This window comes from Rattus rattus, chromosome 15 (assembly GCF_011064425.1).
Source record: "Rattus rattus isolate New Zealand chromosome 15, Rrattus_CSIRO_v1, whole genome shotgun sequence".
In the NCBI taxonomy this organism is placed as follows: Eukaryota; Metazoa; Chordata; class Mammalia; order Rodentia; family Muridae; genus Rattus; species Rattus rattus.
The window spans coordinates 22,311,856-22,383,944 of record NC_046168.1 but is presented as its reverse complement, the minus strand read 5'-3'; the positions used below and the strand labels follow the sequence as shown (position 1 = coordinate 22,383,944).

Below are 72,089 nucleotides of genomic sequence, written 5' to 3'. Positions count from 1 at the left end.
TCAAGCTTGCAAACATCTGGAAGAAGCGTCACTCTTGCTTTTACGTGTATGAGTATTTTCCTACATATATGTCTCTGCACCACATGCGGCCCTCGAAGAGGCAAGAAGAGGGTGCCAGGTCCCCTGGGACGGAGGTTGCAGATGGTTGTGAGCCCCCCGGTGCTGGGATTGAACCCATGTCCTCTGGAAGGGCAACTGAGCCATCTCTGCAGCCCCATTCCTGATTTTTGGTGAACTGTTTGCTTGTTTGTTTGTTTGTTTGTTTGTGTATATGAGAGGGGTAGGGTGTGAGTGCCTCCATCCATAGGAGCCCAGGAGGGCATCAGTTGTCCCCTCGTCACGTTTGGTCTGTGCCTTTGAGGCAGGTGTGGTGTGGTATTCTCCAGAGAAGACTGTTCAAACATGGGTTTAAACCAATAGAAGTCTGTATTAGCCTCCTGGGCTAATGATGGGTGGAGGGTCTGATTAGTTCCTATCCCTATGTAGTACAAGAGTCAGGTCTCTAAGCTTAACTAGCAATCCTGGCTGATTTTTGGCTGGAAATGATTAACTGTATCCTCAGGGTACCTTCCTGTGGCATAAAGTCTGATTCTCCAGGGCTTTTTTGTTTTTCAAAGGCCAGAATGTTTGTTTTTCTTTTTCTTTTTTAATGTGTGTAAGTGCCTTCATGCATACCAGAAGAGGGCATGGCTACAGTTGATTGTGTGGTTGTTGGAAATTGAACTCCGGACGAACTTCTAGAAAAATAGCTAAGTGCTCTTAACCACTGAGTCCCTGCAGCCCACCAGAATCTTTTAAAGGCATTTTCAGAAAGCCTTAGTTTTACAACCCCAATGTTGCAATGGAAACTCCCTTGTTTCTGACAACTGGGGGGCCCAGATACAGGGCATGAATAGAATTTTAAAGTTTGTAATTTTATCTCAAAAGATAAATTTCTGTCTTTTTTTTTTTTTCTCCATAAACCAGACACTTAAAGTGGGCATCAGCCGAAGATCAGGATGGAGTGTAGGTTACTGGTCTGTAGTCACAGTAACAGCTAATACCTTGCCTGTATCTGTCTCAGTTTCCAGTCCAGGCCTGAGGGCAGTGGAGGTGAGACCATGTATCCATACTCATGATGCAAAACACAAGGGTTGGGTAGATGTAGAAGGGCAGAGAGTGGAAGGGTCGGACAAATGAAACCTTAAATCCAATGGATTCGTAGTCTAGAAACGGTCCATTGGGCAGCAGCATCTGTGGATTCACCCGAGTGTGGTGGATCCATGGTGCAAGGCCAGCTACCTTCATAGTCATAGGAAGAGAGAGAATCACTAAGCAGGGTCTTTTCCGGGCTAATTTCAGCATCCCTTTGGCTATTCACTTGACCCAGACGGTATCACTGGACTTGAACAAGGGGAAACTAGTGGTGGACTCAGAGGTTGGCTGGGTCTCTCAGGTAGTCCAATGAGTAGCCCCTATAGAGAACTGGAGGGTCTGTAGCAACTCGAGAAAGGAAAAGTTAGAGATTTTTGCCAACATCGGGTCTCTGATATAGATAAGCAGAAAGGCAGGTGTGATGGTTGGCACATGCTCGGCCCAGGGAGTGGCACTATTAGAACGTGTGGCCCTGTTGGAGTGGGTGTGTCACTGTGGATGTGGGTTTTAAGACCCTCATCCTAGCTGCCTGGAAGCCAGTATCCTGCCAGCTGCCTTCAGATGAAGAGTAGAACTCTCAGCTCCTCCTGCACCATGCCTGCCTGGATGCTGCCATGTTCCCCACCTTGAATCAAGATTCAGGGACTAAACCTCTGAACCTGTAAGCCAGTCCCAATTAAAAGTAATGCTTATAAGAGTTGCCTTGGTCCTGGTGTCTGCTCACAGCAGTAAAACCCTAATGAAGACAGCAGGTCTTTGAAACAATCATGTAGAGGTAAATCCCTCCCCGTGTGAGGTGTAGCAGGCTAAAGCCGAGCAAAGGAAGGAGACCTATCCAGCCTTTGGTAGACTCTAATGAGTTTTGTTAAAGGTTTGTTTGTTTGTTTGTTTGTTTAACGTCTTCTTTTCTTAACCTGACCAGAAGAACTCTGAGGTCTATATGCACAACAACGTTTCTTAACCTAAGTCTAAAGCTTTAGCTATTAACTGAAAGATTTTGGCCATGAAAGCCAGGCCACTATCCAGCCTCATTGCTAAGGTGGGAAGTCAAATTGAGGGACTTCCTGTTCCTGGAAGAACTTTTTAGTTATTATTTGAGAAGTTTTAATCCAAATAGAGAATGCTTTTACCCACCCTGAAAAGGTATGTGACAAGTACTTGTATCCTCCCCCCAAAAGGCTGGCTCTTGGGAAAGTCAGTTTTCCCAGAATTCACTGGGGTGTTGGTCTCTCATCTGGATCCCCCTCCTAGGCGGGGGCTCTATGTTTTAAATTTGCTTGAGCTGAAAATGGGCATCTGACTGAGACGTCCCATGCTAGTCTATCCAATCTAGGCATAATGCACCTTGGTCCAAGCAACTCAGAAAGTTTTGTGGACCCCAGATGGGGGCCTGGTGAAGGTTGGTGCTTCAGTTAGGGTCTCATGGCTGTGAAAAGACACCATGACCAAGGCAACTCTTATAAGGACAACATTTAATTTGGGTTCAGGAGCCCTGCAGTGCCTAGGCAGGCATGGCGCAGGAGGAGCTGAGAGTTCTACATCTTGCTCCAAAGGCAAACAGAAGACTGACTCCCAGACAGCTAGGACAAGGATATTAAAACCCATGTACACAGTGACTCACCTACTCCAACAAGGTCACATCTTTTAATAGTTCCCCTCTGGTGCCCAAATGGTTTCCATTACAGTAACTACTGCAGCTCCCATGTGCCTGGCTTTCTCTTTCATTCCGTGGCCATCACAGGTAAGCACCCAGGTAGCCAAATTGACGGCAGTGGGTTTCTCAAACAGGACTCAAGCGTAAGCCAGGAGTAGGGCCTGGAACCAGGTCACGTTCGTTAGACAGTGTTCTGGTGTTCCTCTGAGAAACGCCTCAACCGTACCATGGGGTGCTGTGGGTATAAGATCTCGACCCAGAACTTGTTCTCTTTTATTGAGCCATCAGTAACCACCACAGCTCTGAGGTGGACCATCCTATGGCTACAGGGTCGAAAGAATGGTTTGGACAGGTATTCCAAACCACTGGGCATGCCCATGTCACCAATGTTTGGACTACGACTCCTTTTGTCTTTTGTCTCAGGAACAAATAGATTAAAGGGGTTTTGAGACATCTAGAAGTTCTAGGGCGGAACAGAAGACAGAGATGTTTTTAAAGTCTCAATGCCTCCTTTTTAAGTCTCAGTCCAGTTTACGGGCTCATTGTTCTCCACTTTATGCCTTGCTGGTTCCACAAGGATATTAAAGCCCATGAACACATGACACACCTACTCCAGCAGGGACCAACCGTCCTGCCAGTTGTTTATGGGACAATGATTCTGCTGTCCAGAGACCTCAGTATCCAGCTTACTTAGAAACTCAAAAGAAAAAAGAAGGCAACAGTAAAAGATTCCTGAGAATTCGAGGACAAAATTACTGGGAAATCATGTGTGTAATGACAGATTATCTGTACTGCGTGTGTCTTCAGTGCAAGCTTTGCTCAGAACACAGTACAAGCACCTCCCACTGCTCGGATTACCCCAGTGCACGCCATGGTACACCTTGGCTCAGACTAGAAACCAGTGCTCATTACTTTTTAACTGTATGTAGAGGTCAAAGGGCAACTCACAGGAGTCGGGTCTTTCTCTACTGCATGGGATCTAGGGCTCAAACTCCGGTTGTCAGGCTAACCAGCAGAAACCTTTGCCCACCGACCTATCCTGACTTTATGATGAACTTCAGTGTCTTCATAAGATTTTACTCATGTAGAAACGAGAAGGTTTGATTATCAAAAATATTTTCCTACTGTTATACCTCAAAGTATAAGTATCAAACTTTTATGTCTTTGGATTAGATTGTGTTATTCAAACAAACACATCCATCTCACTAACATGAAATTTTGTTTTAATCTCCAATTAATAGCAACATTTTTATGTATATCAAACAGTGTTCCAAAAATACTTTCTGAGGTACCCAGGGCCTTGTGCATGCTGGGCAAGCCACCTACTACTGACGGCAGGCGCTCGCTCTCTCTCTCTCTCTCTCTCTCTCTCTCTCTCTCTCTCTCTCTCTCTCTCTCTTCTTTTCACTTTTTGTTTTAGAATTGTTTGTTTATTTGTTTATTGTATGTGAGTACACAGTTGCTGTCTTCAGACACACCAGAAGAGAGCATCAGATCCCAGTACAGATAGTTGTGAGCCACCATGTGGTTGCTGGGATTTGAACTCGGGACCTCTGGAAAAGCACTCAGTGTTCTTAACCACTGAGCCATCTCTCTAGCCCTTGGGTATATTTTCTAATGATGAGTTGAATGTATCAGCAGATGTAAGAACTCACCAACATTTTACTAAACCAGAGAATGAGTTTGTAAAACACTGTTGTAATTATTTTTGTTTTTAGACATGTACTTTGTCATTAAAATGTTACTTATATTAACATAGAATGGTGTTTTTATAATTGCTTTTTCCCCCCTGTAACATGGTCTCACATGGCCTGGGTTGATCTCCTGTCTCTATCTCTCTACTGCCAGGATTACAGGTGTGATACTTATTTTCTTGTGCTAATTTCTTGTTTTGTTCTAAGTGCTTACATTAGATCATTTATATATAAATGAGATCATAGAATATGTTCTGTTTTTGGATTTTTTTTTCCTTTTCAGTAATTTCTTTTGTTAAGGTGACCTGGGTGATTCTCTCTAAGAAACATCATGTGTGCTTCTTCCAAACTCCGTGTGCATGTTCGTGTTGGTGGGGTGTCTGCCACAGCAACTGATCTCTCCCATGGAAACTTTAGCTCTTGGGTCATCCCCCCACGTGACACAACACAGTTGTGTGCGACCCTGTTTTCTCCCTGTCATAATGGCACTTACACATAGTTGGGAATGTTTGTCTCTCCAGCACATCTGGGTCAGGGCTTCCTAAACTGTTTACCTGGAAAGCTATTTGTGCCTGAGAAAATCTTACGTGATCCTGGCTAGATGAGTGTATGAGATAAGCATACAAATTAAATGTTCGTGATGAGTTATTTTTATTTCATTTTTTAATTTAATTTATTTAATGTATGATGCTCTGATTCAAAGGCCAGAAGAAGGCCTCAATCCCCTTATAGATGGTAGTGAGCCACCATGTGGTTGCTGGGATTTGAACTCAGGACCTCTGGGAGAACAGCCTGCGCTCTTCTTAACCGCTGAGCCAGCTCACCAGCCCCATGATGAATTATTTTAAACTGGTTCTAGTGACTAGGTTTGTAATTCCAGGTACCTAGGAGGCTGAGGTAGGAGGACCACAGATTCTAGGCCAGTCTGTACTACAGAGTGAACTGAGACCAGGTTGGGAACCTTAGTGAGATCCTCAGTTCAAAACAAAACATGAGGGGGCTGGAGGTTAAGAGCACCGACTACTCCTCCAGAGGTCCTGAGTTCAATTCCCAGCAACCACATGGTGGCTCACAACCATCTGTAATGAGATCTGATGCCCTCTTCTGGTGTGTTTGAAGACAGCTATAGTATACTCATATATAATAAATAAATAAATCTTTAAAAAAAAAAAAAAAAAAGGAAAAAAAGATACCCAAAAGATGCTCCACCATACCACAAAGACACGTGTTCTACTACGTTCATAGCAGCCTTATTTGTAATAGCCAGAAGCTGAAAAGAACCCGGATGCCCTTCAACCAAAGAATAATACTATTCAACCATTAAAAAACGAGAACATCGTGAATTTTTCAGGCAAATGGAAGGAACTAGAAAATATCATCCTGAGTGAGGTAACTCAAACCCAAAAGGAGTTACATGGTATGTACTCACTAAAAGGTGGATATTAGACAAAAAGTTCAGAATACCATGATACAACTCACGGCTTAACAGAAAGAAGTCCCAAATGTAGACACCTGAAACCCACTTAGAAGGGAACAAAATAATCATGGGAGGCAGAGTGAGGGAGGAAACTGGGCAGGAGTGGGGAGGGGGAAAAAGAATGGCAGGATCAAGTTTAAGGAGAGACAGGAGGGATACCCAGAGGGCCAGAAGAATGAACCAAAATACTCAGCAGTGGGGGTAGGGGGTTGGGGGGCAGGGGGACCATCAGGCTGTGGGGGTGGAGAAACAGCCTAAAATGCCTAGAAAGTCCTGGAGACCTGGGATGTGAGAGGCTCCCAGGACTCCGTGGGGATGACGTCAGCTGAAATGCCCAACAGTGGGGAGAGGGAACCAGAAAAGACCGCCTCCCGCAGATGGACAGGGCCCCCAGTTGAGGCAGGGGGACACCTATTCATCTTCAAAATGTTTAGCCCAAAATTGTTCCTGTCTAAAGGGAATGCAGGAACAAAAATGGAGCAGATGCTGAAAGAAAGGCCACGCAGTGACCTGCCCAACTTGAATTCATCCCATATGCATACCCCAAATCCTGATGGTATTACTGAGGCCATATTGTGCATGTAGTCAGGAGCCTGGCATGGCTGTCCTCTGAGAGGCTCTACCAGCAACTACTGAGACAAACGCAGACACTCACGGCCAACCATTGGACTGAGGTCAGGGACCAATATAGAAGAGTTAAAAGAAGGACTGAAGGAGCTGAAGGGGATTGCAACCCATAGGAAAAACAGCAGTGTCAGCTCACCCAGACCCCTCAGAGCTTCCAGAGACGAAGCTAAAAACCGAGGAGCACACATGGGCTGGCTTGTGGGCCCGGGGACATGAGTAGCAGAGGACTGCCTTGTATGGCCTCGGTGGGAGAGGGTACACTTAATCCCGCGGAAGCTTGTTGCCCCAGGAAAGAGGGATGCTGGTGGGGGTGAGTTGGGAGTGAGTGGGCAGGTGGGGGAGCAGCCTCTCAGAGGCAGGGGTTGGGGAATAGGGTTAAGAACTTGGAGAGGCGGGAATGGGGAAGGAGGCAACTTTTGGAATGTAAATAAATAATTTAAAAAAGAAAGCCATAGCTAAAAAGCATGAAAAATTATGACCTCAAAGAAAATGATATTTGAAAAAGAAGTATTTTATAATATTTTATGTGGCTGCAGGTTTGCGGTTGGAGGTATTGGTCTGATGCTTTTAAAATTTTTTAGACGAGGATTCCCTATAGTGTATAGGGAACTTACCCTATACCCTATACACTTACTGCATTGGCCTGGAACTTCTAACCCTTCTGCTTCAGCCTCCAAACTCTGTTTGTGGGCATTGAACCACCAATGTTCTAATGAAGCGCTCAGCCTCATGTAGTCTTTCGGCCGCTAGTTTGTGGGGTTGTGGAGGGAAAGGTGCTCGTGTGGGATAGGTGCTTGGGGGCCCAAGGAGGCCAGAAGAGAGCATCAGATGTCCCAGAGTTGGAGTTACAGATGGTTGCCAGCCACCATGGAGGTGCTAGGAATAGAACTGCAGTCCTCTGCAAGAACAGCCAGTGCCCTTAAATCACGGAACCGTCTCTGCAGCCCTTGGACCCTTGGCTTGGAACTCTGATTCCACTCCGCCGGCTGGTCGGCTGGTCGGTAAACAGCAGGACTCTGCTTGCCTCTCCTGTTCAGGACTACGGTTGCAAGAGTATGCTAGCATGCCTAGCATTTTTGTTTGTTTGCACGACTATTTGACCATGGGTCTTGTGGTTCCGCGGTCAGCCTCGCCTCTGGGGTGTGTGAATGCTGCTCCAGCAGAAGAAACAGGAGGGCGCTAGACTACATTCCATTCTCTTCCCTCTGCCTTTGGGCTGTGGGAGTGGCCTAAGATGGGTGCACCAGCCTGGGTGAGAAAGGCACAGGCTGGGGCCAAAGAGGCTTGGTTTCCCAAACTTCCGGATGTCCGGTCGCCGCTGGGAATTGCGTGGAATCGGGATGAGCCTGGAGCTGGGGGGAAGGGGAACTCTGGCTTAGCTCAGTGTTTCATTTCGACCTTCACTCCACGGCCTCTTTATTAAATGTGTGACTCCATGCGTGTGTGGTGGACAAAAAAAAATGTGGTCCACTGGTGGTTTAGTATGAACAAAATTAAATAAACTGTACAGTATAGTTAAAAGCTTCTGGGCAGAGCGTGGAGCCGTAACCCAGAGCTACAGAGGAAGGGTCCAATAGCGCTTCAAGCCCAGATACCTCAGATGAAGATGGCAGGAGTTGGCTCCCCGACAGCCTCCCTCCTCACAACCCGACAGTCCTACAGTCTCTTAGAATGCAGATGAAGCATCGTCCAACACCCGTGTTCTGGCAAATGGTACACAACCATACAACCCTTGCCTCAGAGACCGTCGTCACCTCCCCAGGGGAGTAAATACCTCTTTCTCCCTCCCCAGCCCAGGGCCTTGTGCAGGACAGACAAGCACTGTGCCAAGTGAACTACATGTTTTAGGGACAGGATCTTGCTGTGCAGTCTGCATTTGCATGGCACTCCTTGTGTAGGTGGAGCTAAGCTAAGGTAGCCTCAGAACAACCTTTTTACCTCAGACTCCTGAGTGCTGGGTTTATAGGCAGGCACCCTGACCCGGCAATACATTTCAGTTTTTATTTTACTTTTAAAAAAAGAAATCTCTCTCTCTCTCTCTCTCTCTCTCTCTCTCTCTCTCTCTCTCTCTCTCTCTCTCTCTCTCTTTTTCTTTCTCTCTCTCTCTCTGTGTGTGTGTGTGTGAGAGAGAGAGAGAGAGAGAGACAGAGACAGAGACAGAGAAGAGACACAGTCTTTTGTCCTCAGCTGAAACAACAAGCCAGGCCCAGTGGCTTACAGACCTGCAATCATAGCACTTGAGGGGCAGAGTTGGAATGATGAATACAGGGGGAGCCTGGCCTAAATAGCTAATCCTAGGCCAGCCTGAGCTACATAGAGAAACTCTGCCTCAAAACAAACAAAAACAAAAACCCCACAAAATTCCTATCAGGTCATAGTGCGTGTTGGTAATGTTCATTCACTGCTACTTTGACAGTAGTTACTAAGTGTACAGCGGGAGTGAAACGCACACACAAAGTGATGATGATGATGATGATGATGATGATGACGATGACGAAGAAACAGCTGGGAACAGCAGTTCACACCTATAATAACAGCATTTGGAAAGCTACCGCAGAAGAATTGCCAGTTATTTGGAGATAGCAGGGCTGCATGTTGAATTCTAGACCAGCCTGGTATACAGAACAGCGTTGTACCCCAAAATAAATAACCCAAGAAATACAACAGTTTTCTATCAAAACTTTATTCTTTTTAAAACTTGTTTTTATTGTAATGAATTTCCTTTCTTTTATTTTGCGCATTTTAAATATGATTCTAAGCCACATGGGGGTGGTGCAAGACTTTAATCCTACCACTCAGGAGGCAGAGGCAAATGGATCTCTGAGTTTGAGGCCAGCCTGGACTAGGGAGTGAGTTTCAAGACAGCCAGGACTACACACAGAGAAACCCTGTCTCAAAAAACAGTAACAACAAAATTATCCTGAGAAGGAATCAAAACTGGGTTGTTTTGGGTTAGTGAGAGGGTCGAGCAGGGTAAAGACGCTTGCTGCAAAACCTGACTTCAGTCCCAGGAACCTACATGGGGGAAGGACAGAAGTGACTCCCATAAGATGCTCCATGACCTTTACACACATGATGTGTTGCACATGCAAACACACGAACAAACAGAAAATAAATAAATGTCTTCTGGTTTCCACCTGTGCCCAGAGCTGACTCTGTGACACAGGTCTCTGTACTCAGATCCCATGGGGAGAGAGCTGGACTCTCAGAAGTGCGGACAATCCTGAGAGCAAGGGGAAACCACCACTTCCGCTCACGTTGCTGGCCCAAGAGGAACCTGCCTGGAGCTCTCTGCACACAAGAATCGAGGAGTGATCTGGGACAGGATCCTTCTGGTTTTTGCCTGCACTGGGAGCTGACTCTCTGACACAACTCTCTGTACCCAGATCCTACTAGGAAAAAGCCAGTTTCCCAGTCTCCAGAGGCTTATCGGAGGGTCAAGCCACTGACAGAGACAGCAAGACCAGCTAACACCAGAAATAAGCAGATGGCCAGAGACAGGGCAAGAAACTAAGCAACACTTGGCATCATCAGAACCCAGTTCGCCCACCACGGGAAGCCTTGGATACCCCCAACATACCGGAAAAGCAAGATTTTGGTTTAAAATCACAACTCATGATGGTGTTAGAGGACTTTAAGAAGGACATAAATAACTCCCTTAAAGAAATACAGGACAACACAAGTAAACAGGATGAAGCCCTTAGAGAGGAAACACAAAAATCTCTTAAAGAATTACAGGAAAACACAACCAAACAGGTAAAGGAATTGAACAAAACCATCCAGGATCTAAAAATGGAAATAGAAACAACAAAGAAATCATAAAAGGAGACAAACGTAGAGATAGAAAACCTAAGAAAGAGATCAGGAGTCATAGACAAAAGCATCACCAACAGAATACAAGAGATAGAAAAGAGAATCTCAGGGGCAGAAGACACCATAGAAAACATTGACACAACCGTCAGAGAAAATGTAAAATGCAAAAAGCTCCTAACCCAAAACATCCAGGAAATCCAGGACACAATGCGAAGGCCAAACCTAAGGATAATAGGTATAGAAGAGAGTGAAGACTCCCAACTTAAAGGGCCAGTAAATATCTTCAACAAAATTATAGAAGAAAACTTCCCTAACCTAAAGAAAGAGAGGCCCATAAACATACAAGAAGCATACAGGACTCTAAATAGATTGGACCAGAAAAGAAATTCCTCCTGTCACATAATAGTCAAAACACCAAATGCACAAAACAAAGAAAGATTGAAATAATCCCATGCATCCTACCTAACAGATCACCATGGACTAAGACTGGTCTTCAACAACAACAAAAATGACAGAAAGCCTACATACACATGGAAATTGAACAATGCTCTATTCAATGATAACTTTGTCAAGGAAGAAATAAAGAAAGAAATGAAAGACTATTTAGAATTTAATGAAAATGAAGGCACAGCATACCCAAACTTATGGGATGACACAATGAAAGCAGTGCTAAGAGGAAAACTCATAGCTCTGAGTGCCTCCGAAAAGAAACAGGAGAGTGCATACATCAGCAGCTTGACAGCACACGTAAAAGCTCTAGAACAAAAAGAAGCAAATATACCCAAGAGGAGTAGAGGGCAGGAAATAATCAAACTCAGGGCTGAAATCAACCAAATAGAAACAAAAAGAACAATGCAAAGAATCAACAAAACCAACAAAAGTATCTGGAGAAAATCAACAAGATAGATAAACCCTTAGCCAGACTAACCAAAGGGCACAGAGAGTGTCCAAATTAACAAAATCAGAAATGAAAAGGGAGACATAACAACAGAAACTGAGGAAATTTTAAAAAAATCATCAGATCCTACTACAAAAGCCTATACTCAACAAAACGGGGAAATGGACAATTTTCTAGACAAATACCAGGTACCAAAGTTAAATCAGGATCAGATAAACCATCTAAACAGTCCCAAAACTCCTAAAGAAATAGAAACAGTTATTAAAAAATCTACAACCAAAGAAAGCCCAGATGGGTTAGTGCAGGATTCTATCAGACATTCATAGAGAACTCCTACGGCTGATGAACAACTCCAGCAAAGCGGCTGACTATGAAGTCAACTCAAACAAATCAGTAGCCTTCCTCCACTCGAAGGATAAACAGGCTGAGAAACAAATTAGGGAAACAACACCCTTCACAATAGTCACAAATAATATAAAATACCTCAGTGTGACTCTAACCAAGCAAGTGAAAGATCTGTATGACAAGAACTTCAAGTTCTGGAAGTTTCTTGAAGAAATTGAAGATTTCAGAAGATGGAAAGATCTCCTATGCGCATGGATTGGCAGGATAATATTGTAAAAAATGGTCATCTTGCCAAAAGCAATCTACAGATTCAATGCAATCCCCATCAAAATTTCAACTCAATTCTTCATAGAGTTAGAAAGAGCAATTTGCAAATTCATTTGGAATAACAGAAAACTCAAGGTATTGAAAACTATCCTCAACAATAAAAGAACTTCTGGGGAGATCACCATTCCTGACCTCAAGCAGTATTACAGAGCAATAGTGATAAAAACTGCATGGTATTGGTACAGAGACAGGCGAGTAGATCAATGGAATAGAGTCGAAGACCCGGAAATGAACCCACACACCATCTTGACAAAGGAACTAAAACCATCCAATGGAAAAAAGATATAGCATTTTCAACAAGTGGTGTCAATTCAACTGGATGTCAGCATGTAGAAGAATGCAAATTGACTCATTCTTATTGTCCTGTACAAAGCTCAAGTTCAAGTGGATCATGGATCTCTATATTAAACCAGATACACTCATACTAATAGAAAAGAAAGTGGGCAAGAGCCTCGAATACATGGGCACTGGAGAAAATTTCCTGAACAGAACACCAATGGCTTATTCTCTAAGATCAAGAATCAACAAATGAAACTTCATAAAATTGCAAAGCTTCTGTAAGGCAAAGGACACTGTCATTAGGACAAAACGGCAACCAACAGATTGAGAAAAGATCTTTACCAATCCTACATCCAATATATACAAAGAACTCAAGAAGTTAGACCCCAGAGAATCAAAAACCCTATTTAAAAATGGGGTACAGAGCTAAACAAAGAATTCTTAGCTGAGGAATATCGAACGGCAGAGAAGCACCTAAAGAAATGTTCAACATCCTTAGTTATCAGGGAAATGCAAATCAAAACAACTCTGAGATTCCACCTCACACCAGTCAGAATGGCTAAGATCAAAAACTCAGGCGACATCAGATGCTGGCAAGAATGTAAAGAAAGAGGAACACTCCTCCATTGTTGGTGGGATTGCAAGCTGGTACAACCACTCTGGAAATCAGTCTGGAGGTTCCTCAGAAATTTGGACATAGTACTACCTAAGGACCCAGCTATACCAATCCTGGGCATATACCCAAAAGACGATCGAACAAACAACAAAGACACATGCTCCACTAAGTTCATAGCAGCCTTATTTATAATAGCCAGAAGCTGGAAAGAATCCGGATATCCCTCAACAGAGGATGGATACAGAAAATGTGGTACATCTACACAATGGAGTACTACTCAGCTGTTAAAAACAATGACTTCATGAAATTCATAGGCAAATGGATGAAACTATAAAATATCATCCTGAGTGAGGTAATCCAATCACAGAAAAGCACACATGGTATGCACTCACTGATAAGTGGATATTAGCCCAAAAGCTCATACCCAAGATGCAATCCACAGACCACATGAAACTCAAGAAGGATGACCAAAGTGCAAATGCTTCAGTCCTTCTTAGAAGGGGGAACAAAAATATTCGTAGGAGGAGATATGGAGACAAAGTTTGGAACAGAGACTGAAGAAAAGGCCATCCAGAGACTGACCCACCTGGGGATCCAATCCATATATATACAGCCACCAAACCTAGACAATATTGCTGATGCCAAGAAGTACATGCTGATAGAAGCCTGATATAACTGTCTCCTGAGAGTCTCTGCCAGAGCTTGACAAATACAGAGGCAGATGCTCGCAACCAACCACTGAACTGAGAACATAGAGAAAGGACTGAAGGAGCTGAAGGGGTTTGCAACCCCATAAGAACAACAAAACCAACCAACCAGAGCTCCCAGGCACTAAACCACCATCCAAAGAGTACACACGGACACACCCATGGCTCCAGCTGTATATGTAGCAAAGGATGGCCTTGTTGGGCATCAATGGGAAGAGAAGCCCTTGGTCCTGCCAAGGCTCAATGCCACAGTGTAGGGGAATGTCAGGGTGGGGAGGTGGGAAGGGGTGGGTGGATGGGTGGGGGAATACCCTCATAGAAGAATGGGAAGGGGGTAGGGAATAGGGGATTTATGGATGGGAAACTATGTAAATAAATTTAAAAGTCAAAAAAAATTAAAAAGTCTAATAAAATAAAGAAATATAATTTAAAAGGTAGGTTTATTGATCTTCATTTTATATGTATGAGTGCTTGCCCTACATGTATGTATGCATGTAAACATATATGTATATATGTAAGCATGTATGTATGTATGTAGTATGTGAGCTGTTTTCATGCAGTGCCCACAGAAGACAGAAAAAGGTGTCAGATTGCTGAAATGGAATTCCTCATGGTTTCCTCACCATGATGGTGCTAGGAGCTGAACCTGAGTCCTCTGGAAGAGCAGCCAGTGATCTTAAGCATTGAGACCTATTTGCTCCTATTTCCCAATTTGCTCTTTCCTTAAGAATTTTGTAAACTAAGAAGTTCATGGCCCAAGAATCTTAGGGAGAAAACTGCCTCCTCCCACCGTACTTCCTTTCCTGTATGGCTCTGCCCTGAATTTTCACAGGGGCACAGGCAACATTTGTTTAACAGTTCCAGGGAGCAGCCATGGCATCAAGTCAGAGGACTTAAGCAAGCTGATCGATCCATTAGATTCCAGAGCCCAGAACCAGAGCAATGGTGTCCTCAAAAACACGTAAGATAAACACAGGCACAAAAAATGACTAACTTTAAACTAAAAACGAAGCTATGGTTGTGGAACCAGTAAATGTCTAATTAAATGTTCTACCAAATAGCATATCCTGGGCTCATCACCAAATTTAATATTCATAAATATTTTTGCATTCAAAAAAACCACAGATCAAATTTTTATTCTCACTTTTCAGACAATTGCAAGTAAACATGCTTATGAAGGAAGGCAGAACAAATTTTTTTAAAAATGCATCCAGAGAGTCTCAAAAGCAGAATTATGAAAACACATCAAATATTTTATGAAGGGGAAAAACTACACTTGCATAATGTGGATGTCAGGATTTTAAAGAAAAGAATAGCTGAGGTTGTGAGATGGGAATAGAAATTAAGGGTGGATCCAGTCAGCAAAAGTTCTAAGCCCTGTTGACCAAAACTATAACCTGTGTTCTTGCCCCCCACATGGAGCAAGGCTGTCAGACAAGGATGCTGGGTGTTTTGACATTATGATGTGATGTCCTGGTTTATAAATCTGTAGGGCTGCATACATAGCCACTGTGGTGATTTGAATAGGTATGGCCCCCATAGACTCCTGTGTTTGAATGCTTGGCTTGTGGAGAATAGCACTATTAGGAGGTGTGGCCTTGTTTGAGTAAGTGTGGCATTGAAGGAAGTGTGTCACTGTGAGGGCGAGCTTTAAGGTGGTCCATGCTCAAACTCCACCCAGTGTTAGAATCCAGTCCCCTTCTGCTGCCTGAGGATCAAGGCGTAGAACTCTCAGCTCCTTCTGCAGCACTGAGTCTGACTGCACAATGCCTTGCTTTCCACCAGGATGGTAATGCACTGAACCTCTGAACTGTAAGTCCAATGTTGTCCTTTATAAGAATTGCCATGGTCACGGTGTTTCTCTCTCTCCACAGCAATAAAGTCCTAACTAAGGCAGCCGTCCTCGGATAATAATTTCCTTTCTGTTGCTGTCATAAAAATACCCCTACAAGGAGCAAAATCTGTTGTGTCAACCAGAAAAGATTGCTGGGACACAAGTGTAAGCCAATAGAAAATCTTTATCAGGGCTGAAGAGATGGCTCAGCTCTTCCAGAGGTCCTGAGTTCAAATCCCAGCAACCACATGGTGGCTCACAACCATCTGTAATGGGATCTGATGCCCTCTTCTGGTGTGTCTGAAGACAGCTGCAGTGTACTCATATATAATAAATAAATAAGGGGTTGGGGATTTAGCTCAGTGGTAGAGCGCTTGCCTAGCAAGCACAAGGCCCTGGGTTCGGTCCCCAGCTCCGAAAAAAGAAAAAAGAAAGAAAAAAAATAAATAAATCTTTAAAAAGAAGAAAGGAAATCTTTATCAGCCAGTGTTCTGGATCCCATGTTGCACCAGACCTTTCTCAGGGTGAGCTTTTAACACACACGCACACACACACACACACACACACACACACACACACACACACACACACACACACACACACACCAGAAGCAGAACTATAGGAGCTAAAAAGCAAGCTTAGTCCATTTAAAGGCTTTCCCAGAACTCCAGACTTTAATGACGTAGATCCCTGTTTTTATTTTGGCGGGCAGTGCTTTGTACCGAGTTTTACAACCTGAGCGGTACTGCCACCATGGAGTCTCTTGTGCCAAGGTCTGAGTTGCTGTTCCATTCACCAGGTCACATTCCCTTAGTGAATGAGTCAAGTCATGATCCATCCTTCTCAGAGTCAGATAGTTTAAGGTTCAGGGCCCCACCACTAATCAATCAGAATGAGAATCAAAGGCCCAGCCAGTGCTGATAGCAGAGTAGCCAGGGGTCAAGAGAGCAGAGACCCGGGCTGCAGAGATGGCTCAGAGGTTAAGAGCACTGACTGCTCTTCCAGAGGTCCTGAGTTCAAATCCCAGCAACCACATGGTGGCTCACAACCATCTGTAATGAGATCTGATGCCCTCTTCTGGTGTGTCTGAAGAAAGCTACAGTGTACTTATATATAAAAAAAAATAATAATTAAAATCTTAAAAAAAAAAAAGAGAGAGAGAGAGAGAGAGAGAGAGAGAGAGAGAGAGAGAGAGAGAGAGAGAGCAGAGACCGGCACCAATTATCTCATGTATGTCTTTTAAGTGTTCTTTTAATTCAGAAATGGAAATGTTTAATACCTCTTGGTCCTGACCAACCTGCCTATTGAGTTTTTAACATATTTGTCTTCCATGATAAAGGCTAGTGCGTCTATGGCCGTTGCCAGCTCCAAGCATGAGTGGGTGAAGACAAACAGCTCCTCCTCCCTCTCTCTTTTAAATAGTCTGGAGTCCATATTATATATGTATATATAATATGGGGCAGAACGTGTACTAAGAAGCACAAAAGGGGTTCTCAGTTTGGAAAACATTAGTAGGGGCACTTTGTCGTCAATCAACTAATAGATGCCCATCGAGTGTCAGGGGCCCAGGAATATTGCTATTGTCCAGATGAGTTAACCTGTAGGGCACAGTATCACGCGAGAGAAAAGGAGGAAGTTCCTAGGCTAAAGGTTTTGGATATTACATAAGTTTCAACCCCTTGTACATCCTTTAATGTTAATTCAGGCTGTCCCCAGTTACAATAAGGCTTGTCTGTCAATGGCTAACAGTCTGGTTAGTTCTTATCCTTGTGTGGTATGGGGATTCAGGTCTAAGCGTAGCGAGCAGCCCTGGATGGTTTCTGGCTGGGAATGATTAACTAAGTGCTGGACCATGTCAGGAGTGGAAGTTAGGGATGGGGACTCCCCTGTTCCCTGGACGGTGGAAGGTAGGACTCTGGCCCTGGGTGTGTTAGGTGCCTTGGAGTGGAGAATTGGTCAGGGATGACATGGGTAGGAGATCTTTGTTAGGACTCAGTGTCTGGGGACCTTGAGAGATGGTTTAAGTCTATCCCTAGTATTCCCCTGCTGCGATGTAAAGTCTGATTCCACCGTTTCTCCCTCTTTCTCAAAGACTAGAATCTTTCTTATGGAATTTTCCAGGAAGCCTCAGTTTCACAATCCCAGTTTTTGCAGTGGAAACTCCTTTGTTCCTGGCAACTTGAGGGCCCAGCCACGGGGTACACATAGAATTGTAAACTTTATATTCCTATCTCAAAAGATAAACTCCAATCTCTTCTTTACCTCAATAGAACCAGACACTTAAAGTGGACATCTGTAAGTAACGTTCAGGATGGAGTGTAGGTTGCTGGTTCATAGTCACACTAGCTAATAACTTCCTCAGCTTCCAGTCCAGACCTGAGGATAGTGGGGGCTGGACCCAGTGCTGGTCTCTCATTCGGATCCCTTCCTGGGATTCACTTAAACACAAACCTGTCATTTGACTGAGACATCCCACTCCGGGCTGTCTAGTCTAGGTAGAGCATACTTTGGTCTGAGCAACTGAGAAAGTTTTGTGGACCCCAGGTGAGCAGCCTGGTGAAGGTTCATTACCAGAGTCCTGCCCGTTGTTTCTGGGAGAGTGACCTTTCTCTCTCGAGTCTCCACCCAACCTGCGGATTTGAGCTGTCCACGTTTTCTTTTTGCATCCTCTATTTCTTCTTGTACCATGGAGTCTCAGGCAATGCCAGGTCAGGTATGTCCTCAGAATATCAATTGGCCCCCTTTGGTCTTAGGGCTATTCATCAGGCAGCCAGGTCAAAGCTCCAGCTATCTCTTCCTCAGTGAAGTTACCACTGTTATATCCTCATAGTGGAGCTGTAGAATATAGCAATTTATAGGAGAAGCCAAATAGCCACTAGGATGTTCGAGCCAAGATGTTCTCTTTGTTTTTAATGTCCATTTCCTGTGAGGAAAAGGCCTCTTTCTATGTTGCTCGTACCACAGACATGCACAGAAGTAAAATCGTACCGACTGATGGTCTGTGTACATAGTGGTGGACTTGGCGCTTCCCCATCTGAGAGTCAGTTCTGCTCTCTGGGCTGAGGTACCTGACTTAGGTCCGAATCTTTTTGGTTAAAGTTACTATATCTTTCATCTTTCTTCTCGTGACAGTCATGGATGAGCACCTACGGGTCCTCAGAAAGCAAGAGGGGGTAGCAAGATTAATGGTGATGAGTTTCTTAAGCTGGACTCAAGGGTGGTCTAGATGTAGAGATGAGTACTGGGTCACACAGGCCTTAGACAGTCAGTGTTCTGGTGTTCCTCAGAGGAGGGCCTCGATGGTATGGGGTGCTATGAGTATAAGATCTTGACTAGAACTAATGTTTTTGTTGCCCACCGATGCCATCCCCACTCCCATCTCCACACAGGGACCCAGACCGACCAGGATCACGAACAGGAGTCAAGCAACGAATCCATGCAAGTGTTCCAGAATGGGAATTCCAGGCAGAGGGTTTTGTAGGTTTCTCTGGGTGACCTGGGAGAGTCAAAAAGATTCAAGTCCCCAACAAGAGTCACAGTTCGTAAGCTAGGGTGGGAGTGAGGGGTTCTCATATCAGAGAAAGCCACGGGTCAATACGGGAGAACGGAACTGACAGAAACATGTAGGAAGACTGCACACTGCAAAGACAAGCAGAGGTGGCCACCACACATCCATACACCTGAAACAGACAGGTGGACTCCGGTGACATTTCACACAGATACTAGACATTGGATGAAAGGCCATATCTGACCTCTCTTACCTGCCAAAACAGAAGATGGCTGAACCAGACTTATCCAGAGGTTGACGGGCGATGTGACTTTTTAAAAATTCACTTTATATCCCTATTGCTGTCCCCTCTCCTGGTCCCCTCCTCATACAGTTCCTCCCCCATCTCCTATCTCCTCCTCTGAGAGGGTGGAATATCCTCCCCGACTGGGTATCCTCCCCCACCCTGGCACATCAAGTCTCTGTAGGGCTAAGCACATCCTCTCCCACTGAGGCCAGACAAGGTAGCCCAGTTATGCAAGCATATTCCACACACAACAGCTTTGGGGATAGCCCCGCCCACTCCAGTTGTTGGGGGACCCACATAAAATTCAAGCTGCACATCCACTACACATATGCAGGGGGCCTAGGGCCAGCCTCCCATGTATGCTCTTTGGTTAGTGATTCTGTCTCTGAGAGCTCCCAATGTTCAGGTTAGTTGACTCTGTTGATGTTCCAGTAGAGTTTCTTTGAGGCCCTCCGTCCTTCCCCCAACTCTTCCATAAGAGTGCCTGAGCTCCATCCGATGTCTGGCTGTGGGTATCTGGATCTGTTTTAGGCTCCTGCCTGCAAGCATAACACAGTATCATTAATAGCGTCAGGGATTGGTGCTTGCCCATGGGATGGGTCTCGAGGTGGGCCAGTCATTGTCTGGCTGTTACTTCAGTCTCTGCTCCATCTCTGATCCATTTCTTATAGACAGAATACATTTGGGGTGGAAAGTTTTATGGGTGGGTTGGTGTCCCTGTCATTCCAGTAAGGCTTCTGCCTGTCTACAGAAGACCTTTTTAGGTTCCGTATCCCCACTGCTGTTCGTCTCAGCTAAGGTCACTTCCATTGATTGTTTGGGAGCCTCCCCAATCCCAGGTCTCTGGCTTGTCCTAGAGGTGCCCTCAAGGTGACTTTTTATTGTGTTTCTTTTTGTTAGACAGCAGTTGATCAAAGGGAATCCTGGGAACCTGGAACATCTCAGGTTGAGGTTGCACACCCCCTAGGAGTCCCCTGACTACCCCACTCTTCCTCACTTCAAAGGGTTCTGAGACTACCGGTGTCTCTAGGTCTAATCTCTGGGGATCTCAGTAGGATCTCCAGAACTGTTGTGGGGTACCCACTAGAGAAGACTGGTCAAACCCAGATGTAAGCCAATAAATAAACTTAGCATTTTGACAGTAGCGCCAGCCAAAATAGAAACAAAGACCTAATCCATCAAAGTCCACAGATACGGAAAAGTCTCTAGATGTGTTAACCTTCCTTTCTGGCTGCTGTAGCTCTGATTCTGGCTAACTGTTCTTGTTAACTGAAGTGTGTCAACCCAGGGTGTGTGTGTGTGTGTGTGTGTGTGTGTGTGTGTGTGTACATGTACGTGCATGCACGTGCTTAAATGCTCACCCTGAGAAAGACTTGGTGCTACATTGGGATCCTGTAAACCCAGCATAGACACCAGAGGGCTAATAAAGACTTTCTATTGGTTAAACCCATGTCTGCGGAGTCTTCTATAATGGACAACCAAATAGTTAGTAAGACTTCACTGCCCGGACTGCTGAACCTTTGGCGGACAGCACTCTGTCCTCGGCAAGTTGGGATCCTTTTGTATCCTCCCTTTGGGCCTTTTTCTATCAGAAATGTGGTTTGTTTGTTCCCAAACTAATCCACCACAGTACCTCCCACGTGAACGGATAAAAGGCTGTGCCTGTCCTCCTCCACTTACTTGCCTGGCTTTCTCCCTGCCTGCTCTCACATCTCCCTGTGTAGCATTAATAAAATGTTCATTCTGTGGGCGAGATAGAATATGGATGGCCCCAGTGGTGCACTGAAGGCTTGGCTCCCAGCCTTTGGCACTATTGAGAGTCCATTGGATCACAAGTGCCAACCACAAGGATGTATGAGTCTGCTGGTGAGTTCATAGCTCCACTGGCTATTAGCAAGTGGGGCCTGGTTGGAGGGATGTTGGTAGAGAGATGTTACCATAACTTCATGATGGAGAGAGGGTAAGAGAGAAGGAGGCCTGGGAAGAATGTGGAGAAGTGGAGAAAGGAAAGCTCAGACAACACTCTAACTGCAATTGCTTTCTTTTGTAATTTTAAAAAGACTTATTTATTTACTATACTGTGTTCTGCATTGATATGTCCCTGCACACCAGAAGAGGGCACCAGATCCCATTACAGATGGTTATGAACCACCATGTGGTTGCTGGGAATTGAACTCAGGACCTCTGGAAGAGCAGCCTTCTTAACCCCTGAGCCATCTCTCCAGATCCCTCTTTTGTAATTTTTTTGTTTGCGTGTCTATGTGTCAATATGTGCTCGGGGTATTTTATTACAGCAAGGGAAAAAGTAGCAAAGGGAGATACCTGGTGAATTAAATATTCAAAAAATCAAGCCCAGCAGCTGGCTCACTATCCACCTCAATGATTTGTGCTCCCAAAGGAAAGACACACACAGCCTTTATATCTGAATATACCTTAAGCAGCACAATAGCTGGGCCACTGTCTAACCTCCACTTCCTCCCAGCAATAACTCCAAGTTACCACTTACTAAACTCTGTGTTCTGTCCTGGCTGCCACGGACCCCATTGGGCAGCCCTCTGTGCCATGCTCTCCCAGCTCCTTCACATGGTGGCCGTGCCTCTCTGTCCTGCACTCTTCTCGGGCATGGCAGCTCTGCTCTCCCCCACTCTCTCCCAGTATGGCAGATTGCCTACTTCCTCCTTTTCCTCCTGGTTCCTGGCCTGGAAAATGTAAACCCCTCCTCTGTCTCTTCCCCCCAGCTATTGGCTGCTGGCATCTTTACTTACCAATTAGAACCAACTGGGAGCAGGGTCCCTCAGTGTCTTACATGCAGACTCTCTCATGCAAGCAATTTTGGGAACCCAAATTAGCATTAGAATCCAGCAGTATCAGGTCAAACCCACCGCAGACACTTCCTTCAAACGACGTCTACCAGAGACTTTGCTAATCCTTTGACTATTTCCTTGCTACTGAGCTGTTCAAGGACCATATGTATTTTTGCATTAACCCTGTTTCGAGTATTGATATGCAAATATTTTCCAAAAGGAAAAGGGGTATCAATGACAGCCCTGTCTTCTACATTTTTGCCAACAAGAATGACTGTTGCCAGGTGTGGTAGCACACACCTATAATCCTAGCAAGGGGAGACCGAGGCAGGAGATGTTAAAGCCAGTCTGAGCGCAGAAAGACCTGTCTCGACGGGGGTAGGGGGTAGGGTTGTGGGGGTGTGGGGTGTTGTCACTGTAATGAAAACAAATGAATTACAAGGCTCCGAAAGAGCATGCTCAACCTCCATAGTCACCATACTCAGGCAGAGGAACAGCCAGCAAAATGTGCAGACAAAAACAAAAACAAAAAACAAAACCTCTGATAATCGATCGGTTTGGGTAATAAGAACTGGTTTCAGTCCTCTTGGAAACATGCATTATGGCTGGTGAGAAGGCTAGCCCTAAATCTCTGTTTCCAAGAATTGGGCAAGTCCAGGCAAGACCAGGCCTCAGAAGCTGCCCCGCCACCTGGCCTGAGGCGAGGACAATGGGTCAACAGCAGTTTCCAGACTTCCTTAGCTACTTCCTCAGCAGCAGTTTCCAGACCTCCCCAGCAAGTTCCCAGCCCCACACCCAGGTAATGGAATGTCCCTAGAGATGGACCCAACAGATTAACATAGAGGTCACCTACCCTGGAATTCCCTAATGTGCTTTAAATCAGGCCTGCAAGCTCACTTGTGTGTCTCCTTATTCTGGTAATGGGAGACCCCAGCGTGCTGGACTTGTGCAGAATAAACACTCTTCGTGTTTACATCCTATTTGAGTCTGCGGTGTCATTCTTTGAGGAATCATGGACCCTTACACTGGCCTTAGTGCAAATCATGGAATGTTTTCCTGATCTTGAATAAATCTTTATTGCCCCTGTTTTTCCTGAAACTGGTTTCTCTCATACCTTGCTGCATTCTGCCAGATTGAAAACCAAGTCTTGTTCTTTTCATGGGCTCAGCAGCTAACAGAAGACCTAGCCTGGGATACGTATTCTACAGGTGACCGAGTTCCTCCTCCTCAGCCAGGTGCAGTTGTTCTCCACTTAACTCTGCTCCATTAATTCTGTGGGTCAGCTCTTGAGTGCCATGCTAAGGGCAGGAGATGGGTAACTTGAATGTAGTGCATTTAAAACAAGCCCATTGGTAGGTGTGCACCGAGCAGTGCTGGAGCCAGCTTCTAGTGCCTGAGGCCTATTTAACATCTCTCTCCTCTACCTCTTCAGGGGTATTATACAAAAGGTTCGAAATTGGCTGTGATGGTGTTATGTCCAAGTTGCAGGTGTCCAAAGACCACCAAGGAGCCAATTCCGGTATAAAACTCATAAAGTCCTATTACAAGCTTGCAAGCAAGGTCTCTCAGACTCTTACCATTGCAACGGGTCAGAGAGAGAGCCTGAGTCTAGGGGTTCAGGGTTTTTATTGTAGTTACAGCAAACTTAGGGAATTTCCATATGGGTCAGCAAGTTAATATTTTTTTAAAAACTGCATTTCTGTCATAATCTGTAGAAACTGAACAGGAGGGCAGAATCACCTGACGAACAGGATGGTCAGGTTATCTACTCTGTGCAAGATGTCTTAGGCTATCTCTGTGTACCTTTGTCCTGCTTTTGTAGCCTGGTTGTTGCTAAAGGGATTGGGGTATCGTAGGATGTTTGCTCAGGTGTGATTTTCTTCTTCCTAGAATTGGAGTTTAGCCCTTGGTCTTGCACAAAATGTAGTTTCTTCAAAAATGGGTTGGTTGGGTTTTACAATGGGAACATCTGTACCCATTGTACAGGAAACCAAAGATTATCAACCAGGGCTCTTCCCCATCCAAGATATACACCCCCATGCCCAGGAGTTTACGAAGTTCTAAACTAGATAAGCAGTGTGCATGAGTTTCCTTAGTGCTTTCTGCTGCTGCCTAATGTCAGCACGGTGGGTAGTCAGGGAGAGATAAGGGGGCAGAGTGGAACTATTGATGCAAACATGTAGCTCTCACACCAGAGGGGATAAAAGAGAATTTGTTCTGGAGCCAAATAGGAATGACTGTGGCCCAGGAACATAGGTTCCGTCCTGGTAACAGTATCATGAAGTTCTTAAAGTAAAAGAACAAAGATAGTCATAAATCAAGACGCCTCGTGTGTAACTTTAATGTTTCAAACCTTATTTTTATTAATAGTTCTTAAGTGCTTTAGCCTCCTTTGTAGCCCACCGCCTACCAGAGGTAGTGGAAAAGAAAGGATACAGGGAAAGTGGACCTGTTTAGAAAGGTTCTTTGGGGCTGGAGAGATGGCTCAGTGGTTAGGAGCACTGACTGCTCTTCCAGAGGTCCTGAGTTCAATTCCCAGCAACCACATGGTGGCTCACAGCCATCTGTAATGGGATCTGATGACCTCTTTTGGAGTGTCTGAAGACAACGACAGTGTGCTCATATACAAAAAATAAATAAATAAATCTTAAAAAGAAAAAGAAAAGAAAAGAAAGAAAAGAAAGGTTCTCTCTCCTGTGTCTGCTTCAGCAAAATGTTTCTTCACGAGTTTGCCCCAGCAAAACACCATCCAACCAACTTCTCAAAGAACCCTTAAGTTTCCACTTCAAATGTGTTGATCGTACAGAGATCGTTATCATCCCAGGACCCCCAAGTTATCATCCCAGGACCCCCAAGACCAAGTTCTCAGCACAAAGGAGATTTGTGTACCCTAGAGAGACAGAGGACAAGGAGTAAGAGACAAAGACAGGAAACAGGACTGGGGAGAAGGGAAAGGGAACAAGGGAGAGAGAGCACAGGATGTTTGTCCCCTGAGGGTGAAGGACTGCCTCTGGATAGCGAGGAGACAGACCTGGAACATAGGAAAATGGTGGTTTATAAAGGAAAAGGGGGTAACCCTGTGTTTGGATGAGGTATTTAATTTTAATTAGACATGTTAATTAAGTGAGCGGAAGGGGGGTTTTGATTGCTGGTCTTCAATAGCTGGACCTCAGTAGCCAGCCTCAGGGGGAAGAGGTCAATAAGGGAACAGATTTTCGTGGCCAGCTTTAGAAATGTAGTCCCAGAGGATGCAGAGGGAATGGGGCAGAAGGGCAAGGCCTGACAGAGCCATGCTCACCTCGGTCAAGCCGGCCAGAGTCCCTTCAGGTAAAAACACTAGGCAGGTGGGTCGCAGCAAAGCAGATGACTCTGCTCTCCGCCTTGATGCCATCTGATGCCATTCTCAGCCTTTGGGCTGGCGTAAGTCGCGGGTCTTCTTACATTCTAAAATGATTTACGTAAAAGTCAGGAAGGTGTTATCGCAAACACACGAGTAGACAATGAATGGCTTTTTTTAGCCAGGGCTCTGGTCCCACAGCCATAGACGTTCTTAGCAGTCACTCAGCTCTGTAGACTCTGTACACGAGTGTGTACCCCTCCCCCTTCCCTGGGCTTCTTCACATCTGAGAAACTACTCAGCTAAGCTGAAGACCAGAAGGACTGGGCGAAACACTGGGATGTCCCAGTAGCGAGGACACATAGGTAGCCCCGAAGGAGAAGCCCACTCCATCCCAGAGCTGAACGCACCCTGGCCCAGGTTGCTGACACACTATGGGAGGGGTCAGCTACAGTTGTGGGTTCAGCCACTGCCAAACGTCAACCAGACGGTCCAAGAAGTGAGATGTGAACCCACAGGTAAGTCGCTACACACACAGCCACACTGCCATGTTCTGCCCTGTTCCGAACTTCCTATGTGAAAAACAGTAGTGCTCCCTTGATAGGCTTTTTCTCTCCCTCAGTGACACAGACACAGGCCAGATTAGGACAAATTAAAAGTAGGTAAAGGCAGGTTTATTTGGCGCTGCTCCCACAAGGGTTCATCAGTCCCAAAGAACGGGGATGAGAAAGTTGCACAACCGGGCTAGGGTGGAGAAGTGGTATAGACTGTAAGCAGTGGTGCCGTGTAAGCCATAACCAGGTCGTTTGTGCTCAAGTACGGTCAAGAGCTGAGCACCTCCGCAGGGACTTGCGCAGCATCAGTGGGGGAGGTTGGGCAGAAAAGGAGAAGCCGGGTTTCCCAGCTTGTGCAGGGGTGAGTAGGGGTTCCAGCTGAACACCCTTCGCTTCTGCCTTCCGTGACTTAGCGGTATGTTCTGTGCCTGTGTGACCTTGGAACTCTGGAGGGAAAAGAATCTGGCAAATAGAACGGCAGCTCAGCTCAGCGGACACAATACAGGGCCACCATGGTTAAGGAGGGATACGAAGTGCCTGGGGGAATGCAATTAATTTTCAACGCGATGGTCAAGGAAACATTTACTATTAAGGTGACATTTTAGCCAGGCACCGTAGCCCACACCTGGAACCCCAGTCTCAGGGAGGCAGCAGTAGGATGATCAAAAGTTCAAGGTCATACTTGGCTACACAGTGCTCTCGAAGCCAAGCTGGAATGCCTGAAATGGAGCCTTGTGTGCCAGTGCCACACAAGCAGCCCCGGTTTACCTCAGTGGTGACAGTTTAGTCCTCAGTCGTGGCTGAATCCAGTTTTCAGTTTCTCTAGAATTTGCCAATGTCCCTGCAGAGACACTGGCATCAACTACACCTCCCCCTCCCCTTAAAATCTGCTTTAGTTTTAGGTACCCTAGCCTCTCCTTTTTGCTCCCATGGACCCAGGGATGGTCACCGCTTCTTTTAGTTGCTTTCTCTTCGATAACTTTCACTTGATATGTAGTTAGAAAATTATTTTTATTAAGCTCTGTCCTTGTAAACATCAACAAGAAAGATGACTGTCGAATACTGGAAGGGAAGTTGAGGTACAAACACTGGAGACTTTACAGCCAGAGAGTTCTGAATAGAGGAAGCGTGCACCATGACTCTGTGGAGAGCACAGACAGGCAAAGAACCTTAAAGATGGTGGCTCTCTGTAGAGTTTGAACAAGGCAGCGGCAGGAGGGGTCCAGCGTAGAGGTGAGGAGGGGCCCAGAGTAGAGGTGAGGAGAGGACACGGTCAAGACTTTGGTTTCTACCCAGTAGGATATACACCCACTGAACGATCTTGAACAACAAACGAAGGGCTTTTCTGGATGCTGTAGTGGAAACTACACAGAAAGATCCACAAATGGAGATAAATAATGGTTATTGCAAAAATCTCCAGGAGAGCTGGCTCACACAGATGGAGTAGCCATGGGATGATGCAAAGAGGCTCCTGGGAATATATTTTTTTAAGATTTATTTATTTTATGTAAATGAGTACATTGTAGCTGTCCTCAGACACACCAGAAGAGGGCATTGAATCCCATTACAGTGAGCTGGGAATTGAACTCAGGACCTCTAGAAGAGCAATCAGTGTTCTTAACAGCTGAGCCACCTCTCCAGTCCCCTGTGGATATTTTATACGTGAAGTTAGTGGAGCTTGCACAGGATATGAGATATGAGTGGAAAAGAAATCAAAAGTGAGAACTGATTTTTTAAAGCATTGAATTATCATTGGTTAAAATTTGAAGAAAAAAAGCCTGAGGGCACATGGTTTGGGTAGAATGGGAGGAAATGGGGGGTTCAATCCAGACAGAGTAAGCTTCCGTTGTTGTGTTGATGCCGTGATGGTCTATCTTCACTGCAAATGTAAATTGAAATCACCTAGGAGACACGTACGTCTTTGGTCATGCCTGTGGGACTGTTTTCGCAGAGGGCTGAGTAGGAAAGGCTCACCCAGCGTATAGGTGGCATCTCACTGGCTGGGATCCCAGGCTAACTAAAATGGGAATGAGGAAGAAGGCAAGGAGAGCCCTCGGTCCTCTGCATCCTGGTGGCAGATCCAGTGCATGGACACCTACATCGCCGTGCTTCCTTCCTCTCCCACGAAGGACTGTATCCCCTCAAAGCGTGAGACAAAGGAAGACCTTTCCTTTATTAAGCTGATTTTGTCAGAGCTGTTGCAGACTCCCTTAACTACAGAGACTCCATCTTGTTTATAGTCTACATTCTCGTCTAAGCTAAATTTCCAGAAATGGCCTCTGGCTCAAATGTCTCAGATGCTCCAAGTCACGGTATCTCACTCTATGCATCCATGGTTAGCACCCAGCTGGAATGGAGACTACAGCTGTCAAAAAGAGCTCTGATTGGCTGGCCTCCATCCAGGCCATGTTCTCAAGGAAGCCGCTGGAGATATGTGTAGGAAGCCATTTAAATACCAGGCATGAAATACCCGATATATACATGACCCTGATTGGATGCCCCTACCTCACTGTGTTTTTTTTTTTTTTTTTTTTTTTTTTTTTTTTTCGGAGCTGGGGACCGAACCCAGGGCCTTGCGCTTCCTAGGTAGGCGCTCTACCACTGAGCTAAATCCCCAGCCCCTCACTGTGTTTTTTCTTAAAAGTCGTTCTGTTCTGCCCTCGGTGACACAACTTGGTTGAATAAAGATACTTTTCTCTGGATGGGACTTGGTTTTCATAGTGGATTATTCCCAAATTCTTGGACCCTAACAGAAGTTTGTCACAGTAATGAGAAAGGTAGCTAGCAAAGTATTGTGGAAGTTGTGACGTTATGTCCATCCATTGTGTCTCTGAAACCTCCTTGCAAAACTGTCCCTCATACCCCTCATGCCCCGCGTGTCCCCACCCTACCATCTCTTGGCTTAAGGTACCTCCTCCTGACTTCCATTCTGAGCCAGATGCCATTACCCATCTGCCAACACATCTCTCAGTACTCAGCCTGTGGAAGTGCTTAAACATTTGGTTGCTATTAGTTAGAGGAACTGTATTTGATTAAATATATTTGATGATTTCTTAATGTCCTTTCTAGTACTGTGATACCCATGACAGGTGAGGACTTTTTCCTGATAACTCTGACATTAAGGTATAATTCTGATGGGCGGCGTTAGCACACACATTAATACCAGTACTTGGGAGTCAGAGATAGGTGAATCTCTATGAGTCTGAAGCTTGCAAGAGTTTCAGGACAGCCAAGGTTATACAGAGAAACTCTGCTCCCCTCAAAAAAACATAATTTATATACCATATAATTCACTCTAAATGTGCAATGTACCGTAACTCAGTATAGTCACAAACTTGTAACCATAGCCCAGATACATTTTAGAATTTCATTACCCACTCCCCCAATAAAACCTATAGCCTTTAGCATCAACAGTCTACTTCAGCATCCTGTCCCCAGACCTTACTCTAAATCTCCTGTCTGATTCTGTGGAGTCCTTCTGTGAGCATTTTGTATCAATGGAATCATGTGATATGTGCTGTCTTGTATCTGGATTATTTCCGTTATTGTGTTTCCAACAGCCATCCACGCTGTTGGATATACCGATACTTCATTTCTTTTTGTTGACAGATAACATTACTTTACACAGAGTTTTCTGAAGCACTTCATCAGTGAATGGCATTTGAATAATAGGCTATGAAATTTTGGGTTGTTTGGTGGTTTTGTTCTGTTCTGGTATTTGTTTGTTTGTTTGTTTAGTTGGTTGGTGGTTTTTGTTTTTTTGATTTTTTTTTTTTGAGACAGTGTAAATCCTCCTCCTCAACTTCCTGAATGCTGGGTTAAAGGCATGCACCACCATACCTAGTTTATGCATTTTTTTGTACAATTTTTTATGTGGATATTTGTTTTCATTTCTCAGAATCGACCTTGGCATTTATGTCTTTGCAGGATTTCATTTCTCAGAATCTACCTTGCAGTCATGCCTTTGGAGGATTATGTTGATTACACTAATTGAGGTAGAAAGACCTGCCCACTATGGGTAGCATCATTCCCCAGCTAGGATCCGCAACTCTATAAATGGAGAAAAAGAACTGAGTGATAGCACGCCTATCCCTTTCTGTTTCCTGACTGCGGATGTGGTACGACCAGCTACCTCATTCTCCTGATGCCTTAAGTCCCTACCATAATGGACTCTGCCTTCAGTTGTGAGCCAGAATAAGTCCCTTCTCCCTTAAGCTGCTTTTGTCAATGTCTTACCACAGCAACAGAAAGAGACTAAGATACCTAGATTTTTTTCTACATATTCTTATTGATTCTTTGGGAATTTCACACCATGTACCGTGATCACAATTCCCAGTTCGTCCATGTCCACCTCCCACCTTTTTGACTTCCCTCCCCCCAAAACATTAAAATAAAAATAAATTTTAAAATGGGGGGAAAAACCAGGTTCAAATTGTGTCGTCTATACTCACTAGATCATGGTCAAACTCTCAGTGGCCTTGCCCCTTAAACAGAACTGAGTCCTTCCCCTGCACCCCTGCCAGAAGCTATCAATTGTAGAGAGCTAACTTCTGCATCCTTAGCACATTTTTTAGAGTCCTTTTCCATGGTTTCCTGTGTAGGCTGATACTTTTGGGGGGTGGGGATGGGGTAGGGGTAGTTGTTGCCACAGAAGCCTTCCATGCCCCTCTTTATCGACTGTGCATCTGCAAAAGTACCACCGCAAAAGTAGCTTCCTTGCTCTTCACAATCAGTGGACGCATGGATCAGGAGCCTCCACAATGAGCTTCCAATGCCTGTCTCTTAGATGATTTTTTCAATAAAATTGATAAATTGATTTAATGTATGTGAGTACACTGTAGCTGTCTTCACACCAGATGAGGGCATCAGATCCCATTAAAATGGTTGCGAGTCACCATGTAGTTGCTGGGAATTGAACTCAGGACCTCTGGAAGAGCTAATATTACTCTTAACCACTGAGCCATCTCTCCAGCCACTCTTGGATGGTTTTTAAAAACAAAATACTGTTTCTAAACTTGTGTGGACCACTATACCCTGCATATCTCCTGGGTCACTGCCTCAATTAAAGACCTCTTCTGCTAAGGTAAGAGACACTCTCTTTGGACTTGCCTCTTGGGGGATCTTCAGATTGCATCATCTGTATCTCCAAACGTCCCTTTCTATACCCCCCATGAACATCTATCTGCTTACCTCCTTCCTGAATCTGTTTCCCAGCTCCAGACACCAGGCACACTTCACCCCTCTGTTAGCATCTGGATAAGCTTCTCCTGCCAGTGTCCAGACCAGTGCCAATCTGTGAAGCTTCGTCCCTGAGATTCCATTGCACTTCTCTTTGCCATTTGGTTGGCTGTGTGGCTGAATACTTGTCTATCTCCTGACTAACGTACACACCTGGAAGTACAGGCCTGTAATCCCAGTCCTGCGGAAGTAGAGGCGAGAGGATCCCCTAGAGATCCTCTAGATCATCTTGGATACACAGAGAAGTTGTTGCCAGCCTTTTTGAGACCGTTGTCTCATACAGATAAATGAATACTAATACAAAGTTGGCAAAAGGACCATGAGCTTCGTGCAGTAGGTCTGCTCTCAGAAGGGGGCAGGATGCAGGCATGTTCTTTTTCTTCCCTCTCCCCTCTTCAAGACCCTCCACATCATGCTGAATTCTCACTGTGATACCAGCCACATTTCCCATTTTCAGACCCCTTTTCTCCATTTCCCTTCAGTCCAGTCAGCCAACATCTATTGCGCACCTACTGTGTGTGTCGTGATGGAAAGCACTGGTTCCTTGACTTCCCAATGGAGAGTATGTATTTTTACGAATTACAGATAAATCTCCAAAACTGCACAGCTCTGAAGTTTGACAGCAAGTATCTTAGGTGAAAACCGGAGGGTTAACTAGCCTGTAAATGTTTATCAGATAGGTCTGCAGAGAATGGGGCTTTGAGCATATTGTGCGTGTGATAACAGACTGTTCCACAGGAAAAACAAAATGGGAGATGGGTGTAGCAAGTATACAACTGTGGTCTTTCCTCCCTTCTCCACTGACTGTAGAGTGGCCAGATTCCAAAACTGCTGCGTCTTTAAATGCCCTGTCATGTCGTAGTTCTAAGCTGCCATCTAGTGGCTCCTACATGTCTGCTCCAAGCAGTCTGCAATGGGAAGCTCAGTTTCAGTCTGATCCTAGTTCCTATGGCTCTCTATTGCTCCTTCAATGCTCCCTGAAATCTAGGAGCAATGCACCTCACATACAACAAAAGAAATAGCTGTTTTCCAAAATGCGAATGCTTCACTCCTTCTTTAAAAGGGGAACATGAATACCCTTGGCAGGGAATAGGGAGGCAAAGTTTATTTTTTTTTTTTTTTTTTTTTTGGTTCTTTTTTTCGGAGCTGGGGACCGAACCCAGGGCCTTGCGCTTCCTAGGTAAGCGCTCTACCACTGAGCTAAATCCCCAGCCCAGGGAGGCAAAGTTTAAAACAGAGGCAGAAGGAACACCCATTCAGAGCCTGCCCCACATGTGGCCCATACATATACAGCCACCAAACTAGATAAGGTGGATGAAGCAAAGAAGTGCAGGCTGACAGGAGCAGGATGTAGATCTCTCCTGAGAGACACAGCCAGAATACAGCAAATACATAGGCGAATGCCAGCAGCAAACCACTGAACTGAGAACGGGACCCCCGTTGAAGGAATCAGAGAAAGGACTGGAAGAGCTTGAAGGGGCTTGAGACCCCATATGAACAACAATGCCAACCAACCAGAGCTTCCAGGACTAAGCCACTACCCAAAGACTATACATGGACTGACCTTGGGCTCCAACCTCATAGATAGCAATGAATAGCCTAGTAAGAGCACCAATGGAAGGGGAAGCCCTTGGTCCTGCCAAGACTGAACCCCCAGTAAACGTGATTGTTGGGGGGGGCGGTAATGGGAGGAAGGATGGGGAGGGGAACACCAATATAGAAGGGGAGGGGGAGGGGTTGGGGGATGTTGGCCCGGAAACCAGGAAAGGGAATAACAAACGAAATGTAAATAAGAAATACTCAAGTTAATAAAGAAAAAAAAAAGAAAGAAAGAAAGAAGGAAAGAAAGAAAAGAAGTAGCTGTTTCCTTCTGCAGCACTGCTAGATTTCCTGTAAGAATCATGAAAGTAAGCTATGATACTTCATATCTTTCCAGAAAATAAATTCCCCAAGACTCCCAAAGCCAAGGCAGAGGTGCACATACAACTTCCCAATTACCATTGAATTTGCATTCTAAAGTCTCATTATTCCATGGGCAATGCCATGTGCAGCTACTGAGCAGCTAGCTGTGAGCCAACCTCAAAATCAGACCATGTGATCATAGAGCATTGTCCTCTAGAAACAAGGTTCAAACCAAAAAGTCAACAGGCCAATGATGGGAATAGAGTAGATCTTCAGGGAGAGGGGAAAGTTGGACTATTTTGGTGAAAAAAGTGAATTAATATTCTCTCTCTCTCTCTCTCTCTCTCTCTCTCTCTCTCTCTCTCTCCCTCCCTCACTCTCCCTGTCCCCCCCTCCCCCTCTCCCTCTCCCTCTCCCTCTCCCTCGATCTGCCTCTCCTGGAACCCTGTCCCAAGCACCACAAATCCAAATAGCCATGCTACTTCAAGAATACATGTAGTGCCATATTGGATTTGGGCCTGGCCACTTTGTAACTGTATGGCCACAAAGTCATGGGATTGTTGGACAGAGGCCTCTCCCATGTATTTACGGCACAGGAAGAAAAGACCAAGTAGTAAACACCCGGTGTCTCCACTGCATGACCTCTGCTGAGCCCGGATGATGCATGTGGAACTGACACACCTGGACCACACCTGGGTGGTGGTCAATTTACTTCTGCCTTTTACTTCCTCAGCCTTTATCCTTGAGATTTAGGCTGGCCTTCTCGGATTTCTCCCTAATTTATTCAGATCTCCTAGTCGGTCTTTTGTTACTGAAGTCACGAGCCAGGGTCTCCCACTGTGCTTCCCAGTTATTTTCTACCTGGAGACTTGGGTATATAAGTGGTGAATAAAGCTACAGGAGTCTCTCTCACTATTCCTCTCACTCTCACTCTTCCTTCCGCTCTCCATCTCCTCTCTCTCTCTCTCTCTCTCCCTCTCTCTCTCTCTCTCTCTCTCTCTCTCCCTCTCCCTCTCCCTCTCCCTCTCCCTCTCCCTCCCCTCCTTGACACGAATCACCTGTGTGTGCGTGTTTCTTTCATCCCGTAGGTTTTCGCCCCGATTCTCGGTACCAGGTCGGTGCGGGCGCCGACAAATGGAGGTCCCACCGAGATCGGAGAAGAAAGGGGGTACCACCTACGGGACGTCCCTGGAGCCCGGCCGGCGTAGGAGAAGGGACGGATTGGGCGTAAGATGGAGCAGAAAAGGCCTGGATGATTTGGCCTGAGTAAAACTTGTCATAAAAAAGGGACAAGGTAACGGTAAAGTGTTTTTGCGTATGTGTTCTGTTAGAGTTATATTTTAGTCTTTGGACCTGGCTAGAGATGGTTTACACCTAGACATGAGAGAGACGGGTTTGGGAAAAACAGTCCTCCCCGGACTCTCCATGATGCTTTGGAGAAAGAGAAAACCTTTTCAGAGCTCTCCTAGGAACAGAGGGAAAGCAGGAGACGTCCTGCCTCTCTGCTGGCTCCTGTTGGAGAAATGTTTATTTCTGGTTCTGGGTTCCATAGGTAGGATATGTGGGTCCCTTGATTGGGACACCATCTAGTTTTTCCCTCTATGTCTATTGTCTGTCCTTGGTGCACCAAGCTGTCCATGTCTGTCAGTTTATGTCTGGTTTTTGTTTCTCGTTGTTTAAATGTTTTGTGTTTCATGTTTAAAAGAAAAAATGGTTAAAATTTTAAATGCTGGTTGATTCACGCATTGATGTAGTTTTAACTCCTTTCAAAAAAAAAAGGTACAAATAAATAAAAGGTTTCAATTGGCTTTTGGAGCCTACATCTGTAGCTAGAAGCCTAAGTCTGCTGGGCAAGCTCCCCAGGGGCTGGCTAAATGTTTACACGAGCCGATCCTAAAAAGGCTCCTGCAGCCCCCTCAGCTTCCTTGGTACAGGAGCTGATGGCTGTTTCTCTTAGAAAATCCCTCACTTACAAGGTGCTTCTTAAAATCATAGCTAGAAAAGTAAAAAATGGTGCTTGGTCTAAATATTAAAGATAGGTGTAGCCACTTCAATTTTGTTTCTGATTGGTTTTAAACGTATAAATATGCTCTACATGCCTTGGTTATGGACTATTGGCTTTTAAGTTATTGGATATGGTTAAAAAGGTATAATATTGGTAACAGAAAGTTGACATAAAGCTGGTAATTTGGATGGAGTCATTCTAGACAACATGCGCCAACCTAGGAAATAGGTCTATATTTTTATGGAATTCTTACTCTAGAAACCAGGCTTCTAAAAGAATTTAGGGCAATGTCTCTTTCTTGAGGTATTGGAGACCGCACCATCGTGCGTTCATATGTAGGAATTGACAGTCAAACTTAGTAGCATGAAGGATAGACTCGGTGTTTTGGAGACTAGTTTGTTGGAGGTTGAGTTTTGCTTTCCAAAGTTGTAGTTTGCCCTGAAGTTATCTGTATTCTAATGCTAATTTCCACTGCCCAGAGAACAGCTGCCTAGTCACTACTCAGAACTCAGGTGACCTTGTGGTTGTGCTCTGTTGTTACAAGGAGAATTTAAGGATTGTGATTGAGGATTGCCAGTGTTACATTGACTAACTCAAACTTATTTATAATTGAGAAAAAATCAAACAGGCAGAGATTGTTACAAGATTTACAAAGGATTGATGAGGTTTTAGAACTTGTGAGAGCATTACAGCCAGTTTGCTTACTCCAACTGCCATTTCAAGATAGATTTAGAGGATTGTTTTTATGCAGTTTGTTTACATCCTGGCGATTGTGAGTTTTTATTTTGTGAGCTTATAATTTTAGAGAGCCCATGAAGTGGTATCATTAAAAATTTTACAAAAAATGGCTAATAGCCTTATGTAATTTTGTTGCTTCTTCAATGTAAGAAGTTAGAACTTTGAATCTTTCAGTGTATATGGAAATTTTTACTACAAACCTTTGCTCTCAAAATGAGCTTTAATATTTGGGGAGTAGCTATTGCTCCAAAAAAAGATTCAATATTCATTTTTAATATTTAAAACTAATTTTAAGCTTCCAAGGATATGTTAATTGCCAAAGTACCTCACCTTACCAGAGGACTTAACTTTGTTATGCACATTGGAGATAAAACTTCAGCTGTGTTAATACAGAATTGTAGGCTAGAGTCATGGAAGTATTTTAAAAAGAAACCTGGTGAAACATACCTTAGTCCAAACAGCAATTTAATTGGTTATTACAAAATACTGATATTTGGCCTATTACATATACAAATTTCAGGCAAAATTGATAATTTTACTCCTTGCATGCTTTTGTATTTACTGTAAATTTGTGCATGCAACCCATAGAAAATGCGCTTACTGTATTTATAGGTGGTTCATCTAATGAAAAGGCTACATGTATGATTGGATCACCTGTTTATTCTCTTGAGTTTCCCCTGCTTCAATATAGACTATTAAATTACGTGCTGTAGCCACTGTTTTTTAATGTTAAAAATCAAGCTTTCAATTCATATACTGATAGCCAAAGGTGTGGCTTGTGGTTTTACAATTGATTAAAAAGTTTTCCTTTTTTAGATACTACTAGCCCTCAAATTTTACAATTACTTAATGCTTTATTAGAGGCAGGTTTTCTACTTGAAATCAGTGAGTGATTTCAGTGTGAATTGTCTGACAACTCACTGTCCTTTCAGTGCTCTGGCTCAGAGAACTAAACAATACCATAGACCCAGCTCTTTGAAAATGGTAATGGAGTTGATAACACACCCTCACGAAACGAGGAAGCTCCATTTGCTTACTTTCAACTACTAGCCTCACCCTGCCAACTCAGGGATTTCTGGACAATGTTTACAGGATTTGACATTTCTAATTAATGCATATGTTTAGGTAAATAAAGCTGGTGAGGGGCTGGAGAGATGGCTTAGTGGCTAAGAGCACTAAGTACTGTTCCTTTATAGGCCATTTAAGAACTCAAACTGGATTGCCTGGACCCCTTAGCAAGGGAGGACAATGATACCAGGCAGATTATAGGCCTTACATAGAAACAATTAGTCAAAAAGTCTCATTCTTTATATATCCAAAACAATAATGCTGGAAACAATAATTTGGTATACAAGTCAAATTATAAATACAAGTGCTCAGTGTCCTCAATTTAATCCTTGAGGACTTATCTTAATAAATAATATTTTAACAAATTTTAATAAATAAAAGGGGGAGCTATCCCTGAATGCTAATAATGCTCCTTTTATTTAAATTTTAAAATTTGGATGCCAAGGTTTATGGCTCCCTACAACTAGGCATACTTCAGCCTAGGTAAAATAGAAAGATCCACATATTGGCATGATCCTGTCCAGGTATTTTATATGGGGAAGAGGGAATGTTTGTGTTTTTTCTACAGGATGCTACAGGAGTGTGCCAGCTGCCTGAGTGGTTGGTGAGACATGCTGATCCTGGAAGCATGAAGATTCAGCTCTCCTAGTTCGGGTCCCTGAGTCATTCCTGTGTCCTTAGAGGAAGATGGAGGATTCCCTCTCATCTTTTGTCATCACAGAAATTCTGGCGTTGCTACAGTCAGTGTGTCCCGTCCCACCGCTGCCCTGCGCCCGACCCTCTGTGCACTGCTGCCTCGTGAAGCTGCTGTGGACTGGAGAACTCTGTCCTGGTTATGCAGATCTCAGAAATGGTTCCATTGCCCGCTGGTTGTTTCAGAGAAGAATGACTGATCCTGAACTGTCCTGGGAAAGACCTTGGCATTTTCGCTGCTATTGTAGCAGCCATTACTGCTGCAGCCATTGTGTCTGCAGTGTCTGTAGTACCCTCCCCCAATCTATTGTTAGGCAAGCACAGTGGGTGAACTTTCTGGAGGAGTTGCTAACAATTGGGAATTCTAAATTTTATATTAGGAGCGGCTTGACTACGGCCCTTAGTAGTAGCAGCTGAGGAGAACCAGGTGAGGTGCCCACTACTTATCGGGAGAGGCTCAACTTCCACAATCTCTTAAATTAATGCCATCTGGCCCCTGCTCCTTCTGCCCTGGGCTCAAGTAAGAGGAATGAGAAGATGATCTGATGTAGCTATTCTCAGTGACGGGCAACTTCCTCTGACCCTTGACTAATCTAGACATGGAGCCTTGAGGGCGACAAGGTGGTCCCTATGACAGAGAGGTTGGGGTCTGAGAGGTCGATCCTAAGACAGAGGTAGCTACACCCCGTTTAAACGTACGGGCCGGTCAAATGCTCCTCTGCCCAGTTTCTCCCCCAATAAACACACGGTTAGCCCAGAACGGTGTGTTACAGCATAAGTTCATTCCTAGCCATTGGGGTGCGGTCCCAACTGCAAGAGTGGCTCGCCATGGCCGAGCTGGGCACTCTGTGAGGCATGTCTGATCTCTCTCAGACCACTACTTCCACCTAATGGTTTTTTAATAAAAGAATAACGGGGGAGATGTAGTGCCATATTGGATTTGGGCCTGGCCACTTTGTAACTGTATGGCCACAAAGTCATGGGATTGTTGGACAGAGGCCTCTCCCATGTATTTACGGCACAGGAAGAAAAGACCAAGTAGTAAACACCCGGTGTCTCCACTGCATGACCTCTGCTGAGCCCGGCTGATGCATGTGGAACTGACACACCTGGACCACACCTGGGTGGTGGTCAATTTACTTCTGCCTTTTACTTCCTCAGCCTTTATCCTTGAGATTTAGGCTGGCCTTCTCGGATTTCTCCCTAATTTATTCAGATCTCCTAGTCGGTCTTTTGTTACTGAAGTCACGAGCCAGGGTCTCCCACTGTGCTTCCCAGTTATTTTCTACCTGGAGACTTGGGTATATAAGTGGTGAATAAAGCTACAGGAGTCTCTCTCACTATTCCTCTCACTCTCACTCTTCCTTCCGCTCACTCTCTCTCTCTCTCTCTCTTCCTCTCTCTCTCTCTCTCTCTCTCTCTCTCTCTCTCTCTCTCTCTCTCCCTCTCTCCCTCTCCTGGCTTGACACGAATAACCTGTGTGTGCGTGTTTCTTTCATCCCGTAGGCTTTCGCCCGATTCTCGGTACCAGGTCGGTGCAGGCGCCGACAAATACATTTAAATGTTCTTAGGGGATCCACTTTTGCTCTTATTTTCTTCAAAATAAAATCTTGTACCAGGACTGGAAAGTTCAGTAGTTAATCTGCTGCTCTTTCAGAGCATCCAAGTTTGGGTCCTGGCACCCACAACACCTTGCTCACACCCATCTGTAACTCCAATTCTAGTGACATCTAATGACTTTTTCTGGCTTCTCCAGGCACCTGCACTCATGTGGACATTACCACACTCCCCACATACACACAAATGTAAAACATCTTTTGGAGAAGTGTAACTTTTTTTTTAATTTGGGGGCTAGAGAGAGGTAGCTTGGTGGTTAAGAGCACTGCTACTTATGCAGAGGTCCCAGGTTCAATTCCCAGCTACCACATGGCAGCTCACGATCAACTATAACTCCATCTCCAAGAGATTCAATGCATTTGGCTTCCTCCAAGTTTGTACTTCTGTTCACATACCCACATGCAGATACACAAAGCCCTCCATAACTAAAAATAATAAAAACAAAACTTTAAAAAAAAACCTACATTAACCCACAAAGGATTTCTGGGATAAAGCTTGACCAATGGCAGGATTGCCCAGCATTGGTTCTCTTTAATACAGTTCTCCCATTGCAAAATTACTGATTTTTTTCATTACTAAGTTTTTGCTGTTTTTGAAAAAGGAGTGTATTTCTGGCCAGTCTCTATCACTTTATATCCAGGATAACCTTGAATTCTTCTCTTACACTCACATGCCCACCTCACTCAGCTGTATTCGGGGATGAACATCAACTCAGGGGTCTCTAGTGTGCTAAGCCAACAGTCTATCAACTGAGGTACATCTCCAGCCTTCAAAAACCACTAATTCTAAAGTTACACAACATTTTTTATAGTTTACCTGTCCTTGAAACTGGAGTGAACATAGCTACAGTGACATCTCCAAGGAACTCTTGAAATACATGTCTAATGCCTCACAGGGAAGGCAAAGAGAAGGGAAGGGTCCTATTTTTCTCCCAAGGGTCTGGATACATGCCCACAACCTAGCTCAGAGAGGAGTCATTCCTGGAGAACTTGAGAAGCCCAAGAGAACATCATGTGGATCACACCATGGCAGGTATTATTTCTGTAGTAATTAATAAATGACACTCCACAAAACAATGTTTTTGATGCATCTAAATTGTAGATTTGGATATATTATAAATAAATTGTCTTGTCAGATTTATAAACTTTATATTTGTCAACCCTTAAAAATGGTCTACACAGTCTTGGGAGAATAGTTCAGTGGTAGAGTAGCCTAGTGTGCAAGTACACAGCTCAGTGATACAGCCCATGAGCTTAATCCCAGGAGACAAAAATTAAAATTAAAATAGTTCTAGGCTGGGGAGACAGCTCAGTGAGTAAATAAGTATTTGCCGTGCAAGGATAAGGACTTGAGTTTAAATTTCCAGAACTCATGGAAAAGCCATATGCAGTGGGGGCACATCTGTAATTCCAATGATCCTACAGTGAGATGGGAGGTGGAAGCAGAATTCCCAGAAGCTTGGGGGTTAACTATTCTGGCACTGGCAGGATAGTGGTGTTGTGTATTTTCCTCTGAAATTGAAATATTCCATCCTTCAGTGAAAGCTTTTTAGGCAAGAAGGTCAACAAACCAAAAATAGCTCCAGGAAGTCCCTGAAAGTGACCAGATTAACTATGCCACGCCCTGCCAGAGTAAGCAATAAAAGCTTTGAATGCCTGCGACTAGAGACTAGTAAAACACAGAAACATTCTTAGGAGAAAAGATGCAAAGGGATTCTGAGTCCAGACAAACTGCCTAGAAGCAGAAAAACCAGATGGGCTGCCTGGAAGCAATTAGACTAGTCTCTTGGAAAGGATGTTCTCCAACCTGTTGAGCTGTAGGCTGTGCAGTGTGCTCCAGATTCCCAGCTTTGTGAGCTGTCACCTATGCCGGGGTGGACCTTGGTAATGCAGCTGTCCTTGAGCCATTTGTGCTCCTGTAAGTAACCCTAATAAAACTCATTGGTTCACCAAGTTGGGCTTTGGTAGTATCCATACTTTGGTCTGTTGAGGGTTCCCTATCTGGGACATGTGTCTACCCAGGAAAATCTTGTCACACGAGAAGTAAACAATAGAGAGATGGGGTTGTTCTCGGACCTCCATATTCATGCTATGGGATTCACAGGCACATTCACACACAAAACGATAAAATGAAGACTAGCTTACAGCTGGAGGTATGGTTCAGTGGCAGAGTTGCTTGCCTGGTATTTATAAGAATCTGAATAGAATCTCCATGAACCCCAAAAGTAAACACAATTAAAAAACCAGCTTCTCAATGTGACATCAGAAAATCACTTATCTCACACATACTTCAGAGAACACAGCAATGAACCAATACATCGTAACTGGAGTACCTGAGGCAGTACGTTGGAAACTAGCATATATAAGATTCTTGTGGCGTGCAGGAAACCAAGACAGGAGGGTAAGGAAACATGCCTCTCCCATTTCTCCTCAGCCTGGCTGGGTCCAAACTTCTAGTAGGAAAAAGCTTAAGACCCAATTAATCCTAGAACAGTAGTGAAAAATTTGCAGATTTCTGTAACCCTCAGAAACCTCAGTATAGGGACTTCATGTGGCTTTGTCACTAAAGTGAGAATCATGGCTATATAGCTGCTATAAGCTAAGACTCAGTGCCATTTCAAACCACCAAATGCCAGAAAGCATCCAACCTCGGAGTGTTAGGGTCCAAGAATCCCTGAAGGCCTCAGACTCAATTAGTATAAAGGCAAAAGCGTTTATTCTGCAGAAATTACCAGCATGTGGGGGTCAACCATTCATCAAAATGGTAACAGCTCAAGGGGCTCATAGGCCCCCCTTTTTGCGCAACTAGGGGAACTTTACAGGAGGATTAGGTGACTTTTAATATGACTGGTAGGGGACAAAGCAGTGACATTAGTATAAGTTTGATTGCTGCTATGTTAGTTCTACTTGGTGAGTCCTTGGATTTTGGACACCAGCTCAGTTCTGGCCTTATCTCCTCTAGCCAGGTGCCTCAGAAGCTGACTCAGCCCTGGAGCTCTCCTCCCTGATTCAGGATCATCAGACTAAAGACCCATTGTCGGTGGCTCCCTCTGAGGAGCCCAACATCCTTCCCAGGAAATTGGAAAATTCTTATTCCCAAGGTTTCCTGACCTCTCATAGAGCTAAAAAGCCACAATGCAGGGCCAGAGAACGTTTCCATGGTTAAGAGCACTGATTGCTTGACTAGAGATCCTGAGTTCAATTCCCAGCAACCACATGGTGGTTCACAACCATCTGTAATGGGGTCTGATACCCTCTTCTGGATGTGTTTGAAGACAGTTACAGTGTACTCACATAAAAAATAAAATAAAATGTAAAACTGAGAGAGCCACAATGCAGTCCCATTCTCAAGACTTGGGACATTTCACTATAAAGCAGGACCCCCAGCTACTCAACATACAGGTCCAGTGAAAAATCTCAGGCCCTGGCTCAGAGGAAAGACAAACACAGCATGTTCCGTTTCCATATATAGAATTTAGCTTCTAATTTATGAGTGTTTATGTGGAAGTGAATGCAAATACCAAGGAACCAGAGGCGTGTGGAGGGAGAAAGGGGTAAAGAGGCTTTCAGAGGGGTAGTAAAACACTCAAGAAAAAGGGAATACTGGTGGTGGAAGACTTTTAAGTGTAGGTTGGAGTGGAGGATGGTAGAGGTTTGTCTAAAAGCTATGTGTGAAAATGTTAAATAACTGAAAGGCCTTTTGTTCCCATTGAGTTGGGGAGACAGTAATAGTTTGCTGTACAACTTGTTTTAGTCTTAATATTTATACAATTTTATTAAATATGTAAAACAAAACAAGGAAACAAAGATTTAAGCCATACCTACCAAATGGCTTTAAGACTTCAGACTTGTTACTAAGATGTTTCAACTGGTAGAAAGCACTTGTCCTGCGAGCCTGATGACCTGAATTTGATCCCTCGAACTCAGTGAAAGGAGAGACTCCTGAAAGTTGTCCTTTACCCTCCAGATCCACAGCACTCACACTCCCAGTTTTTTTTTTTTAAGATTTATTGTATGTATGTATGTATGTATGTATGTATGTATGTATGTATGTATGTATGTATGTGAGTACACTGTTGCCATCTTCAGACACACCAGAAGAGGGCACCAGATCCCTGATGCAGATGGTTGTGAGCCATCATGTGGTTGCTGGGATTTGAACTCAGGACCTCTGTTAGAGCAGTCAGTACTCTTAACCACTGAGCCATCTCTCCAGCCCTCACTCCCAGTCTTCATCCTCCCACCACCCACTCGTTTGCATGTAAACAAAACTATAAAAAGTCAGGTAGAAACACCGGAGCATTGTCAAGCCATCTGCACCTTTCTTCAGCCAGTTTTTAGTTTTTCACTAAATACAGCATACGCAAAGCTAAGAGACTGCCTGTGCAATAAAATGTCCACAAACACCAACACTTTAGTTAGATGTTATGGATTGTCTGTCTCTACAATCCCAGTATTCAAGAGGTTGAGACAGGATTCAAATTCTAGGTAGCCTGGGCTACAGAGGAAGATCTTGTGAAGTGAAACTTTTTTTGTAAGACTCCACATTTCTGATCTGAGCAAAAGACAAGTTATTATGGGGAAATACAAACACACACACTCTCCTCCAAATACAAAACTGCAAATCAAACAAAAAGAGCCAAGACTTGCTGTGAATGTCACTTACACTTTTGTTCCTTTTGTGTCATGTCCATCAATGCCCATGAATAGACTTGTCATTTCCTTGCTCACTAGTGTCTCTTGCTCCACCCCCTTCCATTTAATAGTCATTCAATTAGTCATGTATATTGTACAAACACTCCTTGCCTTGTACTTTATTCATCTTTAACTTCATGATATCTTTTCTCTGCCATATAAATGAGGAAGGCCTTGATTCTCCTGTCTCCTCCTCTCTAGTGCTACCATGACCATGATTTTGTAAAGATTTTTTCCTTTATGTGCATGGAGACTGCACCATTTTCATGTCTGACACCTGCTGGGGTGAGTGGGGACATCAGATGCCCTGAAACTAGAGTTACAGATGACTGTTAGCTGACATGTGGGTGCTGGGAACTGAACCCTGACCCCTCTGGAAAAGCAGCCATTTGTCCACACACAAGAATGCAGTTTTTAAAAACTAGACTGGCTTCGACCTAATCTTCCTGCCTCTGCCATACAAGTGCTGACACCATTACAGGATCTTGAGAACAGGATGGTCTCCACCTCCCCAACAATGGGATTAGACATGCACCACTATGCTCAGAAAATATAGTCGTGTAGAAGAGGTTAAAATAGGAGCTAGCTCAGGCTGTTCCTGACACTACAGCAATCCCTTGCCTGAGCTTCCCCAGAACTCATTACCACACTCTTAAGGATCCCTTATACAGGAGCTCAAAGTGTACTCTAGCTGTAGAGCATGTGTCCAGAACAAAAAAGATCAGAAATATATTGCAGTTCGTACCATAGCAAGATTGGAATACAATTGTCTTTTACTAGTGAGGATAGTGTGGACAGCCTCTCTCAAGCCCATAGCAGGCAAGTGCTGTTGATTGTTGAGGTTTGTTCATTCCCTTTTCACAAGGCCCTTGTGTCAGCCATTAAAAAAAATAATGGGGTGTTGGCTTGCCACACTACTGGGGATGTCAGGGAACAACTTTGTGGAAGTCAATTCTTTCCTTCTAGCACACGGTTCTAGGGATCAAACTCTAGTTGTGAAGCTATCAGCAAGTACTTTGTAACTTCCCACCGAGGCACGCGTCCCTGACCCTCTATCTCTTTTACACTCTAATATATGACCTTTTAAAATAGACTTATGTGTTTTGCCTGCATGTATGTGTAACATCTATGGATACCCTGGAACTGGAGTTATGGATGGTTATGACTACCTTGAGTCCTGGGAACCAAACCCAGATCCCCTACAAGAGCAAGTGCTCACAACTCCTATCTTTCTAGCTCTCAATACACACTCTACTATGCCTTGTTTCTATTCTCCTTTCCCCCGTCGTACTGTAGAACTGAAACTACAAAACAGGTTTAATCATGCAACATATCCACCTCCACCATAAACTGTACATGGATCTTCGGGTGTTTTCTGGGACACATCTTTTCTACATAAGCTACAATAGCATTCCTTTGATGGGAGTCTATTGAATATAAAATCTACAATTCCTAGAAAAGGAATGGTTCACGGAAGACAGCAATACTTACCAAAAGCAACCTAACACAAAGATACTATGTATGCAAAATATTCTTAGAGCCTTATCTTGACTATAGCTGATTTCTCCATATTAAAGGAGTCAACTAGATGACTGAGTTTTGGCTTGAATGCTAACAGGACTTGAAATATCCTGCTGAACAGATACTTTATGAAATGGTTTTATGCAGATGTTTAACATTGGAAATACGTAAAAACAAAACCCAACATATATAAATATATATACTCAATGTATATAAAATTTCAACCCAATGTACACTAGTAAGATAAGCACTTAACAGTCTGACAACTTTTTCAAGTGAAAATAATGGAAAATCTCCTACATGTTTTGCAGGGTCTTATGAGACCTAAAAATGTTTGTCTAAGGACAAATTTTAATTAAGACACACAAGTAGGAGAAAACCATTTTTAATTGAAAAATAAAGCAATACATCTCAATGAACACTGTATTGAAGGACATAGACTAAACTAAGTTGAAGGAGAAATGGCTTTCCTAAGTGGTACCGTGAAAGCGATGCGTCAGCACACTGCTATAGCTTCCTCCTTTATGCTGGTGGCTACTAAACAACACCACTGAGGCTTCTTCCCCATGAATTAAACTGTAAAGTCAACCCTTGTTCTTAATCTACTGACAAAAAAGAATTTAAAACTTTTTTCCATTTTCAATAAGTTACTAATGCGAAAGAGATAATTCTCATGAAAAAGCTATAGATATATTAATATTTAACTCATCCACAAGACTTCAAACAGGATTCCAGAATGATCTCTAGTACAAGTTTCCCTTTAAGTTTGTACATCCCAGGGTGATTTAGCAACACACTGGCTAAATTGAACTTTAAAAGCATCCAGGTTATTGCTTCTGTGGAGAGAAGTCTCCCTTTAAAGAGTTCATTATATAGATGTTCCTAGGATTACACTCTTGTATGTCAACTCAAAGTGCTAGAGAACACAGTAAACGTCACGCTCAAGAAATGACAGGGGAAAAAAAAGGTATTAAGATGTATGGCTTGTTGTGAGTCTACATTACTAAACATAAATAAAGTCATTACTGTTTAACTGAAAAAGGTTTTTACAAAACTGCACATCCAAAATTAACATTTTTATTAAATCAAGTTAAAAAAAATGTTCATTGTAGAAAAGTCAACAAGGGTATTAAGAAAATCAAAATATACCCTTTTTACAATATATGTTGTATATATTAGCAGCAAACTACTTCAGAGATTTTCTTTTATGTTTATTTTAAAGAAAGCACAACAGTGTGATGTTAGCATGGAATGTAACAATTCCCTCTTCACTCTTTACTCTGTGACTTGGCCTTCTCTACAATACTTTATACCAAAGATTAAGAACTCAGTTTTGACTAAAATGTAGTGAAACAGAGGCTGGTAAAAATCTCACCACACATCAGCTATGAATCATTTTCAAAAAGAACAAATGAGCACCATTTAACACATTTTTTCAGGTGTAATAACAGCCAACTGTACCACGTAGTATTTGGTTTACTGTTTTAAAAACGTGGTAACATACAAAGTTTTAAACAAATGAGATAAATACTTCAATCCTATATTGCTGTCCATTATTAAAACTCTTTAATAGAAATTCTATACATAACCTGACAAACTCTAGGCAAGGATATATATATGTGTATATATACATGCAAAAGTCTATGTACATATCCACATACATCTGCAACTTTGGATTTTTAAAAAACTAATTTAAGTGTAATGTATCATTCACTGACTAAAAAGTTTCATCAGCAAGTGAGAAACACTGACTACAAAGAACTGTCATATAACATATTTGGGCTTACAAATTACTCAACCTAGATTGAAATAACAAACACCACCAACGAAAACTTTTTCTCTTGTTTCTTCTAACCACAAAAGAAGAAACATTTGTACAATACACTTTCAGAGTCAAAATTATTAAAGAAATCTCACTAGTCTTCAAAAATACTAAACATTATATAAATACAATTTTCCTATTGTATCCTCAGCCAGGATCTATTCTTTTGAAAACCCCTTTGGCCCCCCCCTCCCCCCTCTGCACTTCAAGTTTCCACTCTGCAGCTCTGACAAATGGCTCAGGTTTATTAGTTTTATAGGAATCACATCGTTCAGAATTTGCAGTTATCTCTCTACTAAATAGAAGGAACTGTACCAAATTATCAAAAACAACTTAAACATTCAGAATATGTAATACAAGAAAGAAAAAGACAACAGATTCCCTTTTCACCACACAAGTGAAATACGACCCTTTCCATGCTGTTAAAGTAACTGTCTAGAGAATGGAATTAGGGTGGCCCACCTTTATTTTCAATTAAAAACCTAATACAGTAGACTGAATTATTATTTTTATTAATATGCACAGCAAATTACTGAAAACGGTGACTTCATGTCTTCTCCTTAAAGATGGCACTTGTAGGTAGCAAGGAGGCAGAGATGTCTACACACATCACATGTTAACTTGGAAAGACTCTTCCACAGCAGTTTGATATTGGGTTTCCTCATCTAGCTGAAGATTCTTAAAAAAATAAATAAATAAAATAACATGTCAACAAGAAAGTCACCAACTATTCAATTTTATCTAATGCATTACACATCTTCATTTGCAAACAAGGGAGTATATGTACAGCATGCTTTAAAATGCAAGCCTGAACACCACGGTATGTGCCATATTCTCAGCCACTCTGGAACCTAAGGCAGGAGGATACCTTGAGGCCAGCAATTTGAAACCAGCATGGACATAATGGGACCCCATCTCAAAAATTAATTTAACAAAATATAAGGTTTCAATACATGGACTTTAAAAATTTTAAGTTTAGCTATAATTATTTAGTAATAACTAATAACTGTTCTGCTCAGCAGAGGATACATTATACTAACCAAAATTATACTTAATTAAAACTAATAATATGGTAAATATGTATCACTTCCACAAAAGATTTCTAAATTTTGAAGGGAAAGTAATTTTAAGAAAAATAAGCACTTAATGAGTTAACAGTTGAATAACAACTTCTTAACCACAGCATGGAACACAGCTTTAAATTATAAACTGACTCTTTAGGACTTGGGGCTCAGTGTCTCAGTGCAGAATGGCTGTTCAGAACGTACTGAGTCCCGGAGTCTAATCCTCAGCACCAAACCAAACTCCCCAGGCAAAACAACAGCAACAAAAACCTTATCTTTAAAAAACATTATTTGCTGTTAATTTTATGTCACATGGGTTAACTTTAAAAGATATCACTTTGACTTGACAAATGAAATACAGTTTTCTATGGCAAAGTAAAACAAAATTAAGATTAAAATATAGTTAAAAAACTATTTTGCTCTTCCAAATATAGCCCTCTAGACACAGTAACTGCTCTTAAAATGAAAACTTAAGAGTAAAATACAATTACTTCCTAAAATCACTAAACTGGCACATGTAAATTTTACGAACATTTAAATTATTCCAAAATAGTAGACTAAAACTGCAAATTCCATAAAAATAAAAATTATGCATGCCTGTGCTTATCTTAACAGGAAAACAAACATAAATTGCTCTTTATTGGAATTAATTGTGTATATAATAAGACCTTAACTACATACAAGCCAAATAAAGTACAATTTTACAATTAATAATGGGAAATTATCATGAATATGAAAAGAAGAAACTGGCCCATTTTGGCCTGAGTCCTTGTTGTCCTTCCTAAGTGGACAACCAGGGTTTTGATGGGTTTTCTTTGGTTTGGTTTGTAACTCTGCCTCGTATGCTAACAATGTTTTGTTTGTTTGTTTTTTCAGATTTACTTATTTACTTCATGTATCTCAGACACACCAGAAGAGGGCATCGGATCCCATAACAGATGGTTGGGAGCCACCATGTGGTTACTGGGAATTGAACTCTAGACCTCTGGAAGAGCAGTCAGCGCTCTTAACCACTGGGCCATCTCCCAGCCCATGGCTAACAACTTACTCTATTTTACTCTATATTTGGAACACATCTTCCACACAGGTTTCACCAATTTTACTTTTCAAGAAGATATAATTTCTCTTAATTCTAGATAATTTTTTACTTAAACCTTCATTTTACAATAAGGGGTTTATTTTTCCAATAATTATCTCTCTAGGATAAACAATAAATTCAATCCCCAGAATTTCCAAAGCTTAACAATGTTACTACTAAAAATACAGCAACTTGCTCTTTATCCAAGAAGTCTGATTCCACAACTTGCCTGAAAACTCAAATCCAGATTGAAAGAGTTAAATTAACTTTCTTAATCTTGAAGAACTCACTTACCACAAATTCTCCATAATCAAACTGATGTCTTTGATTTAGATGACTAACGAAATTTCTAGTAATCTGGCTAGGATCTCCCCAAGGAAGAGACACACAAATAGGACATGTCTATGAGAAACAGATTGTTTTAAATAACAAAAATAATGAAACATTATATAATTGTTGAGAGCATTAAAATACAAGCTCATGTTACTGAAAACATACTTTATTGTGCTTCAGTCTGCTGCATTTTGCAGATATTATATTTATTTGAAAATTGAAATTTGTGTCTACCCAGTGTGTCTATTTGACACCATTGTTCCAATAGCTCAAACAACCATTAACATTATTTAACAATGAAGCATTTGAATCAGATAATATATATACTTTAGGCATAATACTACTGCATACTTAACAGACACAGTACATACAGTCTAATTGTAACATTTATATTCACTAAAAACTCAAAAAAGGTATAGCTAAATTCACATCAAATTTTTACTTTTTTTTTTTTTTTTGAGACAGGGTCTTTCATGTAGTTCCAGCTATCCTGGAGCTTGCTATGTAGACCAAGCTGGCTCAAACTCACTGAGATCCTTCTGCCTCTGCCTTCCACGTGCTGAGATTAAAGGCATTCACCACCACTCCTGGCATCAATAATTACTTTAATACTATGATCTATACTCAAACCTACAATGTTTCTAAGATATGACTAAAATCAAAAAGCACTGGATGGTATACAGAGATTGAAACAGGGTCTCGCTATATATAGCCCAAGCTGGCCTTGTACTTATGATCTTTCTGTATAAGCCTCTCAAGCCCTGGGAGTGCAGACACATGCCACCATGTGTCTCTTAAAATCATTTCTAAAAGTCAAATACCATGACTACATCATAAGAGAGACTATGGACATTCTATTACTTAGCCTGTAATGAGTTTTTATTAACTACCTACCATATGTATAAACAGAATATTATTTGATTTAATTAGTAACAATTACAGAATTATTACTAGCTTGGTGTCATTTATATATAAAAATGGACTGAATTATAAAGTTTAAACTGTATCCTCAAAGTTTTAATAAAGTACATTTTTAAAAGTTGACTGACAAAAAGAAACTTTAATAACTGGATTCTAATCAAAGCTGACAATACACAAAATATTTATGCAGAAAAAAATTACAAATTATACAATTCAATATAAAATTAAGCATGCTGTCTTAAATGTATTTATAACAAAATAAAACAAATAAACTATATTTGTTTATTAAACCCTTCCCATTCTAATGAATGGCTGCAGTAATTGAAGAAAAAAAAAATCGAAGTTATCCAGGCATTTTTTTTCATATATTTTTCTAGTATAATATATTAATATATATAATAATAATATAGTATAATATATTAATATAATATAATATAATATTTCACTAAAAATAGGAGTGGCTGGTAATGTTATCAATACAATTTACTCCTTGTTTTTGAAGAAGCTGGTTATTACTGCACAAACCTGTACTCCCTAGCCCTATTATAGACTGGTCTACATTACCTTTACCTCACAGTAATATTTCCCTTTATATGAGGTAATAAAAATTTAATGTCTCATTCTGTCATTGATCATTAGCAAAAATATGCTGTATTAATAACTTAAATCCAAATTTTAATCAACAACCTTTCTCTGTCAATGTACATGTAGAGAAATACAGAGACCACTTCCTCCTGAGGCTGAGGCAGGAAGAATAATACAACTGCAAGGTCTGCTTGGGCAACTAAGTGAGACTTCATCACAAATACTTATCAGAAAAAAATGTAAAGGGCTATAGAGTTTTCAGAGGCTAAGAGCACTGACTGCAGGATGAGGAGATATCCTCTCAGAGGAGAAGTGGAGAGGAGGATGGGGGAAGGTTTGTGGGAGGAGGTGAGGGGGGCAGTGAGTAGGATGTAAAGTGAATAAATAAATAAGATTATTAACCATAAAAAAGAAAAAAAAAAAAGAATGCTGTCTGCTTTTCCAGAAGTCCTTAGTTAAATTCCCAGCAACCACACGGTGGCTTTTATCTCAGGTGCCCTCTTCTGGCCTGCAGACATCTATGCAGGCAGAACACTGTATACAGGTAATAAATAAATCTTCAAAGGTGGGCGGGGCTGGAGTAATAGGATGCTTCTGGGGCAAGTGCAAAGGAAAGGAAATAAAAAGTATTTTCCAGCTTAATAGCTCCTCTTCCATTGTATAGATTTAAAAATCACTTATCTATAAAATATATACTCAATATGAATTCTTCAGGGACCATAATGTTGGAACCCTGTAATCTACATAAATCTACCCTAAAAATGACATAAAAAAGACAAGTTTTCATCAAAACAAAAACTCTGACTTCTTCAAAGATACAAATAAAGCTATCTACTGGTTTTAATTTATTCTTTGGTTTTTGAGACAAAGTCTCACTGGAACAGTTTGAAGATCAGGCTGGTGTCAAGTACCTGTCCCCCCAGTGCAAAGATTAAATACATGCCACCATGCTCAGCCCAGTTCTTATACACACATATACTGTCTTCTGCAGCAGATTCCCATGAATAGACCCAGTCCTCTGCATCCAGCAGAATAAAGTACCCAACAGAATTGGTTCCACCACCACCACATAGCAATATCTAGTTCACCTTTCGTTTTTTCTTACACTAGTCTACATTTCCTCTCAATAACTATCTTGATTACATGAGATAATCAAATTTTACAACTCATTTTTGCATTACAATTATTAGCAAAAATCTACCATGTTCATCATTTAAATACAAATATATAGAAAGAACCTTCCCCCTTTTGTATACATAAAGAAATACATGGAACAACATGTTTTAAACAAAAGATTCTTTTGAATATATATACTCACCACAGGAACTATCTGAAATAGGTGGTTACTATTACAGTGATCCAATAAACGTTGTCTGGTGAAATTTGACTCTTGACATAAGGGACACTTAAAGGTGGGATGCCCAGAAGAACTACAAAGTAATTCAAATGAGACATATTGAAATTCAAAGCCATCAACATTTTTTTAAAAAGTACTCCTGTGTTTTGACCCATTGTTGTAAACTCACTATTTGTTTTAAGTCAGTTATGAAATTATTCAACAAGTAATTCAGAGTAGAATTTCTCTCACTTTATACAGTACTAGTATTTGTCATTTAAGTCTTTTTTCCCCTTAGCACCAATAGTCCATGCCTATAACTCCCAGTATCAGAGGCTGAAGTTGTTGGGATAACCGCACATTGTATCAACAGGCTATGACAGTGTATCCCTGTGTTATTAACTGTTAATTGCTGGGCAGGTGGCCAGGAAACGCAAATGTTTGCTTCTTTACCTGCCCAAAAAGGCAAGCTGCCCTAGATAAAGTCACCCCCAATGCCAACTGGAAGAGGTGTGGTTTTTGCTTAATAAAGAACTGGTGGCTTGGACCAAGAAAATAACCCATACTGAGACATACCTGGAGAAGGAAGGTAGAGAGCAAAGACAGCAAGCTATGTGGCAGAGACACAGTGGCAGAAGCCAGATTAAGTTTAGATAGGCTAGCTGAAGAACTGCCCCAGCAAACAGGCCAACAGCCTTATACTATACAGATGTCTTTATTAAGGTCCCCCCCAAAGCCCCTGTAATATGAAGCAGCATGATCATGAGTTCAAGACCAGCCTCACCTACCTAATGAAACCTATCTCCAAACAATTACAAACAAAATATAGGACCATGGTTAAGAAGTTAAATCCAAATTTAATTGTAATCATTCATGTGATGTCAAGTCACTGGTGTTCATTCAAGTTTCTAACTGTCTCCTAACATTTTACAAAGTTCCTATGTAGGAACTTAAGTTTCCAGACTCAGGGGCTGGAGAGATGACGGTTAAGAGCACTGGCTGCTCTTCCGGAGATGATCTGTGTTGTGATATAATCACAATTTGTGTCCAGACATTCCACACCAGGCCAATACAGTCCCACATGGAGAGGTTTGAGGAAGTCAGAGACAAAGGTGTACGGGGTTTGGGGGACAGGAAAGGTCTGCCTTTTATTTAAACTATGACGTAACTGCTCCCAGGTGAAGGTAGGAGCTGAACCAAATGTATGCTGGGAATGTATAGCCATGGCAACAGATGCACAGGTCCCTGTGGCCTGCAGGTGACATCACTGTTGGAGGCAAACGCAGTTCCTTATACCAATACTCTTGAGTTTAATTCCTAGCAACCACATGGTGGCTCACAACCATCTGTAATGAGATCTGATGCCCTCTTCTGGTGTGTCTGAAGTAGGCTACAGTGTACTTATATATAATAAATCTTTTAAAAAAAAAGTTTAAAAGAAAAAAAGTTTTACAGATTCCAGAAACCACTTCTCAATGGCTGAATTAAGTGAAGGGACAAGTAGTTATCGGACCTAAACAAATGCACGGTGAAATGTGCTTTACTTCCCTCCCCAAAGCACACAAAATGTAGTTTTTTTTTTTTTTAAAGATTTTATTTATTTTATGTATATGAGTACACTGTAGCTGTCTTCAGACACACCAGAAGAGGACATCAGATCCTATTACAGATGGTGAGCTACCGTGTTGTTGCTGGGAAATGAACTCAGGACCTCTGGAAGAACACTCAGTGCTCTTAACTACTGAGCCATCTCTCTCCAGCGCAATAATGTAATTTTTAAAAAGGATTTCCATCAAATCCTAACTTTACTCCAGATTAAGAACCTAAAACAAAATTCACTAAAAAAGGCAAAAGCAAAAAAACCAAAGACACTGATAGCAAGAATGTGGTGCTTTAAATAACAACCGCCCACAAAGGCTCCCATGTTTGGATACTTGGTTCCTATTTGTTAGTTAGTACTCTTTGGAAAGGATTAGCAAGTGCTGCCTTGTTGAAAGTGTGTCACTGGGCAGGGTTTGAATTTCAAAAGACTGACAGTGTGCTTTCTTTCCGCTTCCTCCTTGTGTATGAAGAGGAGAGCTGCTCCAGCGGCCAACTGCCAGGCCTCATCACCCCACCTCAGGTTCTGGTCCTCTAGAACTGTAAGCCCCAAATAAACTCTATCTTCTATAAGTTGCATTTGTCATGGTGTTTTACCGTAACAATAAGACAAGAGTACTTCAAAACAATCTAAGAATCAAGCATCACTGGATTTAATACCTCTAAATGTCAAGCAAGGGTCAGCTCAATATTAACACTTTTATCTGAATCATACATGGAAGAAATCTAACCAAGAAAATAGATAAGTTCTTATATGTTCTTGAAAGCAACAATTTAAGCTATTTACTTCTGAAGCATTAACTTCTAGTATTACTGTTAGTGATTTAACTGAATAAATGTTTGTTTTAAAAATACAATACCTAGGTTAGAGAGGAGCTCAGCAGCTAAAGACATTTGCCACCTGAGTCCACCACGACCAACATGGTGGGAAAAGAGAACCAATTCCTGCAAGCTGTCCTCTAGATCTCTGTATGTGTTTATAATACATACATACACACACACACACACACACCAAATATTTTTTTAAACGTTTAAATATAAATCTAGTAATTAATCTATTGTTATAACCTACAGGCATGAAACTCAAAGCACTCTGAAGGCTAGCAAGAGTTTAAGGCCAGCCTAAGAAGTAGAGCAAAACCCTGTCTCAGAAAAAAGAAAAATCTCTTATTGAGGATCCAGGGTTATAGCTCAACAGCATCGTGAATCCTTAATGTATAATGCATGCTCAATCCTGAGTTAAATTCTTGGGTTTTTTTTTTAAGTTTTATTTTATTTACTTCATGTATAAGACACACCAGAAGGTGACATCAGATCTCATTACAGATGGTTGTGAGCCACCATGTGGTTGCTGGGATTTAAACTCAGGACCTTGGAAAGAACAGTCAGTGCTCTTAACCACTGAGCCATCTCTCCAGCCCCAGAGTTAAACTCTTAACCACCACAAATAATAATCTATATTACTCAATATTACTTACTAAAGTAGAATTTTTAAAAAACTTTACCTTGTATCCTCTTGATAAGTTTCTGTGTTATCAGATGCAGATGTTTCACTCCTATTACTTAAGAAGCACAGGGGGAAATAATTAGTACTCCACATAATAAAACACATCAGAGTCACTAACGAGCTGCTTAATGAAAACGACCAGCCTGCACTTCCAGGGCTGGAGACGGCTCAGCACTTAGAACGTTTGCTGCTCTTGCAGAGGACCCAGCCTCAGTTACCAGCACACAATTTACCTCCAGTTTCGGAGGAGCTGATGGATCCCTTCTGCTCTCTATAGACATCAGGCACACATTTGGGTACACATGCAGGAAAAACATACATTCATATTTTTAAAATAAAGTCTAAACTTCGAGTAGTCATAAAATACTAAATATTCATGGCACTGCTTTCCAAATCAAGTAAGACCGTTTGAATTCCTATTCATTCATGCTTTTTAAAAGAGATTACAGCAGAGCAGTAGCACCACTCAGAAGGCTGAGGGAGGAAAATCATAGGTTTGAGGCCAGCCTAGACTACAGAAAATTCCAGGTCAGCCAATACCTGCATAATGAGACCTTACCTCAAAAAACAAAAATAATTTCTACAATATTCAGATTCAAAGGTGTAAATTGAAAAACAATTTTGCGGGGCTGAAGAAATGGCTTAGTGTTTAAAAGCAGTCTGTTCTTCTAGGGGTCCTGAGTTCAATCCCCAGCAACTACATGGTGGGTCACAACTACCTATAGTATGATCTGATGCCTTCTTCTGGTGTGCAGGTGTACATGCAGATAGAGCTCTCATATACATAAAATAAATAAATCTTAAAGAAAACAAAATTTTAAGATCTTTTGCCTCAGTGATGTTCTTTTGGGGGTGATGAGGGGAAATGAGGGCTAGGGATAGGGTCTAGAAATATAGTGCTAGCATTATAGGCATATGCTATCATACTTGGCCCTTGCTAATTTTTTTAAAACTGTGTATGGGTGTTTTGCCCGCATGTAGGTCTATGCAGTACATGCATGTAGTACAGAGGCCAAGAAAGGGTGTGGCATCCACTGTTTCTGAAGTTACAAATGGTTGTGATCCCTCTTGTGGGTACTGAGATTCAAACCTAGGTCCTGTGTTCTTAACTACTTAACAGCCAATGCTCCTAACTATTAAGCCATCTCTCCAGCTCTCTTTGTTAAAATTCTTAAACTCTGGAGTTGAAGTAAAATATTTGTGAACTTTTGTCATGTAGCTAGGATATGGTAGAAGATTGTGGCTTCCAAAGTGGCAATTTCACAAAACATAAGAATTTTTAAATGCTGATTATTCCTTAAAAAATGAAAAAAGAAACTAGGCTTCATTAGCACACTTCTCTAATACACTGACTATCCTGACATATTTACTTGTATCCTATGCCAGAAAGTCAGAGGCATATGAAGTATTAGAAGGGGCACTGCATACAAAAACTGTAACTAACAGGCCACAGAAAGTGATAAGTATATTGTCCGTATTACAAAAACAAGTACTTACAAGCACTGGGATTTCTTTTCCCGTTCACTAGCCTACTTCTACCATGGGGGAACACCTTTTTTCTTTTTCTCTTTTTTTTAAAGATTTCATTACATGATGTGTTTCAGTGCAGGTGATCTTAGAGGCCAGAGACATCTCTCCCCTCTCCCCATCGATTCTAGCTGGAGTTATGGATGGTTCTGAGAGCCACCTAGTGTAGGTGCTAGGAATGATACAGGTCCTCTGAAGAGCAAACCATACCTCCCTAACCAACCCCTGAAGCAACACCAACAAAAACAAAAACCATTTCTCTTGCCAGGCATCATGATTCCTATAATCCCAGTATTCAGAAACCAGTTCACCAGCTGGAAGATTGCTCAAAACTACCTAAAAATCACATGGCAAAATCCTGTCTCAAAAACAAAACAAAACAAAACAAACCCCTAAGTTCTGAGGATGTAGATAGGTAAAGCTATGGGGCCCTATCTGATCCCTAAATATAATAAAACAAATAGAACAAAAAAACCCACCTTTTTGACGGGAATGGTGGCACACATCTTTGATCCCAGCATGCAGGAGGCAGAGAGACAGAGGCAGGCAGAGCTCTGAGTTTGAGGCCAGCCTGGTCTACAAAGCAATACCAGGACAGCCAGGGCTCTGCTACACAGAGAAACTCTGTCTCAAAAAAACAAAACAAACAAAAATCACCTTTTAAAATCTGGCCCATGTCCATACCGAAAATTCACTAAGCCTTCTATTCCAAAATTCATAGGAAATATATTAAAACAAAACAAAACAAAAAACTAGACCCCAGATAAGATTTTGCGGTAAATAAATGCAATAAAGCTAAAAAGGGTCTAATCGGAACATAAACTACATTTCTATCAATAGGAAGAAATTCTAGGTAAGGACATTTTTCACAGTCTAAAAAAAGAAAAAGCCTTGGAAGGGATGGATGGATGGATGGAAGGAAGGAAGAAAGGAAGGGAAGGAAGGGGAGGGAGGGGAGGGAGGGAGGGAGGGAGGGAGGGAACAAGAAGACTGGCTAGATAGACAGGTAAAAGGTCTACCTGCAGAGCTGGTTAGGCGCAGAGGTGGTTAAGTGCACTCCCAGCACACACCTGCCTGTGTAATTCTACTCCAGGGGGATCTGACACCCTCACACAGACACACATGCAGGCAAACACCAATCCTCATAAAACAAAGATACATCAAAATTTTGCTGGTTGGAGTGGGGAGGAGGCCTGGGGGTAGGGGGAACATCCTCTTGAAGATAGGGGAAAGAGTGGGATGAGGAACTATGGGAGGGAGGACCAGGAGGGTGGCAACAGATGGACTGTAAAAAAAATTTTTTTAAACTGGTCATGGTGGTGATGCACACCTTTATTCCCAGCATGAGGGAGGCAGAGGCAAATAGATCTCTGAGTTCAAGGCCAGTCTGGGAAACAAAGCAAATTCCAGGACAGCCAGAGCTAAACTGAGAAACCTTGTCTTGAGGGGGAAAAAAAGTCTAGCAGCTGAGCTGGCAAGGTATGTTTGGGTGCTAAAGAAAAACAGTATCACTTATAAAGGATGTAGGTCAAGGTGTGAACATCATGCAAGACATTATTCAAGTTAACCTTTCCTACACTAACACACGTCAACCTCAATCTTAAAGAGGTGAGAAAACCAAGGCACAAAATTTTGACCAAGTCAAACGATTATGAAATAACAGCTTCAATCTGAGCCAGGGCACTCTTAAATCTAGTGTGCATGGAAGCAGTGCATGTTCCTTTGTTCATTCATTCATCTTTGAGGTACTAAAGATCTAATCTAGGGCATCACACTATAGCCCCAACCCTATCCTACAGCACTTGGGGTATCTTGCTACAGTTGACTTGTCTGGCCTTGAAAGCCCAGGGGGATCTTGTGATCCTCCTTCAACCTCCTGAGTAGCTGGGATTACAGCCCTGTATCACCAGGCCTGTATTTTATTGTATTCATTCACTTACTTTTAAGTAAAGCACTCATGAAAGCTAGTTCTGAGGGGAGACATGGACAAACACACCCTGGACCCTCATGGTACATCATTAAGCTCCAGGTTCAAAGACTATCTCAAAAGCTATGGTAAAAAGCTACTGAAGGGCTGGAAAGATGACTCAGTGGTTAAGAGCACTAACTGCTCTTCCAGAAGTCCTGAGTTCAAATCCCAGCAACCACATGGTGGCTCACCACCAATCTATAATGAGATCAGATGCCCTCTTCTGGTGTGTCTGAAGACAGCTACAGTGTACTAGTATACAATAAAAAACCTACTGAAGATGGAACTCAACACTAGCTCCTTGCACCCTCACGGCTGCCACTGCTGCTGCCACCACCGCCACTACCACCACTGAACATACACATATACAAAAGGAGACTGGAATAGTACTTTGTGCTATCGGTCAGTTATTAGAGCTTGGAGATTTAACATCTTTTCCTAAACACTAAAGGAAATATATGGGGCAAGGCTGGAAGAAGGTTTTAGTAGTTAATCATCCAAGTGGAAAAAAAAAAAAAAAAAAAAGAGGACCCAAGTTTGGCTGCAGCAACCTCATCAATTAGCTCCTGACTACCTGTAACCCCAATTCCAGGGGCATCTGACACCTTCTGGCCTCTGCACTCACATGAACATAACACACAGAGAGATTACACAGATTAGAGTGCCATCTGGCAGATTCAAGAGCTACCAAGTAAATTCAGAGAAATATGAGGAACTGAGAGAAGTAACAACAGGAAAGAAAAAAGCAGATAAGGAATATTGGGACTAAATAAGGAATTATTAGGACTAAACACTGTCTGACCAAATGAATCTAAGGAACCAAATGAGCAAGCTCTGTCTCCTAAGGTAGACAGCTGTCACTTAACAAGTAGTACAGGCGGGATTGGGGATTTAGCTCAGTGGTAGAGCGCTTGCCTAGCAAGCGCAAGGCCCTGGGTTCGGTCCCCAGCTCCGAAGAAAAAGAGGAAAAAAAAAAACCAAGTAGTACAGGTATCTAAATTGAATTTTAAAGGATGCTCACAGAAGAGCTAGGAGTTTGCTCAGCAGGTATAAACACTTGCTACTTACTTACTAAACCTGATGACCACCAGGAGTGACGGCATTCCTATAATCCCAGCAGAAACAGCCTGATCTTTTTGAGTCTCTGACTGTCAGTCCTCCAAGGCCAGGCTGGCCTGAGTTCCAACACAGCCAGGACTATATATAGTCCAAGACCCTGTTTTGTTTTTATTTTGTTAAAAAAACAAAATAAAAAGGCCAGAAGACCTGAATTTAATCACTAGGACCCACACAGAATAAGAAAACTAGGGGGTTAGTGAGATGGCTCAGTGGTTAAGAGCACTGTCTGCCTTTCCACAGGTCCTGAGTTCAATTCCCAGCAACCACATGGTAGCTCACAATCATCTGTAATGAGATCTGATGCCCTTTTCTGGTGTGCAGGTGTACATGCAGATATACATTAAACAAATTAAACAAACTTAAAAAAAGAACACTAACTCCTCCAAGTTATCCTCTGATATCTCTCTCTCTCTCACGCACACACACACACACACACACACACACAAAAATAAATGTAATAAATGTTTTAAAATGATGTAACAAAAAAAAAAAATCACTTAAAAAAAGCCATATATTGATGCCGGGTTTGAGATTGCCTATTTGTAAGCCAAGTACCCAGAGAAACAGGAGTTCAAAACCATCATGGGCTATGTATGAAGTTCAGGACCACCTTTGGATACATTATACCCAGTCTCAAAATAATAGTAAGTAAAAGTGGCAGGAGTAATGGCAGAACATATCTGAGAGAAGATACAAAAAGCTTTAAAAAAATTGTAGCTAAAAAAGAACTTAAATGTTATTATCAGAATTACCTTCAAATACTAAGTCTATTCCTTACAGAGCAATGAAAAAAATTCCAATATTTAAATACATTAAAGTGACTTTCCTAATTTCCAAATTATTTATTTCGTCAGAAAAATCAGTTGAGTCTTCAACTCCCAGTTATAATTTTTGTCCCAAGAAAGACTCTCAGGAAGTTTAGGTATATCATGAAGTTGGTCGCCAAGATACAATATTGTATATATCTAATAAATTTAAGACAAATTCTAGTTAAGATACTAGTGTAATTTGTTAAACATATACACCCCATGTAATTCCCCATCTTGTTTATTAAAATTTTGCTTTTTAAAGCTAAAGGTAAATGTTGCTTACCTGCTCCTTACTGAATCTTGAGAAATCTTAACATTTGGAATGACAGAAGAGACACCATATTCATCCTGATACTTCTTACAAGATTTGTAATGATGTCTCATGCGATAAAATTTAATCTGTAAATTATAGGTTAAAATATCTTTAAAACAGAATGCAAAAACCTTGAGATACTGTCAATAATAAGAAAAAAGATGAAGATAGGTAACTAAATATTTAAGTCCAAAAGTTTGATATAAAAAATGAGTATCAGGCAGGATGGCACACACCTCTAACCCCAACACTTAGAAAGCAGTTCTCTGAGAGGTCAAGGCCAATCTTGCCTAGACAATCAGATCAACCAGGGCTACATAGGGAGACCTTGTCTCCAAAAACAACAACAACAAAAAGAAAAATAATTATAGGTAATACATTGTTGTTTATCATACCCACAGAATACAGCTTCTATTAACTTATGTATTTCTTAAATATTTAAGTGGGCTAGAGACTTCTATCAGTACCTAAATCTATTTGACTAAATTATTAACATTTGAGAGTTAGGTAGAACTTTTAAAAAAGCTTTGTATATAGATCTTTAAAGACTGTGAGCTTATTGAAAAAGTAAAATTTTAATTTTAAAGATAAAACTCTAAATTCAACAAGGTTTTTGATATATTAAACTTTCTGGTCTTTTCTACATAATTCTCAACTGAAATAACATCTTATTTACTTTGTTTTTATAGCCCAAACTGGCTGTGAACTTGAAACTCTCCAGAGCAGAGATTATAGTGTACAAAATGCTCTGGAAACGCCTTTCTTTTCAACGCCATATTCATTGGAAAATTAAAACAATTACATAATATAACCCTACCTTTTTTGAACAGCATCTGCAGCTACCAGAAACCCTCCTCATGATATTTTCAAGATCTATGGCCCGTTCCGGACATGCTCTTTCTCTTCTAGTCACACTTCCGCGACATAGAGGACAATGTATTCCACTCTCTCTCATTGCAGTCAGGAAACATTTTCTACAGAAACTAAGCCAAACATTTGTGACAGGTTAATTACAGAAAAAAAGTTATGAAACACAAACAAGTGATTATGGATACATAGTCAAGCTATTGAAAATGTACAGCTCAGTTTTAAATTATATATGTTTTTCTGGCAATAAGACTAATAACTGAATTAGACAGTAACAAAATGAAATTATACTTATATCCATTTTAAAATTTCTTTATTTTTAAAAGATTTATTTATTATATAAGTACACTGTAGCTGTCTTCAGACACACCAAAAGAGGGCATCAGATCTCATTACAGATGATTGTGAGCCACCATGTGGTTGCTGGGATTTGAACTCAGGACCTCTGGAAGAGCAGTCAGTACTCAACCTCTGAGTGGTCTCTCCAGCTTTTTTTTTTTTTTTTTTTGAAGGATCTCACTCTAAGCTCAAGCAATCCTACTTTAACTTCCTGAGTGCTGGTATGTGTCACCACACCCAGCTGCATTTGTGTTTGAAAACTATAAAACAAAAGACAGGTGTACCACAGGCCTTTAATCCCAGCACTCAGGAGGGTGAAGCAGAAAATCTTAGTGAGCTCAAGGACTGACAGAACTACATTAACATAAAAAAAAGACCCTGATTCAAACAAACAAAAAACACCCAATAAATAAAAAAATTTTATTTCCAATCTTACTGTTCCTTCTAAACCACAAACATGCCTCTTCAGATATAAACTTATTATCTCCCTTTGTCCTAGGCTAGATAAATCTAAACAGAACTTACTTCAAAAGAAAGCCTGATAGGAAGAGAAGGAAAAGGTGCAAATCAAAAAATTACTAAACTATTTCAATATATCAAAAGAGCCTATTGGGGCTGGAGAGATGGCTTAGTGATTAAGATCAATGACTGCTCTTCCAGAGGTCCTGAGTTCAAATCCCAGCAACCACATGGTGGCTCACAACCATCTGTAATGAGATCTGATGCCCTCTTCTGGTGTGTCTGAAGACAGCTACAGTGTACTTATATATAATGAATGTCTTTTAAAAAAAAAAAAAAAAAAAGAACCTATAACTTCAGAACAGTACATATAGAAGGGGAATTTGTTGGCAAGAGATTTGGAGGAACCGAGAATGAAATGAGAGAAGGTAACTGAAGATGAAAATGAACAGAACTATTATATGTACTGGACTGTCAATAGATTTTTTAAAAATCATAGTGAGTTTCCAATAAACTAGAGCCACATAGCTCAAACTTCATTTCAAAATAGAAAAGCCTGGTATTTTGGTACACATGCTTATCATCTCAGAACTTGAGACAGGAAAATCAGAATTGTTACTCAATGTAAACTTTCACTTGGATGAGAACTTATTTCCAGCAGTTTACAAATATTACTTGACATTTTACAAATCACCTGAAACAACACAAAATCACCTGAGTAAAAAAAAGTCAATAGAGGTACTGGATTAGGCTGACTGGATCTGTGGGTATATTTAGGACTATCTTGATAGTTATTGATATAACAGACAGCAACATTCCCAGGATTGGCAGCCCTGAACTAAACACCTGACAAGCAAATTTATATAATCAGCTAGCTGAGGAGCAAGCAAGGTTTTGTACATTTATGTCTCTGCTCTTGACTGTGGATATAACGCTTTGAGTTCCTGCCTTGATATTTCCAAAATAAGACTGTGATTGTAAATCAAATAAACCCCCTTCTCACCTGTTGCTTTTTGTCAAAATTTTATCAAAACAAAAATAAAAAAGAAACTAAGATTTTAAAGATTACAAAGTAAAATAAGAGAAATAACCTTATCAATACCCACTCTATTTTCTCCTGAAGTATTTTTTTGGATACTTGCTTCATACACACACACTTTATGACCTTTTCAGAAACAATATTGCTATGTAGCCCACACTGGCTTCAAATTCATGGCAGTCCTCCTACCTAACCTTCTAAGTGCTGTTTTTATATATGTGCCCCTATGCCTGGCTCAACTTCAGTGATCTTGGGAGAGACAGATCAACAGAACTCATATAGGCTAGATAACTATGTCAATACTGGGCTCTATCTCCAGTTCATTTTGGTGTTTTGAGGCAGGAGCTCAGTTGCAATAGCCCAGCCTTAAAATTCCAATTGTCCTTTCTGTCTTCCCAGATGCTGTTGCAGGCCTGACCCACCCAAGGCCTACTTTGTTTCTGGGTGCTGGGGATTGAACCCAGACCCCTAAGCATTGCTAGGCAAGCACTTTAGCACTAATATCCTCATCCCTCACTTTGTTTTACTTATTTTTAGGCATTTTTTCTGACTACTCTAAGGTTATTGCTGTAGTTTGGATTTTTTGTTGTTGCTTTGTTTTTGTCTTGTCTGGTTTTTTTTCCTATTCTGTCTACTCCTCCTCAGGTACAGCTTTCTCTACTTCTAGTTATGCATTTGGGTCTAAGACCTCTTCTTGCTTTCAGTATACTTTCTGATGAATACACACACAAAACAACTTTATATCTATTTATTCCAAATCTATATACAATATATACATATAAGTACTGAAATAAGTACTGTATAAGTCATCAAATCTTATACAAAATCCTTAAAATGTCAGGAGTCTCTTATCACTATTAATTTAAGGTTCTATCATTTTCTTCCCTGACATGTCAACATCACTAATCTCAACTGACAATCTGAAACTTGACACTAATATAAACTTTCTATAAGTGAAAGAAACCTCCCAATGCTACTCTCCTGCCAAAATAGGTCTCTAACTTCTAGGAAAACATTCAATGGGGTGTGTGTGTGTGTGTGTGTGTGTGTGTGTGTGTGTGTGTGTGTGTGTGTGTGTGTGTGTGTGTGTGAACTCCAGCTCCATTACACATATTCTTTGGTTTCTTCTTGCCACAGTATATGAAGGTATATACCACTATGCCCAAAATACAAATTCAGACTAGTAATTTCATCAAGGAAATCAGCATTTATGTTTATATTCCTAAACTGATTTTAGACACTTGCTTGTGAGTACCAACATAAAACTTTCTATCCAAAAGCTTGTATCAGTTAACATTCATTTATAGGTTTTCTCCACTAGACATTAACAGTTCCCCAAGAAAGTGCACTGAGTACTCCTTGTGCCAGCCAAATAGAAAGCCTTAGACAATTCCTATTTGAAGAAATAAATGGAGATTAAAGGGACATTTATATTTTTGGTAAAGTAATTGTAATGCTTTTGCTCCTTCCTGTCATTGAAATGAGAACTTATTTTTAGTGTCTACAAAATCGGCAGTGACCCCAAATCCTTAACCTCATCCCTCTCTATGAATCAGAAAGTAATTTGGTACTCTTTTTTGTTTTTTCAAGACAGGGTTTCTCTGTGTAGCCTTGGCTATCCTAGAACTTACTCTGTAAACAAAAATGGCCTCAGACTCAGAGATCCACCTACCTCTATCTCCTTCCTGAGTGGTGGGATTAGAGGTATGGGCTGCCACTGCCTAACATAAACTGGTATTTTCCTTCTGCATGTTTGCTTTGTCCAATTCTGATGTTAGTTTTGTTTTATTATATATGACTTTACCATTATCTCTTAGAAGCCTGCTTTCTTTGTTTTGTTTTGTTTTTCAAGACAAGCGTTTCCCTGTATAGTCCTAGCTATCCTTGGAACTCACTCTGTAGATTAGGCTGTCCTTGCACTCAGATATCTACTTGCCTCTGACTCTTGAGTGCTCCACCATGCCCACCACCTGTTTGTTTTCTTGTAAGAAAGGAAATGGATCTGGATGGGTTGGGAGGTAGAAGGAAGTGAGTAGTAGAGAAAGAGAACAATATTAGGATATATTACCTGAGGGGCTGGGGGAGAACCCGTTTTTAATAATGGGAGAAAAGGAATTTAGTATACTGGAGTACATACATACATTAAGGCACTAAGCTTAAATGTAAGCCCCATCTCAAACACACAACCTGATTTTACAGAAAAATAAACTTGTCTATAATTCCGAGAAAAAAAAATGTAGTAAACTAATACAGTACACTTTAAATTCTAGATATAAAAACAAATCAATTTCTATACCCATCAATTCAATCTAGACCCATTCCAACATTATCTACCTTTTCATCTACATAAAACTTTTTTCCTCACTCTTTTTTTCAAATTCACTATTCATAAAGAACAAAGCAACTGTAGAAAAAGGTAGAGAGCTATTCTGCTCATGTCAAAGACTATTAAGTTAATCTGAAGAAAGGCCACACTAAGTTAAAAAAAAAAAAATCCCTTTTAGTGGAGCTAAATTATAGTCCTTCATTTTAAATATAACAGAATCTCATGCACAGAATTTTGAGGGGGCTAAAAACGACAATGGGATTTACGAGATCATTGACCTCAGAGTATCTGAACTGATTCTGTACATAAAAGACTTACCGCATACACAAATAACAGCTACTGTAGCTTCTCACTTCATCAGCACCAAATAAAGGAATGTCAGGCTGTTATTAATCTTTTTTGTAAAGAATTCTTTTTTTACAATTTTAAATGTGTTTTTGTGTATGGATGTGGATATGAGTCCAGAGGGCAAAGATGTTGGATCCCCTGAAACTAGAGTTAATAGTTATCTACCTGATCTGGGTGGCAGAAACTGAACTCAGGTCCTGGGGAAGAACAGTAATTGTGCTTAACTTCAGAATCACTTCTTCAGTCCTCTTTAATCTTTCTTGATGAGCAAAGACAATTTACCTATTTCATCATTAACAGCTAACTCACATGAGAACCATAGAATAGAATTAGTGAAGATAAAAGAACAATAAAGAATTAACCCATGCCCAGAAGTAGACAGTCAACACAAGAGTTCAATGGTACTTCTATATAGATTTTTTTTTGAGTGATATTGCTTTGAGCACTTTTTTACCCATTTCCTTACATATTCTATTTTCTAATTTTTGTGGTTTTGTTTCTTGTGTTTATTTTTATTCTGGTTTTATCGGGGTTTGTTTGCTAAAGAGACAGGTGGCAGCCTAGACAGAAAGCTAGTCAGAGAACTAAAAAAATGTGATATGGACACGAAAACTAGCTCTCCACAACTGAAGGCATCTGGTGGTGGTGTGGGAGGGAAAGGACTCAGTTCTATTTAAGAGGCAGGTGGACCATTTAAGAGTTTGACCATGCTCCAATGAGTATATGAATAACAAATTACATTTGATATTTTGTTTATTTTTAGTTTTTCCTAGGGGGGGTCACAAAGGTTGGGGGCGGACATGGGAGGTCTGGGGAGTGAGTATGATTTGGGGTGCATGATGCGAAATTCCAGAGAATCAATGAAAATGTTATGTTTAAAAAAAAGGCAGGTTGGAGGGGGACCATCACCAGAATATATTGTACAAATTAAGATTATCAATGTCAAAAACATTACACTTTTAAGACACCAAAATTCTATCCATCACTCCTTTTTTTTTTAGGAGAGTGTTGGAATATTGGTACTATTGGTTGGTTGTGTTTGAGACAAGGTCTTGCTTGGTGTGTAGTCCAGAGTGGATTGGAACATTAGAAACCAGGCTAGCCTCAAAGTCAAAATCTTTCTGCCTGCGGTTCCCAAGCACCACCTCACCTGGCTTCTACCTATGCCTTGACAAATTAGAGACCCATCACTTTAAAAAGAGTGTGTCTGGGGCCGGTGGGAGGGGCAGCAGTGCTCCCCTTTAATCCCAGGTCAGTCTGGTCTACAGAACTAGTTTTAGGATATCCAAGGCTACAGGAAGAAACTCTTGTCTTGAAAAAAACGAAAACAAAACAAAAATAACAAAAGAGAGAGGGGGGGGACTTATCTAGAATTTTGAATTCTTTTCAGCTGCTTGAAAACACAGAACTTTTTCAGGCTCCACCTGCCAAAAATTCATTTCTAAGTTTGGCAGGGAGCCTAGGCACTGGTTATCTTTAGTATATAAAAGTCCCTCAGGGGAGCCTAGCTCGACGGCCCATGCCTGCAATCCCAGAGACAGGTGGATCACTGAGTTGAAACCAGACAGGGCTGCATGAGTCCTTTTCTCTTTTCTTTCTTTCTCTCTCTCTTCTCTCTCTCTCTCTCTCTCTCTCTCTCTCTCTCTCTCTCTCTCTCTCTCTCTCTCTCTCTCTCACACACACACACACACACACACACACACTCCTCACATTACCCAGGTTTGTGAGATGCTTAGTATACTTTCTCAAGGTCTGTTTCCAACTCCCACTGACACTGGTTGTCTAGAAAATGACTGAAATTCTCCCTCTGCCAAATAAAACCTACCTCAAGTCACCTTGCCCAGCCCAGCGCCTTTGTGTTCTACCTCAGCCCTGGAGTAAACACCTCCTCTAACTGAACGATGTCTTGCCTCCATACTTGTTATAACCCAGCAATAATAAACATGATAGCACAAAGGGAGCTATCTCAAGCCCCGGAAATCCTGCCAGTTTCGGAGTGGGAGAAGGAAGCTACCTCATTTTAGACCGTTTATCACTGAATTTTTAAATAAGCTCAAGGATGGTGTGAGGGAGCGTTCAAGGGCTAGACGGGGGGGGGGCGGGGAGGGTGGTTCTCGCGCAGGCAGGGCTAGGGTCTAAAAACGAAGCAAAGCCCGGAAAACGAGGCAGGTAGCCAAGCGGGCCCACACACCTCTGCCGGGCCCAGGCCGAGCACTCAACGTCCCGGCCTCCACAAGGGTTGCTAGGAAACAAAAAAGGCTCTACGTTCTCTGTGATTCCTCTCAGGCCTGGCGAGGACCACAAGGGACGCCACCGAGAGGGCCTGGACACCGCCCCCGGGCGCGGAGAGCAGGCGACCGGGACAAGGCCGGGCGGTGGGGGTCACAGGCTCCGGCGGGCCGCGGGGCCGGTGCGCCGCACGAGGGAAGGGGCGTCTACTCACACGTGCTGACAGGCCGCGGTCCGCACCGGCGTCTTGAGCACCTCCTGACAGACTGGGCAGTAGAAATCATCTTCCGTGTAGGACGTGTCCGCCGAAAGCTCCTCGGACATGGCGAGGGGTGGGCGGGAGAGGCGACGGCGCCGGCAGGAGCCGAGGTGGCGGCGGCGGTGGCCCTGAGCCTGACGCCCGGAGAGAGCCCTGAAGGGGGAGGGAGTCGTGTCAGGAAGCGGCTCGCTCAGGAAGCGGCCTGCGTCAGGAAGGGGGCGGGACTCGGGGGCGGGGCGGAACGCAGAGACAAGGCAGCAGCAGGAGCAGGTCCCGCCCATTCTCCGCAGGGGACACAGCGTGAGGGCGGGGCTTAGCGGGGAGGTGAGGTAGCCGACGCACTCATTGGCTACGGCGAAGCGTCTATCAACAGCGCGCGCCGAAGCCCCTCCCCTGCCGGCCGCCATGGGGCCGGTAGCCCCGCCCCCAGCGGCCAGGCTCCACCGCTATACAGACCGGCGCTCGCCGGTGAGCCTGTCTTCCTCTGTCGCTCTCACAGGCGCTTTCGGGCTTCCCACGCCCTCCCTGGCCCGCCCCTCTGTCTCTTCCACTCAGCCCGTTGGCCTCACCTCAGATGCCCTGAGCCCGCCGCGCCTCACACTCCGTCTCCGTCTAGGCCGGGAGAGCGATGGTCCCGCGCCGTCTTCTGGTATCAGTCCCGGGGTGCGCAGGCCTCATGGAACTAGGCCCCAGTGAGGCTCGTGATGCACCGTGAAGCCCCCACCCCCGGAGCCGCAGTCCCGCGGCATTGCGCGGCTCTCAGCGGGCCGGCGGGTCACCGCCCACGGCAGGGCGGGGGCGGTGGTCGCCGGCTAGGGCCGCTATGGCAACCAGGGCCGGCGCGGCGGCGGATTGTGACGAAAGCAATGGGCGGTGGTCTCCGGTAGCCTCCAAAGCTGCCCCGCAGTATGGGTTCCGTTTCTTGTTCCTCTTTTCGCGGAGATTTTTCTTCCGTACAATTTCTTTTTTCTTTCCTTCTTTTTCTCCTTTGCTTTGTTTTTGGGGGGTGGTTTGTTTGTTTTGGTTTGGTTTTTTGAGAGTTTATCTGTAGCCTTGGCTGTCTTGAAACGAGCTCTGGAATTAGAGCAGATCCGCTTGCCTGCCCCGCAATCTCATTAGACTCTGTAATTTATGTATAGAGGCAGGAGGATCTCATGTTCAAAGGCAGCCTGAGCTGCTGTGGAGTTTGAATTTTCGTTTTAAACGAAGTGACAGATGCAGTCTTCTATAATACCTTTTTGTTTAGAGATAATGAGAATGCTAGTTTAAAGAAAAATGGGGTAGGAGCATGTACCTGTGCATTCCATCTAAGCCACTAATTTGATATCGTTTTACTCATTGCAGAAACAATAAATGGGTATTCTCGAATGGGCCCGTAATTCCTAGATAAAGCCACATGAAATAGGAATGAAAGTTTTCTGTGGAAAAGAGAAAGTATGGAAAATTAAGAGTATATTAGGGTATTTTCAATTAACTTTGGGGAAAGGTTCCAATTTGTTAAAACCCTTACACACAGTCAATAAACATGACACTTAAGACACTAGTTAGGGAGCTTGGGAGATGACCCAGTCGTTATGAGCTCTAGCTGTTCTTCCAGAGGATCCAGATTCAGGTCTTAGCACCTACTTAGCTCACAGCCTTCTGCAACTCCGGTTCTAGAGAATCTGACTTCCTCTTCTGGCCTCCTTGGGCACTGAACACACATGATGCACAGGCATCCATGCAGGCAAAACATACACAAAAGAACAAAATTGCAAAAAAAATTCTTTAAAAAGAAGACTAGCCAGGCAGTGGTGGCACACATCCTTAATACCAGTACTCCAGAGGGTTTCTTGAGTTCCTGGCCAGTCTGGTCTGCAAAGTGAGTTCATGAACAGGCAGGAATACCAATGAAACCTTGTCTTGAAAAGCCAAAACTGGGGGCTGGAGAAGTGGCTCAGCTGTTAAGAGCACTGACTGCTCTTCCAGAGGTCCTGAGTTCAAATCCCAGCAACCACATGGTGGCTCACAGCCATCTGTAATGAGATCTGATGCCCTCTTCTGTGTGTCTGAAGACAGCTATTGTGCACATACATAGAATAAATAAATCTTTCTTTAAAAAAACTGGAGGTATAGGGGTTGGGGATTTGGCTCAGTGGTAGAGCACTTGCCTAGCAAGCGCAAGGCCCTGGGTTCGGTCCCCAGCTCTGGAAAAAAAACAAAAAAGAAAAAAAAACTGGAGGAATGTGATGAAGTGTTAAATTTCATCTTAATAGTGGCTGTGAAGGTACAAAATGAAATGATTAGAACTCATAGGTTTAGAGAAAAGCTTGAGAGGAGTCTCAATGTTTGTGATCATGCAGGAAGGAGCTCCCCATGTCAGCATGTGAGAGGCTGAAGGGGAATGGAGAGTTCAAGGCCAACCTGGACTACAGGAAAGATCTATCTTTCTAGAACACTTAATTCCTCTACCAGAATATAAGCATTTGTATTCCTATTCTTTTCTCTCCTTAACTTGGAGTACAATGGAAGGGGAAGCAGGGCAGGAAAGTGATTAGCTTTAGATTTCCTGGGAGGGAAAAGCCCATGTAATAAAGGAGCACACCAGCTTCTCACATTCCCGATGTCACTTTTAACTCACTCCTATGTAGTATACCTTACCTTATGTTGTCTATGTGATACTGTTTTCTATTTAAAATTCATACAGTATATTCTGATCACATTTTCCCCTCCCAGGTCATCCCTACCTCTCCACCTATCCAACTCTAAACCTCTTTCTATACAAAACAAACAGGAGAAAAGGGAAGAGGAGAAGAGTGAATAAAGGACTGGAGATTAAGTGCTCAGTGGCTAAGAGCACTTGCTGCTTTCACACAGGACTCAGGTTCGATT

General features: G+C 42.3%; 1 protein-coding gene across 3 annotated transcripts; it reads right to left on the bottom strand.

Moving 5' to 3' along the window:
• Window positions 1–45,739: 45,739 nt before the first annotated feature.
• Rnf138 (ring finger protein 138) lies at window positions 45,740–70,041 on the bottom strand. Of its 3 annotated transcripts, XM_032885537.1 has the most exons (8): window positions 69,788–70,041; window positions 69,174–69,371; window positions 62,170–62,335; window positions 61,323–61,438; window positions 55,614–55,670; window positions 52,492–52,603; window positions 49,629–49,736; window positions 45,740–47,870 (listed from the first exon to the last, which is right to left on the bottom strand). In XM_032885537.1, the coding sequence occupies exons 2-8, from the start codon at window positions 69,281–69,283 to the stop codon at window positions 47,802–47,804; spliced, it is 738 nt and encodes a 245-aa protein (XP_032741428.1). In that variant the 5' UTR covers window positions 69,284–69,371; window positions 69,788–70,041; the 3' UTR covers window positions 45,740–47,801. The 3 variants fall into 3 exon arrangements, with proteins under 3 accessions (XP_032741428.1, XP_032741427.1, XP_032741429.1); XM_032885536.1 differs by lacking the exon at window positions 69,788–70,041 and having other exon boundaries at window positions 69,174–69,412; XM_032885538.1 differs by lacking the exons at window positions 49,629–49,736; window positions 69,788–70,041 and having other exon boundaries at window positions 69,174–69,411.
• Window positions 70,042–72,089: the final 2,048 nt, after the last annotated feature.

Coding starts and splice junctions, on each gene's coding strand:
- Rnf138 (XM_032885537.1), bottom strand. CDS start 69,283: ATGTCCGAGGAGCTTTCGGCGGACACGTCCTACACGGAAGATGATTTC. Junction 61,439..62,169: donor GCAGATGCTGTTCAAAAAAG/GTAGGGTTATAT, acceptor TATAATTTACAG/ATTAAATTTTATCGCATGAG. Junction 55,671..61,322: donor CAAGATTCAGTAAGGAGCAG/GTAAGCAACATT, acceptor GTGCTTCTTAAG/TAATAGGAGTGAAACATCTG.